Here is a 69,276-nt window from a genome sequence, read left to right on the forward strand (position 1 = left end):
ATTGAAAGCCATGACCTTATCCAACAAGAAAACTGTAAGAGAAGTCAGGACACGCGGCAAGAGTGAGACCTCTTGCTTCCTCCTCCCATCTCTTCTTCGTTTCCCCTCCGCTTATCGCCGAGCCCAGGCAGCTCATTAGCATAAAATGTGTGTCAGTAGGGCAGCGCGAGCTCACATGCCATGCGCACATGCAGTAGAGCTTTAACCAGCATTCCAGTGTCGAACGAGCCCAATGTGCCGTCTCCACGCGGGGCTCTCGGCCAATGAAAAAGTGAGAAAGAGTAAAAAAGAGTGGGGGCGTGAGGGGAGGAGAGGGAGGGGGTGAAATGTTTTCATAGAGCGTGACAGAGAGAGAGAGAGAGAGAGAGAGGAGAGAGAGACATCCCTGATACACATCAACAAACAGGCGGTTGAAGGGACACACAAAAAAGAGAACAGGAAAAAAAATGGTCACATTTCTCAGGCACCTGAAAACGTGCTGGTTATTTTAGGACGCGTGTTGCTTATTGATGAGTAGGGAGTGTTTAAACTACTTCCACTCTAGTCATGTTTTGATGGTGACTGTACATGGCAAGAAGCTGAATGCTTTGGGACCTCTGTAATTTAGAGAACCCCTATACAGTGATATCATCCAGCCTGGTATCATAAGGTGTGCAGACGGTGCGCCGAGCAGCTTTGTGCATCTATTCACCTTGGAAATTATCTGGATCAGTAACAGATCTGCTCTAATTTCCTTTTTCTTAAAATATTACTTTTTTTTTTACTTCTTCGCTGACTGGGTTTTCTTCAGACCCCCAATGCCCTGTGCACACTCCTGTTGGTCTGAGCTTTTGGATACACTCTTTATGCCTTGGCAGTTCATGACTCTTTCACCTGTTTCAACGAAACTCCTCAGTGGCAAGCAGTGGCAGTCAGTCCAGCATTAAACGCCCTCAATTAAACAGCACGGAACAACAGAGCAACATCGATCGACTGGGAAACATGGAAAATAGCCCTGGTGGTAAGTCTCCTTTATACTGTACTGTGTGTGTTTTGCTTGAAGCCACTGGAAAATGTATTTCAGTGCCAATAGCTGTTGGAAGGAGCCGGCTATGGTGCATACTGGGAAAAGATGCCGTTGCACTTCTCTACATTTTATTTGATTTTTTATAGAGGCTTACGAGTAAATTTTCTATAGATTTTTTTTCGGCACTTTATATTTACTTATAATTCCATGAGTCAATAGCTATATAAACGTGGTTATTGCTGGTTATTGTAGGGCGATAGTTGACAGGTTTTTATCCTGTTCAACTGCATGTTAGTTTAAAACGCTGTGCACCTGACACTAGGCAATATACAAATGTGAACTCCAGGATACAATTGAGGTCAGTCCCTGCAGTATTTAAACTACTGTATATTTAACATCTTACTGTGGAACTCATGGCTGTAGAATGATATCTGATATTTAAAAAAAAAAAAAAAAAAAAACGTCGTTACTTGAAGTGTAATCCATCACTGTAATGTGCGGCTTTTTGCCAAGCGCCTCTGGGCTGCAAACAGTAGAGTGTTTTGAGGGAGTGAGCTGAGAAAGGATAGTCCTCTTTCGTCAGTCTTTGCGGCGGACTTCCGATTCTCTGCATGTAAACACTCCCTCACGTGAAGCGCGACCCTAAATGCACCTTGGCCGGGCACCTTCACTTTCCACCGCACAGCCTATCTCAATCATGTTAACGTTATTGGCTTGATTCTCATTATATCTATGGGTTAATTCCACGCACTGATCCTACCGTGAGTGCTATAGTTCCCACATAGGCTATGTCTCGAACCAGTAACAACTGATACACATACGGAAGTCGGAGTGTGAGTTGTTACTTTGTTGCAGTGAGTGATTCATTTCACTTGGCTGTAATCCAGGCTGAAGTGCATCTTTTTTTTTGCCAAACACATGTGAGTAGGCTATGCTAAGGAGCAGTCACGCCCACTGAGTCAAAACAAATGACCGTTGCCAAATGGTCCTTCCATGGAACTGGCCATGACTTGAAGAACGGAGTAAACATCCTGTTCTGCCAGGACCTGAATCATGATCTAACCCAAATGTAGTGGGAGGAAGCTGATGATGAATGAGCCGAGCGCAAATCATATGTTACTCATAAAACAAGTGAACCAGTCAAACCCAATTTGAAACCATCTGCCATTAACTCTGTACCTCAGTAACAGACTATAGGCCACCATAATGGATATGAAAGGCAGTATCAATGTCTTGTGAATTTCTGCTCCAGCACACAGGACTGGACTGAACAGATATGGACTCAACCGGCAATAAAATGTTAATATCAATCCATTACAGCTAAAAATATAGTCAGAATGGAATTGGATACCACATCACAGCAAACCATTAAGTGCCTCAGACTGCGGGACTAAAATATCTTAATGCTTGATGACGTCACCAGTAATAATCATCACACATAAATCCCGATAGAAATATAACAGCTGTGGTACCCAAGCAGTAGACACGCCATTGAGACAGCGATGTCTTTTCATCTGCTCTCCGCCCAGCGCACCCCGGGTAGAAACGGTCGTGATAATGTATGGAATCATGCGCCTGATTTTTAATACGCAGCTACCCCGCCTCGAGCTGACAGCACGTGTATACAGCCTCAGCATCCACGTGCAGCGCATGATTCCCATGCACCCCGCCCCTCCCCGTCGTTCCTCTCTATCGCGCGCGCTCTGCCCGCACGGGGATTCCTCTGTTAGCTTGGTCAGTGGGTCAGAGAGGTTTAACAGCCTATTCCCTCGTTCTGGTTGCTATAACTGTTTTGAAATGTCTATTAGTAATTACCATCGGCCACATTTCACATGAAGTGTCACTATGTGTTGTCTGAACGGACATATTAACCGACGCTGGGCTGTGTTCAACCTTTTTGGCTAACCAGTTCTTCCTGTGCACACGCATCACCATCTATTTTAGTAGTAATATAGCTGCAGCAAGAACACTTTGAATGCCCAAATGAGCCATTACTACCATTATGCACCATAATGATACTATTACTAACATAAACATAGGTCAGGTAAATGTAATATAGATGACATAGATTGTTACTCTAAATTATGGAATATAATAGGCTTTAATAATGTGGAACATTTTTCAGTAGGATTGAAGGAAGAAATTTACCTAGATTGAGGTTTTATAATTTACTCTTACATATGTTTGTTTGAAGATTAGGAATTTGTAGACTGCTAGCAGATTACCAATTGCACATAAAATGTAACTTGTAAGCAAAAGAGGGGGTAAATAGCATAATGTGACAATCTCTAAATGGTGTAGAAATAATAAAAGATTATAGTTGTACAAACATTAAAAATATTTGTTAATAACACAGAATACATTAGTGTCATAAAGTTATATCAGCCTGAATAATCATCAGTTGAATTATCATTGAATGCCTTAATCAAAATGAGCCCTGTTTAGTGAATTGCATCATTGACATACTTGCAAAGTTAGTCTCCCCTCAACATCACTAGTTGAAGATTAAACTGTATAATCTGAATAATGTGTGTGCATTGATAGTCAAATAACTGATTTCTAAGTAGTTCAGTATCCACAAAAGGGATGATAAGCGTGACTATAGAAACCTCCTTGAGAGAGATGACCTTGTGACCTAAAAGCATGATTACTGCCTTCATGCTAAGGTCTTTAGTGATGAAAAAGATATGCCTCATCTCCAGAATGTGTTTTTCACCTTAAGTGGAATAAGTAGGCTACTTGAATGCGTCATGGGTGTCATTCATGCTAACGGGATGTTGAGCTCTGATGCCAGTCCTGAAACCAGATTCCTTGTGGGTGTCAGATTGAGAGATGATCACATAGCTAGGTAACTCAGATTAAAAGCCAAGCTTGATTCAGATGTCAGATAGTATTTCTATCCAAGGATCATGTGTAACCTGCTTCTTCCAGTCAATCGCATATGTTAGGGTGAAACCACTAGATCTACATGTGAAAATGTTTAAGCTTTTGAACCTCAACTACTTTTGAACACAAGTTCAAACTGGAATAACATACAGCAAATTTTGTCCTCAGTTGCTTTCAAAGAACCATTCTCCTTGAAAGTGCTTCATAAATAGACATGTCATGAGGCCAGCTGTTTCACGTGGAGTGAGGCTTACTGCCCATGCACAGTTGTAAATGTTCACATGAAAGAGGGCAGACTAAGAGGGGGCATCCCCCCCCTGCCAGACATGATATGAGCATGATGTCTATACAGTTTGCCTGCCATGCATGCATGCCCAGGGGATGGGAACACATGAGAGGGGAAGTCATGGAGGACTGGCAAAAGGAGGGGCGGTGGAGTGTTTTGTTTATTCTGTAGTTTTTATGGCCGTGTGTGTATCCACAGGTCACATGTTGTAACCTGTGCCTGAGTACAGCAGCTCTGATATTCTCAGAGCTCCTTCTGGCACCAAGTCAAACCAGATTCCACGAAATGGTTACGAGGAGAAACGACATGGAACGTTTTTACAGCAGAGGGGCGGGGATGTTGACTGTGAATGTAGAGTGTGGGTGTGGAGCTCATGTGACAGCAGGGTGTCACCCGTTTCCTCTGCAGGTGATACACACGTCTATGAAGTTGTATCTTTCTCACACAAACACCCAGGAAACTGCACATGCACCAAGTAACATTTATGTGTGAGGGGTGAAGTCAGAGCCTGACTGACACTGGAGCTGCCACCACACACAAGCATTCAAGGCCAGAGTACCTTGCATTCAGTGCTGACACGTGTGAGCGGGGGAATTAAGGAGGCACTTAGAGCTAAACAGAAACGCAGCACGTGTTTTCTCAAGGAGAGGAAGCGCAGGGAGGCTTTTTCTGAAATGATTCAAGGTGCTTCAGAGGAAAAGAGCACACAATGACAAATCCAGGGTATCGTCACTGTAACACTAGAGTTCAACGATCCACCCTTTTTTACTAGACGGCAGGAACCTTTTTGATGGAACAGAGCAGGAATCCGATATAACCTGTGCTACTGGTTATTCACTGAGAATTTTATTTTGTGATAGTGACCCACAAAGCTCATGATATGAGCCCAGTGACACAGAATTTGAATTGAGAATCTTAAACAAGCAAATGCTGAACATGACAAAAGGTTTTGGTTGGCAGGTTTTTATGCTAAAGTAATTAGATACATGACACCGTGATCTAATAGCAAATAAAACGGAGGGCAAACTGAACAGAAAATGAGGGTTATCACAAGTGGACCACTCATATTAGCACAAATAGATACATTCTTGAAATCCTGAATGTCTGTAATAGAAGAGATTATATTATAATTGCTGTTTCTTGTTTTAACACCACAATACTATAAATTAAAAGAATGTCAGCCTTATAAGTGGTTAAATTAGATTTGGTGAGTTTGCTTTACTCCCACTCTTGAACACCTGCGATATAAATGCATAATGACATTCTCATATTATTTGATTAAAACCCCCAAGCGAATCATTTAAATGTGTCAAAACATTATGGCCAGCAACAACGTGACTGTAACCCTCTACACGGTTTCTAGTGACTCTGTGGAATGCATCGACTTAAGGTAGCCATGCCCTGCTTGCTTTCCCCTACGTCTGTAGTCACAGCATTAAAGCCCTCTCTATTCCAAACGTGATCTGCCCTAGCGCTTGTTATTGTACTGCTGCTGTTGTCTACACGGGACTGCGCAAAGAGCCTTGTGAGCCGGGCGGGAACTGTGTCAAGAGTCCATGTGAGCTCCCGGTCAGGTGGCTGGCGGATAGATGGGTCTGCAGGCCTGGAGCCAAAGTGGGGAGGGAGGAGGTAGGAGGAGGGAGGGAGGAGGAGGTTGGATGGGAGGAGGATAGAGAAGAAGGGAGGGGGTGGGAGGAGGGAGGGACGGGAGAAAAGACTCAGTACTGAAAGCAAGCAAGCAGGCAGGGAGCTGGCTGGCTCAGCCTGCACGTGAGGGGCAGTCTTTCATCTTGCAGGGAAGAACACTGCAAAACAAGGGGGGTGGATGGGTGTTGTGCTGAGGGGTAACAGGGCATTTCCGATTGGATGTGACGTCCCTAAACAAAGGCCTGTTTGTGGCACTCATTGTCAGTGTATAGTGACTAACTGTCATATTATGATGAGAATCTTATGGTGTTTGCTGTTTCACATAGATTTGCTGACATGTTTGTATAATATTTTGAAATACATTTGATAAGAGTGTAATACATTGTCATATATTTTATCACGGAAATGTAGACTACCTTATCAGACCATACAATTTAGCCATAATGTTATTCAACCAAGTAACACACTGTGACTATTTGGCTTATGTGGGTGCTGGTTCACCCAAGAGAAAAGGGTTTTTGTTGTGCCTGGTCATTGTTTATTTAGCATTATTCATTCACCAAACCATGTGCAATGGTTTTCAAGAAGTATCACTAATCAGTAAAAACAACACGCAGGCAGCTTGTTTTCACTGCCCTTTAAGAGTTGGCATGACAAAGCGTATTTTTTCACTTGATTGTCTAACAGATTCGAAACCAAAAGTGTCTGCACAGATATCCAGGTCAGAGATGTTGTTGCTCTAGCGGTGACATTTTTTCTAAATTATTTATCAGATCAAATTTCTGATCGGGGTTTTGTGTGGTGTTTGTGACAGTCTGCCAAGTACGCACACTGTATCAAAGTAGAGCATTGCTCAACACTTACACTCCCACCTACATTGTGCATGAGAGACCCAGAAGAAGATCAGTGAACTGAGCTTTTTTGCCCCTCTCTGTTCCTCCAGGTGGTGTTATCTTGTATGCTGGCTCGTCTGGCAGTGCCAGCCCGAGTCCTGGCAGCCCTTCAAGTGGATATCAGACCCAGTCGCCCTCCTCCCACTCGCAGCCTTCTTCCCCAGAGGGTGTCTCCTTTCAGGAGATTGGGGCCCCGAGGCAGAGAGGGGAACAAGGGGGAGGAACCCCTTCCCCGAAAATGGTCTTCCAGTTTCCTGAAGTAAACAATGCTCCAGTTGCCCAAATAACGACAGTATCATCGGCAACTTACAACCATCCCACAGTGGCCAAAAGACCTTGTGGTTTCACTGGCACGTTCACCAGTAAGTACCCCCTCATTTCCCTCCTCCACGTTCCCCTCTATGTTTACCTGCCAGCAGCCGTTGTATTTTTCTCTCTGATGATGGATGTATGCTTCTTTCATAGAAACCGGAGGTATGGTGCTTCTGTGTAAGGTGTGTGGAGACATCGCATCTGGGTTCCATTATGGTGTGCACGCCTGTGAGGGCTGCAAGGTGAGACTGAACAGAGATAGTATTATGTTATTTCTTTCTTTCTTTCTTTTTTCTTTTTTTTTTTTTGTTCAATAGGAGCACACACAGACACACTGCCACTATAGACATGCTTTAAAGTCTTTATTGTTCTTATGGCTTTTCCAGGGCTTCTTCAGACGCAGCATTCAGCAGAATATCCACTACAAGATGTGTGTGAAGAATGAGAACTGTCTCATCATGCGCATGAACCGAAACCGGTGCCAGCACTGCCGCTTTAAGAAGTGTCTCTCCGTGGGCATGTCCAGAGATGGTGAGAGACTGTGCTCATGTTCTTAAAGAAGATATTTAGACCCATGGCGAATGAATGTTTAGTTTTCTCACTGCAGAGGAGAGGATTTAATTGATATATGTAGCGCAGGGAGGATCAGATGTTAAAGCTTCACACAATAGGTTATTAAAAAGGCAAGAAAAGAATTCCTGTTGTAGCTTTCGACAAAAGCCTGATTCTACTGTTTTTAAGCAGCTCTTACTCCTCATTAGAAAAAAAATAAATCATTTTCTCTTCATATTCTTATTTCTCTCTCCACTCTCTTCCTTTTGTCTTTTGTTACCCTCTGCCTCTCTCTCTCCTTGTCCTGCTGTCTGATTTATGGCAAGAGGAGCCGGAGAGTCCCAGTAGTCATCAGTCATACAGAAACTGTGACAAATGGAGTTTATTTTGGGAAATTGGGGCACAGAGTTGTTGATCACCCCCTGTGTTCACCAAGACGAATGGGTTCTACCTATTTATTTAGTTATTTCTTAACACTGACATTTTACGAACAATCATTTGAGACATAATGTTATTCCATCCTGTTAATCATAAAAGCCACAGTTGAAAGTAAAATAATATTACTACATCTAATCTGCTCTACTGCATTATTTCACTGCAGGAGTCTGATCTCTAGGGATATGGCTAAAGTAGGTGATAATAAATCATGGCTTTCTGGAGCAAACATTTTTAGTTGACCCAAAAAAGCCAAAACGAGGGAGTGACAAAATCACCTGCGCATTCATCAGATTGCAACAGGGAAACTTTATTGTTCATAACCATATGTTACATGTTTTTATTCTCTATAAAATGCCCACAAATTGAATTAAGAAGAAAAAATGTAATGTTGATTACTGGTTCTACCAAAGCCCAAAGATATAATGTTGTACACCTCTAAAGCCAGCGTCTTTGACTTGACAACATGATTTCTGCAAATTCATTTTTGATCATCCAAATTTTCTCCCACCTTCAACCCTTTGTCTCGTCACCTCTCCTTACCTGCCTCTCTCGTCTTCTTGACCTTTCTACTACTCACTCACTCTGTCACTTAACTAATGACATCATGTTCAGTGCTGCTGACCCAGTGACCTACTTCCACAGGAAAATAGAGAATGAGTGCTCAACTAAAAGGCAGAAAGGGAAGAGAGAGAGAGGGATGAGGGGGAGGTGGTATAGCATGCAGAGTACTATAAATAGGGCTGTCAGTGGAGGAGCAGTATTGAAAAAGGGGGAAGGGAGGATTGTAAAGACTAGAGAGGAGGATGAGGCAGGCGCATGAGATGAAGGCTTTAGTGTCGGTATTGTGATGAAACAGCTGTGATGGAGACAGAATAGTCAGAGGCAGATAAGAGAGATCTTGGGATTAGTAATCCATTTAGAGATTACAGCTGGAGTGTCAGATGTTGAATTCATATTAGAGCAAGAACTGAGCGTTTTGTTTCTCTACATTGTTTGAATGTGAAAATCATTTAACTGTGCGTGTTTCTGCTGTTGAATGTGTTAATGGCAGTGCTGCCAGTAAGGAGCTGGCAGTGATATCGATGCTTGATGTCACTAAATGCTAACAAAGGATGCTCTCTCCTTGTTGCTATTCTCCTCAGCTGTGCGTTTTGGGCGTATTCCTAAACGGGAGAAGCAGAGACTCTTGGATGAGATGCAGAGCTACATGAACAGTCTCAATGAATCAGCTTCCATGGAAATGGAGGTATCGCCTCCCCCCGATGCCCCCTCCAGTCCACAGAACCAGACGAACGAAGGCTCCATATCGCAGGCTTACCGTGGCAATTTAATGAACGGCGACGAGAAACCTCTCAAGATGGCTGCCCGCAATAGCAACGCATGCACTTCCTCTTTCCAGAACGGTTCAGTACAGGAGCCCGCCCTGTCGCACCCGACAACCCAGACGCAGCACACAGTTCACGGGGAGCAGGCAAACCTGACGCAAAGCTACCATGTCCCCACAAACTGCCCCGTCGCCCACACCAACAATGAAAACTCCACTACTGCTAACGTTGACAATGTCAAGTACACCTTCTCCTCCAATCAGAATCAGTGCCCCATCAGTCACAGTCTATCACCTCAGTCACCCTACCCAGCCAATCAGAACAGTTTCCAACCCATCGAGTCCCAGAACCAAAGCCCCTGCCCCTGGAAGCTGAATGGAGGTGCCAAAGTGCTGGTGAGCCTTTTTTTTCCTTTTGATATATATAAATTCATGATATCTATGAAAATTATGTCAATAATAAGTCCCTAACACTTGTCTTGTTCTCTTCTCTCTGTCTCCCGCAGGCATGTCCACTCAATTCATGTCCCGTGGCTCCGGCCAGTCGTTCCAGTCAGGAGGTGTGGGAATCTTTCTCCCAGTGCTTCACCCCTGCTGTCAAAGAAGTAGTGGAGTTTGCAAAGAGCATCCCAGGCTTCCAGAGTCTTAGCCAGCATGATCAGGTCATGCTGCTCAAATCTGGCACTTTCCAGGTACATCCACTTAACCTGAATGTTGTTGGTGGAATGTTTTTCTGTTCTTCCTTCCTTTTCCTTCTGAGTTCTGATTTGTTTCTGATGCTAACCCGGACTGGTTCTGTCCACAGGTTCTCATGGTGAGGTTCTGCTCATTGTTTGACCCCAAGGAGAGAACAGTGACCTTCCTCAATGGACAGACGTACTCACTGGCATCACTGAGGGCTCTTGGCATGGGCTCCCTACTGGACAACATGTTTGATTTCAGTGAGAAGCTAGGATCTTTGGGTCTGGAGCCAGACGAGATGGCTCTTTTTATGGCTGTCGTGCTCGTGTCAGCTGGTAAGACTTATCCACTTATATCCACACAAGTACATATTATACGCAGTCACATTTCCTCATGTCTAACCCCACTTTCTCCTCCCTTTCTTCAGACCGCTCTGGTATAGTGGAGGTGGGAGCAGTGGAGCTGCTGCAGGACAATCTAATAAAAGCCCTGCGCTCTCTCATCACCAGTCGTCGCCCGGATGACAGCACCCTTTTCCCAAAGTTGCTGCTTCGTCTGCCGGACCTGCGCACCCTTAACAACCAGCACTCTGACAAGCTTTTAGCTTTCCGTATCGATCCTTGAGTTCACATAGCCTGCAGCTTACTGAGGTATCTGCTGTGGGGAACCTCCCGGCTCCCCATGCAAGCCTGGCCTGCCGCATACAATACACTGGCCTCTGCATGATGGACAGTTGTTGTGTGGGAGCTGTGCCAAGTCTGGTGCTGTGTGAGAGAGAGAGAGAGAGAGAGAGAGAGAGAGAGGACTCGGAAAAATATCAGTGAAGGACGGAGGCACAGCAGGAGGTGGAAGCTCCTGAACTCAAACTGATCTCTCCTCCAGTTGCTTCCAGGATTGCTATATAGAAATAAATAAAACATAGCCTGTGTTCTTCCTGGGTTCTTCGAGTCAACATCAATCCACCAAATCATCACCTTCTTCCCCTCCTGGAGTTTGCCTGAGACAGTTTCTGTTCTGAAGACCAAAAAGAAAGAGAGGGCCTTTTGTTCCTCACTAGACTTTGTCCTCCCATCCCAGCTTACAAAGCTAGCAAGAAGGAAGCACATCTTGCCCAGAAAAAAAAGGAACATGTATAGAAAACTCACCAACAATGATTTCTTACTGTACATTCATGCCACAAGTGTAAAATGCACTTTCCATACATTGAGAAACCTCTTACATCAATAAATATAACATAGCAATAGCAATGTCTAACACATAGTTAGGAGGACGGTTTGTGTTTGCCCTGTTGGAATGACCTAAGCTATTTTCACAACATGTCACCGTGTGGGAAATCTTTATGAAAATCACCCATCTGTGATTGAGAAATGTATAACATTTTTAAGAAATGAGAGTAAGTTGCATTTTATTTGTATGCTGCAATCAGGGAGAAATTATTGGTCATTTTAGACCGTGTCTGATGGGTAATATGTCAAGGTGTTCTGTTGTACATTTTGTATATAACCTTTATTCTTGGTTCATACCCTTGTTAGTTTGCAGATTCTCAGATATGTAAATGAAGTTAGTATTGAAATTATTGTATGACGTCACATGTAATAGATTGCTCTACAGACTGCAGAGGAAAGAGAAAGCAGCATTTGAACCATGCGCTCTGAGTATAAACTTTTTATTTGAAGATATATATAATTGAAAATAAATGTGTTGTCAACTGACTGCATCACCCTGTGAATATTTTGTAAATGTTTTATGGTTACACCATAGAGTACCATTATTAAAAAACGTTCTATAGCATGTTCCTTGTGCTCATCTTTTTTCATCCTCTTCCTTAATGCAAGCCTACTATCAGCATTGCCGAGGCATACGATGGAGCTGTAGCCTAGCAACAGAAGCAATCAGCCAATCATGCTCTCCATCTGAGAGCCATTAGGGGCTTTATTACTTACAAGACACATCACTTGATTTTGGAGTGTGTGATAACAAGTAAATGTAATTTCAAAGAGTAAGACACTCCAATATATAGCCTACATGGTGATGTTCTTTGCCACGAACACACGCTGACAGAGACGACAGGCAGCAGCTGGGAGGGAAGGTTATGAACCGAAAAGGATTCTGTTCCGTGGTATATGCAAATGTGACACTGAAAAGACAGTCGAGACGGTTCGTTTGGGACTTGCACATGCAGATTCTCTGGAGGTGAATAGTCAGGGTTCTAGACAGGACAAGGAGACCTTACCACTGCTATCACTACAGTCTAGTAGACAGCCTGGAAAAATCATATTAGTATAAATGTTTGGGAACATTTTCCATAAACAGTAACTCTGGCCTTCAGAAGCCTTGTTTCAAGCTGGACTAAAGTAGACAGAAATACCCCTTGAATATCTGAGATTTTAGTGTAAATACTGTTAATATCAGAAAAAAATACATACTTTCTGTATACAGTTGAATAGATATTTGTCATCTCCTAAAGGTTATTATGATCGACTTCTCTCCCTTGTATATTTTTAGATCAAACATTCAAGATAACCTGTGACTCCTCATATGAATATCACTGGACACATATCCACCTGTACATTTGTTTTGATAATTTGATTTAAAAAACAATAATTCGCCTCCACATCAGGTGATACTCTGGCAGTAACACTGCCCCTGTTATGTATCTCCCTTTGAAACACAAAATGAAATATGAGCATCAGCCAAAAGCTGCACTCTGCCCTCCATTTATATGAACACAGTCAAACTTTTATTCTCAGTGCTGCATTAGAAAAAAAAACTGAAAGTCTTCTACAGTAAGAGCTTAGTCCTTTGTGGCGCTCTGACACAACCATTTCCAGTCATTTCTATGGGTCATGTTGAGGGCTTCATGTGCCATCTACTGGGCAGAATGTTAACAGCAGCAACACATTTTAGCAATTATATTATTTTATGCCACTGGGACTCAGCCTGTAAACCAGTCAAGGCAGTGACCTGCATTGGTACGGCAATGCCAGGCTCGATTGAGATGATAGCATTTAACTCAAATTTTGTGTTTCACTTTTTATCCTTACTTTTAACCTCCAGCTTTCAAGCCAATATGGACAGGAGGTTGTAACATAAGATTGCTAATAAAATGGAATTCTTAATTTATGCAACTACTAAATTGGTAAACTCCATCTGCTGATGAGGATCATGTCATATCTCCCAAACCTCCAGAACAATTATGAAATGGACCTTGGGGAGATGTTGTTTTCTCTAGAACCAGTATAATTTCTAACTTTGAATTCTGGGACTCAGGTAAAAATGACCTGATATTCCCATTCACTGTAACATGTACAAACAACCCTGCTTTCATGTCTGTGCACCCTGTTTGGGTTGAAATAAAAAAACTTTTTCCCCCTGATTTACATGAGTCATGAAATAACACAACAAGCCACAACAAGTGTGTGCCACTCAGTAAAGTAGAGGCGTGTTGGTGATACGTCATTGTTAACGCTAAACAGCCACAACTATAAACAATTTAGCCGTTTTAGTATTATCTTAGTAATGATGAGGTTTGAAGTTTAGTTCCAAATGTCTCTGTTGTTTACCACATCATTAAGTTTAACTTTCAAACACCATCAGTTCACATTCATTTTGTTTATCTATAAAAAAAAAACTGTTAGGATGAGAGGGTTGGGACTGAGCACTGAGTGTGGATTATATTTAGTCATAAAACATCTTCTCACTCCAGGATTAAAAGGGTAAAGATTGCATTTTGTTAAAAGTATGAGGCTTCAACTCGTTCATCCATCGCATCCCTGGGCAAAGAAGCAATGACTGTAAAGTATATCACTTCCGGTGTGCCTGACACAGGTCTTTTTCTGGCCACATAAAATATAAATATTTTCTTGTCTTCTGGTGCCATCCAGTGGCCATGTGGAGGAAAGGAGAATAGAGTTTCACATGATTTCATATCTAACATGTTTTATGGACTGAGGATTGGATGAAGTTTATCAAACATTTATCAAACAGAATCTCGGCTGTAAAGTGGCTATAGTTGACGTTTTCATGATTACATTGTGTCAGTGACGCTGTGAAAATGTGACAACTCAGAAAGGGTTGCACATAGTGATGAACCTATCGAGAATTATCACCTGAATCTGCCGCTCCCTGAGGAATTCAGTCTGTACGTCTTAAAACAGAATAATATTTTGTAGCAAGAAAATGATGCAATGCTCGTATTAAATCTTTGAGTTGCCCCATTCTCACAGTGAATAAGAGATTGTTTGAATGAATGGATGGATGAATGAGACACTGGTCATGTGAATTCAAACTATTTTTTGCCAGAATATAGATCTTATTTCTAGGTAAATATTCTAATATAGCAATGTCATCACCACAGAACTACAGCACTATAGTTATAGTGTGGGCAAACCATGAAATATGATGATTGCTTTTCTTATTTCTTTACTTTGTGATCTGTATTGAGACCATTAAGATCCATTATAAAACATTTCTTTTAAACCCTGTTGTTTCTAAATGCATTCTCAAAGCAGAGACCAGTAAAACGAAGATCAACACAAGGAGATCAAAGGTGGGTGTTGTCTGGTAAATCTCATTACTACTGTTTGTAAAGGTTATGTTTGTGCTCCATAATGTTCTTAACTTCCATCTCATTAGTCTGGAGTGCCTCTTACTAAACCAGTCTCTTACACAAAGAGATGATGTCATGTCGACCTGTTTTGTTGCTAAAACTGTAGCGTATAAACAACTAGATTCACCTAACGCTCTGTAGTAGTGTCTAGTGGTTTTCCATTAATGCCCATGCATGTGTGGCTGTATTTGAGACAGATGACAAAGTCCACCTGAAGTATAAACAAAAAGTTAGTTGTACATCGTTCACTGTGTTTGTTCATGTTTTTGTTGTAAGACATTGTATATAGGAACAAATTCACAAGTTCAGGGGTTGTTGGGTTTGTTTTTAATATATTCTCATGCAGGATGAATGAACATATGCTGGTTATTGATATTCCATTATATCTATGCCTCCCACTTTCCTCCAAAGTGGAGCAAAAATAGTTATGTAATGCATATGTAATTCAGATATGTAAGTCCTCTGGTGAGCACTCGGATGATTATCTGTCCTGGAACACTGTGGAGAAGGTTTGTGCCAGAAAAGAGACACATTAACAACACCCCTGTTTAGCAGCAGCAGTGGTACAGTCTGGCTTCATGTCAGTGTTTTGGAACTACCTGGATTTTGCCAGAACGACCTCATTAGGCCGAGGATAGGGGTGGCGTGGGATCAGGGTTAGAGAGAGATTAACCACATGGAGGCCTATAAAGCTTCAGTGTAATCCGCACACTAGAGACAAATTCAGAGCGACAACTACGCTACAGACAACATTCTGCTCACAACTCGCAGTGTTTTTGGACCATTAAATGAGAGAAGAAGAGTGGAGAAAGTTCAGATTTGGGATTTAAAACATCCTTCCATTGACTTCAAAATAGTCTCATCATCAGAAACATAAAGGAGACAAAAGGGAATAATCATGAAAAAGGGAAAGGTATGTTTTTTACTCTCCTAACTCCAATTACGCTGCAGCTACATGATATACAGTGCAGTGATATGTTTTCACTTTAGATCCATGACATTTTAATGTCATTTCTTGAGTTTGTCATTTGTATTGTGATAGATGATAATAATCTAAATAGGTCAAAGTCATGATTTTGATTGTCGACTTGTAGATTGTTTCTGACTGGAAGCATCACAGACAAGTTCAAAATCAATCAATCATAAATCATGTAATGACATAATATGAAAAAGTTGTCTGTTGTTTTTTTTGGTGTGAGTGAAAGTGCTGTTTGAATAACCATTGGCTTCTCTGTAGTTCAGCTGTAGTGTAGTCTTTGCTGGCTTTCCAAAGATGGAGGCCCATCACATTCATCCTAATCCTTTGAACCAATCACACATGAAGGCTGTTCTGTTGACAAATCTGTTTTGGGAAATTGTCTGCAGAAAGCTTTAACATTAGAATGTAATGTGTCATAGACTCTCCGCAGCCAAATCATTGGTTAAAAGGAAAATTATTACTGTGCTGCTTCATGTTTGTGAGAGTAAACAGGTTCATTGCTCTGTATAGAGCATGTAAAGACAGCTATGTTTGTATACAACATATTAAAACTGTGAGGACCCTGCAAACCCTGATTGTATCCCAGCAGGTTAATGATGGCAATGAGCCCCCCAGTTATCAGGAGGCAACAGCAGGTATGTCCTTGTTATTTGATATTTTATTATAGATGATAGATTATAGTTATAGATGCACACTGTCTTCTGGTTTTACCAGACTTACTTGTCAAAATACAAGGTGAAACATAATAAGCAATAATTATAATCACATATTTCTCTTTATAATTTTGCACTTTATTGAAGTTTATGCACTGTGACATGTTAGTGCCAGTCAAACTTTCCTCCCACATGGTGGCTTTAAATTTTCTGAGTAATTCTGCAGCATCATTATCAAAAAGCAAAACAAATAAACATATATTTATGACTGATTTCTACAAACATCAAAAATGAACATGTCTGCCTCCCTCCCTGGCTCCTTCCTTCAGGCTATGAGGAGATGCAGGTTCAGTTCGCCTGGGATGACAAGGCCATCAGGCAGACCTTCATCAGGAAGGTATTGGAATTTTTTTATTATTAAAACAAATGACACCGACACCGGAGAATACATGTCACAGTGACACTTCCATTGCTCTGACGTGGTGTATCTCACCCTGCAGGTCTACGCCATTCTCATGGTTCAGCTGTTGGTGACCGTGGCAATTGTTGGTCTCTTCACATTTTGGTAACTACCTCTTCTGCTCATAAGTCCCATTGTTTACAAATTACGTTTTTGATCTTACACTTCATATCAGAGTATGAATTATTGATTGGACCCATTTCATTTTTCTGTCTACAGCGCTCCTGTGAGGTTTTTCATTCAGACTCATCCTAGCTTGTACATGGCATCATAGTAAGTGCAAACACATCATCACATCATTACACATTGTCAGTCTTTCCATCTACATTATTTATTAAGCTTTGCATCATCTTTTTCCCCTTTTAGTCTCATGTTCTTCTCCACCTACATTGCACTGTCCTGCTGTGGAGAGCTGAGGTAACGCTTCAAAACCACACAAATATTCATGACAGCACATACAGGACGCTGCTTTGATATAAACTTGTTATGATTTTCTCTCCTACCCAAACAGGAGGCAGTTTCCCTGGAACGTCATTCTGTTAGTTCTCTTTGTGAGTATTACACAGTACGAAATACGGCTCATTTTACTTGAACACAGTGTGGCCTTTACACAGCACACAATCTAACTGTGGCTTTCTTTCTTCCTTCACTCACAGACTTTGAGCATGGCCTTCATGATGGGATTTGTGTCCAGGTAAATCCATATTACTACACACATGCATCTGTATGAGACACTGGTTTTCAACCATCAGTGTCTTTCAAAGGCGGAAGACAGAGAAAGGAACGATGTTGATATATGTGTCTTTGCTCTTCCTCCAGCTTTTACAACACCAAATCAGTGGTGCTGTGTCTGGGAATCACAGCTCTGGTGTGTCTTTCTGTCACCGTCTTCAGCTTCCAGAGCAAGGTCATCTCTCTCTCTCTCTCTCTAACAATGCTGAAACTATAACTTGAAACTGCTTTCAAGCAACAAAACAGACAGATGTTGTTATAATGAAACAAATCCACCATGTGCTTTTGCTCTTGCCTACTGCAGATTGATGTCACATCCTGTCAGGGCATCCTGTTTTCTTTGTGCATGGTCATGCTTCTCTGTGCCATCACCCTCTCCATTGTCGTCCCCTTCGGATATGTAAGTTCACCTCCTTCTCCTGTTCCAGTGGGATCCATTCAGGCTTTCTAGAAGAAGTTCAAAATAGCTGTAATCAATGATGAGTTAAACAGCAGTTGCAGGTTAATGCCTCAGGTGCTGCAGGCTGTATTTGGGTCTGCGTCAAGGGATTAGCCTCACAGATAATCTAGGAAAGCACTTTGCTGTCTTTCTTAAATTAGCACCCTGCTATCCTTCTTAACAGTGTTTTGTAATGCTTTTTATCTTGCAAAACAGGTTCCCTGGTTACACGCCATTTATGCTGTATTAGGAGCCATCCTATTTACTCTGGTGAGAATCAGATACATCAATATATATCATCAATATATATATATATATATATAAAAATAAAAATCATCCCCCTGAATATCATTTTTCTCTCATTTCCTTAAACTCTTTCTCCGTCTCCCTCCCCATCGCTTTCTATTACAGTTCCTGGCATTTGACACGCAGTTGCTGTTAGGGAACAAGCGCTACACCATAAGTCCAGAGGAATATATTTTTGCCACCCTCAGCCTCTACCTGGACATTATCTACCTGTTCAGCTTCCTGCTGCAGATCATGGGAGGAGGCCGCGAGTGAAGAATCCTCTGCTACATAAATCTATCTGTCAGCTGGATTTGTTACTCTCAAGATGTTATCAGTGCTATAAGGTTTCTGATGAATTACCATTTTAGTTTGTACATGCATCAAAACTATGTAAGCAAGACACAGCAAATCTGTTGGTTCTTTGCTTTTGGTTATGTAATCTTGTCTGTACAATCCCACTGCTGGTTTTGTCCCGACTTGGCCTACATCCGCCTCGTATCTCACTGTAGTTGTTCACTGTACTCTGGCCATTCCTGTTAATCTGGTTTTGTATTACTGAAGGGTCTGCTGTGACCTCACCATCCTTAAGTGTGTGTTTAAAAAAATTAGGCTCATAAGTGGATAAAAGCAGCCACAGTCCCAGAGTTGAGCATGATCACTTTCCTTGGCTGCATTTCTGTTTATCCATCACTGAGCCAAAAATGAAGATTCAGGAAATCTGCACTTTCAAGCTCAGCAGGGTTGAGTTTGTTTTAATAGCCAAGTCTTTCACAAACTAAGTAGATACAGTTTGTTTTCTACATGTGTATTTTTCTATGCCCAGCGTCATATATGACAAGTTTAATGTTTTACTGTCTATATGCGTGTGTGTAAGATGCAGTATTTTGATTTCTAACAGCTCAGTTTGAGCCTGGATGTTTTGCGGGTAAATACTGTACATGTGAAACCTGAACCAGTGGATTTCAACTCACTTCCAGCATTAACACTGAAGCTCACAAAGTCCAACCGTAAAGGGAAAGTGTGTGTGTGTGTGTGTAGCGGCATACAGTACTTTTAGTCAGTAGAGATTATTTGTAATTTCTATTTGACTTTAATGTGGCCTTTGGGATGTGACAGAAAATTATTTAGTGTTAACATGCTAATGGTCACAATGTGAGCATTAGGAGTGTTTTACCTGTGTAGTGAATTTCAAAAACCTGGACAGGACATGCAGGGATACACTATATAGCAAGAGTAAGGTTTGGTTTCTGAAAAAGAAAACATGAATACAATTTCCTGTATTTTCATATCAATATAGCAAATAACACATTATTATTATTAAAGTGGTTATTTGTCTATTTTTTATTTTATTTATTTAAATGATAACACTAATATGTGGAATTATTCATTCGTAGAATTACTAATGCCACGACACATTTACTTTTCACCGTCTCAGATCTGCGTCTATACTAAGCTGTGACTGCTTTATCTTTCATATTGTTAAATTCAAGCATCTATTCAAGACAATATTGACTGTAAATAAAAAATATAGATTCAATTATTTATTCTCCTCCATCACCAGTGGAAATTACACCCACCTGCAACCCTAAACATAATGGACAGATGGCTGGTTGTGGTTTACCTACAGAGCAGCCGGACCACGTACAACTCAAACGCCCTGAGACATATGATGTCAGCTCAGCTGGATGTCGCCCTCTACAGGCCACAGTCAGACTGACAGCTGCTTGTCTTGTTTTTCGTTTAACATGCATGGAAAACCTTTTTTTTTAATATGTTAAGAGGAGAACTTCAGCACCTGAAGAAACAAGAGCAGGAGGTGATGCTGGTGACAATTATCCAGATGATGAAATACACAGTTCACCCGATCATTGAAACAAGACTTTTATTAAAAAAAAAAAAAGGAAGAAAAACTGACATATTCAAATTCAAAGAGAAAACCAAGAAAGAAGGAAAATCTTATCTCAATCAATAAAAAAAACACAAGTTACAGACAATTTTAGCAACTCTGGCACAGGAAGACAAAAGTAGCCAAGTGGCTTTGCAAAAAAACCAAATATCAAAACCTCTTTCCTCTAACAAAACTGTACAAAATGAGTTCTTGTATAAATAAGAAAACTGTTCACAAACAGGAAGTGAGACAGGCCCGGTCGGATTTTCAAAATATCTGTGATTCACACAAACCTGGTTCATACAGTGTTGAGCAACAAGACAAGTTTTTAGTATTTCCTGTTCAGAAATGTCTCCTTAAGATGACATTTAAAATAAAAATATTTAAACTACCCATTAGCAAGATAATAGTACACTATTTACTACATATTATTATCATTAAGTTTTCATTAAAAACCAAACAGACGAGGGCCACTAGAATCAACTAAGTTAGGAGACATTTTGAAAATTCAGACTGGGCAACATCTAACCACCTGTTTGGAAATCCTGTTTTAGCAGCAAAACATTTTGAAGCTATGAAATAAGCCATCAAATCTACATTAGGATGGACATAAAGAGGATTTTCAAATTGGTGTAGACTAAAAATAATAAGTATAAGGAGATTTCTTTTCTGGCAAATATTGTGTACTGTCTATAGAGTACACCACTGATCTTTGTATTCCTCCAATTTAAATGTAACTTAAGGTTCTGTCATTGTCATGATGCAAATTCATTTTCGGGCATCATGATTTCTTGTTATTATTATTTCTGCTGACAAGTTTGTAAAAAATAAACTAAAAATAAATAAACACTGTGTTGTAACAAGTGGTCATTTCATAGTTCCAAAATCCTGTTTTTGTATTAAAAGTGATGGCTAATACATGGAATATCATTTCTCTGAACATATAAACAATATCCATGACATTTTCCTTCATGGTGCACTGAATCTGAAAACTTGCTAGTCACTGTGTTATCTGGACAGGTTATAAATCATAAAAAAATCAAGGAAACACGCAAGAAGAAACAAACAGAATGGTGTAAAGAGCAAGTGGAAGGAAAAAAAAAAAAAAAAGACTATTTACAAAATTAGCTCTCGTGTCTGAAAACTCTCACCCTCATAAAAGCTGCGCTCTGTGTTCCTCCTGGGCGTCTGCTGAAGCCAATAAAGTTCATAATGAGTCTGTTTACATGCACTCCAACACTCCATTACATAAACTGACGGAAACTCAGTTCTGTTGATGCATGTAAACAAAACCAGATCATTTTTTTGAGTTGTTCGTTTTGAAAAATCTGCCAAAATACTTGATACTTTAGTGCCCAGATAATGCTCTCACAAAACCTCTCGCCTGTCATAATGTGGAATATTTCCTGCATGTAAACACCGTTATTGTGATCTCTCTCTTTCTGACTCTATCAGAACCAGTGAAAATGTTTTTTTTTTTTTTTTTCATCTAGCCACACACAACAGATGATCGTCTATGGATGAGCGTAGTTTACCTGCGACCGAGAGCTAAAAGAAGGGTGGCTACAACATCTTTGGTTGCAGAATTGAACAACAGAAACACACAGCAAAAAGAAAAAAAAAAGATGATGTGTGAAAAAACAATACAAAGACAATACAGAGTCAGAAACAGAATCATTAAACTGCGAGCCTTGAGAAAAAGACGGTATCACGCTGTGTTTTTCACTGGATTCAAACACGAACAGTTGAAGAGCAGGAAGAAAGGCTCCTCGTAACCCTACAGCTAACTCGACTGACAGGACGACTAACTCGGTGGCATTCAAACAAGCCTGTTGCCATTTCCGTAGTATATACAACTTAGTGTCAATCCTATGAGAGATCAGGCAGTTCATCCAGAGAAAAAACATTAAGGCTTAGCTAAAAATAGTTTTTGCTGAATTTTGGATCACTCACAAATTCATTCAGACTTTGCTGTCTCACTAAAGGCTGTAAGAATCGTCTTTAATGGCACTTCCATGGTCTAGTGAGCAGTCCTTTGTAAAACCATTATTTCTATTATCTACATATCTACAGTTTTTTGATGTCTGTATAAATTAAAGTTCAACATATTTGGATGTACTGTATGTGGTGACATGAGCTTCACTCGACATGCTGAAACCGAAACATACCCGGGCTTGTGTGTAATGAAGCCTCTCGGAGCCACAACACTGATGCGGCGTCAGTATGAATCTTTTTGGATCAGCACTAAAAATGAAGTCATTGTTTGGTTCAGCTCTCCACTCTGAAAAAAAAAAGACTTTCTACAAACAGGCCCGACACAGTATCAGGACAAGACGACACAAGGATGGGAACGGAAATTCGTGTGTAAAACAAAACTCGATGTGCACAAGAAAACAGCATCAATCCCTACGTGGAGAAAAGCTAACATCTACTCTCTAGGAAAAGCTAAGATCTACAGCTAAAATCTAAATCTACTTCAAAGATAAATTCATCCAAAAAATAAGGCAAATTATCACAAAGGTTTTCAAGTGACAGACAAGAGAAAAAAAAAAAGAAAAAACAGAAGACATTTAACTTTCTACAAACTAAAAATCACTGACAGAAAATCAAACTCAGGTGACAACAGCAGCATTGAAAAACAAAAAGACTTACAGCTCCCTTTCCTGTCGGACAAATTATTCTCAGGGATTTTGTGAGTCTTCTATTTGATTTCCCTCATTGCTTTCTGCTAAGCTACGTCTTAATTTAGTAACTGCATTGTTCTTTGTACACATTACGTCTCAGTAATCTAACTGCTCAGATCTAAAGCATGTTCACTTCATCCCTTCGACGGCACGAGGATGAATTTTAATGATACCTGAAGGTTTGCCACAACAAAACCGCTTAAAACCACTTCTCATGGACACGGATGCAACGTGGAGTTACATCATAACAGAGCAGGACGACTATTTGTATGAACAGGTGTCATTTTTGTTGTTGTCTTTCGATGGTGCACAAAGGACTTGAACTGAATTAGAAGTCATCCAACCATCAAAGGAAAAAAAACCTAACAATAATTTCCATGAGCCAAATATCAGAGCTCATCATTAATGTGTGGAGTAAAGATCCATTAAAGTCAATTTCATCTTGTCTTTACAGACTATAGTATTAAATAACTTCTTTTCTATAAATGTATGTTTCAATGATCTAAAAACTCTAAAAAATAGAACTATAATTCAAATATAAATAGAAATAATTGATTGTCTTTTGTTCACTTATGAAAGAATGGTTTAAAATTAAAAAAAAAAGGAATTTGACTAAACTATAAACAGTCAATGTTATTATCATCTGTGCGTGAATAGAAATCTCTGCAGCAGTTACAGGAAGAAGTAGCTTTAAACGGTTTGCCTCCCACAGTTGACAATGACTCAACACATCAGACCAGCAAAAGTGTTTGCAAGTTTTTAAATCTGTACAAATTTTTGACCCCGCTGCTGCAAATAGAATGTCAAACAACAGACATCAGGAAATAAAAATAAAAGTTTGCATATTTTACAAAAAAATAAAAGACACATTGTGTTTCAACTCTTCCTTGAATCACTCTGAAACGTCCAGAATGCTTTTTTAAAAATAAGAATTTGTTATATTACGTGCACAAAAATAATGCTCTGTGTCTTTTCCTCCCCTCATAAGTTTTTTTTTTCTGTGTTTTTTTTTTTTTTTAAACTTCTTGTTATGTTCCTTTTTCAGTTATCAAAATAGATCAAAGCTTCTCTGAAGAAGATTCCCACCTTTGGTTGATCAACTCTTGAGGATGTGAGCAGAAAAGTCCAATGAAGTTAAGTGTTGTCCTTTTTCTTAAAAAAAAAAAAAAATTACAGACATACACACATTCGCACACAAACAAACAACCAAAAAAACAAAAAACAAACAAAAAAACAAACAAACCAACACACACACACACACACACGTTCCTTTTGTTATCCATGTTCAAGTCCGGGTGCTTGGTGATGGTATGGAGCACAGATCTCTTCCAGCTGAATCCTGTTTGGTTGGATTCATTTCGTGCCCTCAGCCCCACCCTGCTGGGAGCTGGAAAACACACAACACAGTGTTGGTGCACTGACCCTGCTCAAAACACGGAGCTCGCAGTTTAGAAAACTTTGTGTCCGATGTATTCTGACAACAGTTACCAATATGCCTTAAACTACTATTACTACTACTAGTAACCACTTTACACAGTGTAACAAATGTCAACTGTCAAATTGCAAAATTGCTAAATGGTCTGTGTTTCTTACAAAAAACTTCATACAAATAGGAGCTTGCAATTAAATATGAGAAACAGATTTCAAGAGCTTCTTAGCAGGAATAATGTCTTGACTGAACAATTATCCCTCACTAGCAAATAAAGGGGCTTTTTCACTAGACCTGCTCTCTGCCGGTGTATTGTCTTGTGGTGTATGTATTAGCAAACAGTTGACGATGTACACATCCTGCAGACCTGCAGCAACAGCGGTGGTGGGCTGGTAGCGCATACAGTGGGTTTATCAGAGCTTTTTCATTAAAAGGACAGTAAAAGGCTCTGTAAAAGCAATTCGTTTTCTGTGGGTCCGTCACTACAAGCCACCAACTTCAAATTACACTTAGTCATTTGATCTACTGCTTTAATAAAAAAATAAATAAAACTATTAGTGCAGCTTTAAGGATTCCTGTTTTTCATTTTCCCCCCAATTTGATTATCTTACAGTAAAACTGCTTTGAAGCGAACAGTGTAGGCCTCATCTGTCTGAGCTCAGCACAGGACTGCACAACACATAAACAAATGATGCATCTCTCAAAGTATCTTTTTGACTTTAAATTGAAAAGAGCCAGTCAGACTAGAAAGTGTAGACCAGCAGAGTCTGAAACACAACATGCATTTTAAAAACATCCTCCTACATTACTGTATGCTACTACAGTAACATGACATATGTCACTGCCCTACCTTAGCTTCACTTGGTGTGTTGGTACGAGTAGTTTGTGTGCTCTGCAGGAGTCTCCATGGCAACCTGTTGCTGCTGACCGCCATTTTCCTGAAAAAGACAAGAGGTTAAGAAATTTGGTAATTCATGCCCATGTGTCAGCTAAACAGATGTTATTAAAGATGCAATGAAGAAATGAACAGCCTGTATTTTCCCACTGCCCTCCCCATTCAAATTTAAGACATCAATGCTTTCGTGTGGATGAACCAAAGAATGCAATTTTACAGGCGTAGTATGTTCACTTAAACTCAAGCCAGTGCGTACTACAGGACGTATTTACTAAGAGGGACCTTTAACATGTGCAATTTTTTACCTAATTCAAGGAGTGGCTTAAGTTTATCAATGACACTAACCCAATTCTACCTTCACACCCTTCTCTCTACTCCAGCCTCATCCATTCAATCACAGCCTGAGTTCCTGGCTTACTACTTCGCCTCTACCCATTCATAAACCTGTCCTTTTTCTCATTCACTGTGTTGCTCATCCCACAGGCTGCCTAGCACAGAGAGGTTCAGACATCCTCCTGCAGAGCACTCAGCCCGGATCTGCTGCAGTGCTGGAGCACACGCACTGTGGAGTCTGTGCCAAAAGTTTCAAATCAAATAATTCTCCATCTCCTTCATGAGAGGCAAAGGCTTCTTCACCTGAATAATGAAGGATCTTATACAGACCCATACTACGTGTTAGGACATCACACTGTGCTATATCAAAAAAGGAACATTACATGGGAAACATACAGTATAAATAATATATATTAATACATTAATTAATGAAGAATTATCATTAATTACTAAAGGAGGACAAATGTATTCTTTACACAATTTAATTCTGCATATCACCGGGTGCTAAAGCACAGGGAAAAAGCAGTGAAAAACTTTATACATGGCAGAATATAAAAATATATATACTTAAACAGCATTATTCAAATGTTTTCTAATTCTATGAGAAGATAATCTAACTCTAAAGTGACTGCTAATATGACCCTAATCTTTGTTGGCTTATCACGGCTTAACTGTGCCAGTAAGAATAATTTCATTAATTTATAATAATAATCTTCTAAAGCACGAAATCTCATGAGGTTGATGCCACAGGTTTTAAACATTTTATTCAAGGCCCTATTAACTAACTTTTTAAAAGCGAAATACTGAACATCTTGGTGGAATTTCAGTGATATGAAGGAATAGGATGCATTCTTCCACCTGTTATAAAATACCACACAAACCCTCAGGTCACTCTGTTCACCTCAGTAACTAGAGGTTGAATAGTCAACTCCTCTACATTTGTGCCTTAACTCTGCCACTCCTTAAAATACACATAACTGAGATCTAGAGCACTGAGAGCAGCAGCTTTTTCAGTTTTCTTTTTTAGTAAATACGTCCCTGTAAGAATTATAATCAATGGTCATCCACTTAATTGAAAGATGAAGGTTCAAATGTTAGCAGCTGAGGTTGAGGCTAGCTTCATACCTCTACTGGGACACTGGAGGGAGGCACTGGGGTGTACTGGGGGATGTAGGTCCCCTGCATAGTTGTGTTGGCCGGAATATACTGTAGGGAAGGCAGAGAGGAAAACACAAATTGTGTGTAGTATTCAACATGAATATCTAAACTTAAAGACAGTCAGCTATGGGGACAAGTCTCTGCTGTACACATTGTGTCTGTGCGTGTGTGCAGTGTGTGCAGTGTGTGTGTGTGTGTGTGTGTGTGTGTGAGACTGGTACTGACTGTGCCCGTGCTGCCCAGGGACAGGTGGCTTAGCTGCTGGGTAAGAGGACCCATCATGGACGTGGGCTGGATGGACATAGCGTGATCCATTGTTGGGGTAAGAACTGTACCCTGTGAACGTAGAGAAACATGCACAAATATGAATGATATATGATACTATTCCTATAATCACTAATGTGCTTAAATCAGTCACATGTGAGTCAAACACACACACACACAGGTAAAGCCAAAAATCGAAAAATGAAGAGGCGCAGTGATAGTGAGTGAGTGATACTCACAGCTGGCTGCATGAGGTATGACTGATGGTGCATCCAGGACGGGCTGTGTACCTGCAGATCGGGAAACACAAAATGAAACTCGCTCTCATATTGGATCTGTTGCTCCCACAGCTCACTCAGAACCCCCATGCAAGTTTTCAGACGGGGTTCAGAAAAAGAAGAAGAAACCTGGATAAATACTATTATTGCTGCAGACTGAGGTCCTTCGTGAGTGTCCGTTAACTTATGTAGACTCAATAAATCTGCACTATAAAAGCAGCAGAAAAAAATTGGCATTCGGGCAGCTTAAAAGCTTAAAAAAAAAAAAAAGAAAAAAAGAAAAAAAGAAAAATTGAATTATGAATACAGAGAAATGTCCCACCTGGTAGGAAGAGACAGGAGAATGCATGTAGGGTGAGAGGGAAGTCTGGGCGATCATTCGGTTTGGAGCCAGACTGTAGGGTGAGGAGTAGAAGCTGCCAAACAGAGAGAGTAAAATGTGAGGAGAGCATGAGGACAGCCGCACCATGCCAGCAATCTCCAGTATGTCTCCCCGACTACATTGACAACATTTCTGTGTTCCTCTGATGCCCAGCAGAGGGCGGCACTTTACAGCAGTTGGGAGTACTGCACTTATTTTTTTTCCTGTAGGGTTGGGACTGTTTTCAGTCAGTCCGCGCATACCACTCACCCATTTTGTAAGGCTGTGGGGTCATACGCAAGCGTCATTCCTCCCTGTGAAAACAATACACAGGATTCAGAACCAGTGAGGTCATGCAAACCCCAGTGCAGCACTCTACTAATACAGTGAACTAACACACACAGATAATGATCAAACTTTTACACATGTTCTCGCTTTTATTTCCAACAAGAGACGTTCACTTGTAAATACAGGAAGCCAACTTTAAGAGTCATGAGTTAAAATAGTCCATGTTACCGTGTCTCCGTCTCTAGCCCAGGGCCTTCCATTCTGGAGGTACTTCCCCTGGTTCTGCCTCTTCTTCTGACCTCCGTCGGCAAACTTACATAATAAGGGCTCTGTGGGCACTGTGAAAGCAACGGATCAAAGAAGAGAGTGAATTCAGTGATCACCGTGGGGAACAAAAACACTGCGCTCTGGCACTAACAACAACAATATCAGGTTCCTACAATACAAAACAAACATTCCACGCACCAGGCACTCCTGGTGGAGTCTTTATGAATTTCCCGTTGAAATGCTGAATTATGGCCTCGCACTTCTCTGTAGACTCCATTCTGAAATACAAATCAAAGTCAAATCTAATCCTTCTTGTGGAGTGTTGTTTACATTAGGTTTGGATAAGTCAGGACTGCACTCAAGGCTACATTTTCTTTAAAGCACAAACTGTACTCAAATCATTATGGGCCACCTTGGAGTTGAATATTATACCAGGCCGCTTTAGACTGACCTGGCAAATCCCACACCACGGCTGGTCCCGTTGGCATCTCTCAGGATACGTGTGGAAATGACCTGGCCAAAGGACTTGAGCATGCTCTCCAGCTCTTGCTCATCCATGGACACTGGCAGGTTGGATATGTAGAGGTTGGTGGGGTCCTGCTCCTGTTGCTGTACCAGAAGTTTAAATAGAAGAACATTTACAAACAGAACCTCTTCTTTTTTTTTTTTTTTCCCATAAATGAAGAGATGCAATATTGGTACTTTTTGTCTTATTGCAATCTCACTGGAGGATATGAGCCAAGAGTGCTTCATATTCAATGTAACATTTATTTTAGCGTGACACTTTCAAACATCTTTGCTATTGCATTTGCATTCGCTAATGGAAAATTTCTTGTCACTTTCAGAAATCTTTTTCACACAGCAGAAAATTTCTGTGTAGGCAGCAGTGTGAGCTGTCTTTCCATCCACACTTGCTATCACTCTTAACACATTAATGCTTCATCATATTCATACACCACGTCAAACATCATTTTGTAATAGGAGCTGATATGGATAAAATGTTTTCAAGCAATTAGTGCCTGAACCATAAACTCAAACCGTGAATAATTTGTCGCCCATTCCTGTCCATGTGTCACGGCCTCAGCTCAACCTGTCTGGTTCTTTAAAATCCACATGCACACTTAAACATACTGGCACATGCAAATATGAATTTGTCTGCGAGGATGAAGTCACGCACTTTGGTGGAATGGTGCAATTAAGAGATCTCCATAGCTGCAAGTAATATGAAGAGGGGAGATTATTAAGACTTGATTTCATGGCACTAGCTTGAAAGTGAAACTTTGTGTGACTGTGCAGAAGCAGACAGGAAGCCAGGCATGAAGTTAAAGAGTTCACAGAGCAACAGGAGCCTGGCAACCAGGAAAAAAGAGGCTGGGCTAAAAAAGAGGGGAAGGGAAAACAGAGAGTGAAGGAAGAGGATAGAGCAGAGGGAGGGTGGGAGAAACGAGTAGCTTAAAAAGCGGATATTTTGTACAGAAGGGGGGAAGTGACAGGATAGGAAGTGGTGGGAGTCTTGAGTAATTTGGGTAATGAAAGAGGGGGATGGAAAGAGGAAAAGAGGAAAAGAGGACAGATGAGTGTCTACTGATTAAGAGGCTCTTCTCTTTTCTCCTCATTTTCCATCCTCTCCCTTCTTTTACCTAACACTTCCTGCAGTCTCACAGCTCTGCAAACCACAAATAATAAAGATTTTCAGTCGTGCATGAAAGAAACTGATGCTCAGATGCAAGTGGAACAGTTCAAGTCCTAATCATATGAATGAGACTGATCCAAGCGTCAAACAGGTATAGGCACATGAGCCCCGCCAAGTTTGACACAGGTGTTGATCTGACAATGAAGAATTTAATAAAGTATTTATGGTATTAAAGTCTGTCACCAGCTACCTTAAACGAGGATTTATTGCCTATATGAGTACCAGTATCAGTTCTCAGCTATGAGCCACCTGGCAACGCGATAACCTATTTTCTGTGACTGTCGTCATTCTGGGTGCGGCAATACGAACATTACGTAACACAGTGGCAACACAGCAGGAGGTCATGAAACAAGACTGATAGTTCAAGTTCAAGGCTTTATTACAATGGAACAAAAACTCCCTCGCGTTTCTCTTATATAGCCACGCTTTACCTCAGCTAGTACACACAATATCCCATTTCGCAAACATTCAGCCTGTTGTACGTATGAAAATGCTGTTGTGTGTTCAGTGCATTCTTTTGTGCCAGGCCCTTGGTGAGCCCTGTGTGTTGAGGTGTGTTGAGGTGTGTTTGTGGGTACTTGCTTGCTTGTATGTGGAGCTGACGTCTGAGTCTGAGTAAGGAGGGTTCTATTTATAACTCTGCCATTGTTTCCCTGGCCCTGCACACACGGCTCCCCTGGGCCCACAGCTCGGAGGCTGGGGTGGCCTGTTCAGGGACCGAGCGTACTCTTGAGGACAGACAGTGCAAGGTGTGGCTCATTGTGTTTGTGAACAACACGCTGCAGCAGCCATGGTGAGGGTGCAAACAGGTGAGGCTGCACTCTAGAGTTTGACACTAATCTGATCTCAGACCATTACCTGTTTACTCTGACCTGAAGTAACCCAGTGACTCGGAGGCAGCTGTGTATATTTAGGTTTATATAGTGGTTATCAACACCTCTGGGTGAGCCCAAGTTTTGGTGTCCAGTTGCACTTGTCGGGTATTGAAATACACAGGATTGAGTGGCACTCTTACAGAGGAGGTGCAGTGAACTTAGACTCAGGGTTTAGTTGCACTGGACTGGTTCAGGTCAGCTGGCAGTGTGGATCTGTTACAGTTTCCCTGGGCTGGGCTCAGGGAGACCCCGGTGTTACATTGCAGTGGGTCTGTTTGGGTGCAGGACAGACGGAGGGGGCAGGGACATTGGGGTGGAGTGTATTAAGTGCTGGTGTCAGCCCCAGGCCTGTGCCCAGACGATGGACAATGCCAGCCTATTGTGCATGTCCCATTGATAGTGGGTGTAGTGGCACCCTCCCCTGGGTTCCCTCAATGGGGAGCCTGAGAGCCAGAGGGATCAGCTTAATGGGCCGACAAGAGTTGCTTTTTTGACTGCAGACACTTGGACAAAGAGCTCAGAACAAGTGCTACAACAGGAGCACGTTAGCAACGTACACAAGCATGGAGACGAGAGCGTGAGGGGAGAGGAGAGAGACAGTAGCGAGGAGGGCGATGAAGAAAGAGGAGACGAAATGAGAATGAAAAGATAGGCAGAGAGGATTGATTATTTCTGCTTATAACAAGTCCAGTCTGCATCAAGCCTGATTTTATCCTTCATACAACTGTCCATTATTGGCACAGGTTCACCCAATGAAGTATAACAGAACACACGCCTCCCTATAAACCAGAGTTTATCTTGTACCCTTGCCAACAGGACACTCACTGGCAATCAGGCCACAGCATGTAACAGTTTATCTTTTACATGATAGAGAGGACGAGGGTGTGCTTGTGCAGAAAGGGACAACGACTCTTGAGGATCAAAGTTGAACAGGAGGCTCTTAAGAGATCAATACATTTTAGAGGAAGGGCCAGACAAGACCAGATCATTAACCCCACGGTGACCAGAAAATTTGGGGCGTAAAACGCGGTGGTAGTTGTATAACAAAGCTGATGAGGAGTTTGGTAATTCTTACTTTGGCCATCTGAGCCTGGACCCCGCTGGACTTCAGAGCTGTAACAGCTTTCTGTGCCGCTGCTGGACTGTCAAAGTCCACAAAGCCATACCCTGTTAAACAGACACATTTAGGGTTAAGGTTAGGGTTAAAGCTGCTGTGACATTTTTTTGTGAAGTAAACCCTTTCGCTGTCTTGCTGAGAGTTAGACGGGATGATCCTCGCCACTCTTATATCTGTCAATAAATCTACAGCTAAAGCCAGGCCATGCAGGGGGAAACAGCTCGCCCGACTCTGCCCCTAGGTTTCTGTAAATAAAATAAAAAACATATATGACATGTTAATTAGTGATCTTTAGAGGGGCTGGTAGGCAGATTTGTTTGAACCTTTGGACAGAGTAGTTTATTTGGCCGAGCTGAGCGAACTGTCTCCTGGCTGTAGCTGCAGATTTAGAATACAGAAATAAATGAGCAAGAAGGCAAATGAAGGTGTTTCCCATAGTATCAAACTCTTCCTTAAATAACCAAACAGCCAAAACCCACAACAAAAGTGATGGCAACAGTCATGAAATATCATAATTTATACTCTCAGGGTTCATGTGATACAACTCACCTTTACATTTGTTGGTGGTTTTATCCAAGATGGCCTTGGTCGAAACAATCTTGCCGTACCTTCAACGACACACAAGAATACAGAAAACAGGATCAATGACAGATGAGGGGACCGAGGGGTAAAGAGAGGAATCTGCTCCTACTACATGCATACCAATCCTGCCACACATCCTCAGGCTGCATGACTACAGGTGTACACATGAATACATACTCCTTTGCGCAATTAATGTCTTTTCAATGTGATCTGTCATAGAAAACTTTGTCGTGTCTCCACCCTTCTGTCTTTGTCTGCCGTTTGTACAGTAACTCTGTTCCCTGGCGTTGTTTTCGGCAGACAGGAGACAGCACCTCAGGGCCAAAAACAATTTGTTCCAGGCCTGTCTTTAGCACACACACACACACACACACACACACACACACACACACACAACACACACACACACACACACACACACACACACACACACACACACACACACACACACACACACAGACTAAAACACAAACGCACACCTCTCTCCTAGATAGAGCTCTGCTCTCTGATATTTTTGGCTCAAATAAAGCTTGAAAGTATTGTCAGTAGCAGTGTCTATTGACTTTCAAGGAAACTGACTGTATGCTTGGTACAAGAAGTCATATGGTACGGGGAACATAAGCCAGTGTCCTAATCTCTTATTTCAGTCCATAGCTGTCAATAGCAATACATGACATAGGCCAATCAGTAAAAGAGGAGCATCAATTAATGTGTTAATGCAGCATCATAAAACATTCACGGTATGAAAATCACCTTAAAAGCAGTTAATGAAAAGTGTTATGTAAGATGTGGAGAGTAATGGAACACAGTGTTATAAGACGGTGCATCAGCACTACAGTATAATAGACCTGTCCTTGTCTGGTGAATTTAGCCAGTGAGGGGAGGCTGGTGTTCTTCTGTTTGGACGACATGGCGTCTGGGCGGAATGTACACTGTAACCTGATGCTTCACCCCTCCGGTTCGCCTTCCTTCCCACCACGTCCCTCTCCCTCTCTCTGTTTTTCCACCCTCCCATCGCAGCGCACCGCTGGGTCCTACACTCCTGCCTCGTCTCAGTGGACATTTGCCCAGATGACTCAGACCTGACTAGACGGTCACAGCAGAGACTTGTGTCACAACTGACGCCAGAGTCTAAAGTATTTATGATAAAATGTCATGGCCTTGGCTCCTCTTAAGTTTCTAGTACGTACATACACATCTAGAACATGCGTCTTTCTACGAAACAAAAAAAAAAAAAATTGCAAATCCACACATGAACAAGGTTTATGTCCTCACTTCAGCTACCGCAATAGGCCGTAATTAGATAGGTGTGTTAATCACATTCATCTCATTTTACACAGCTAGAATGTCTGTTCGGGACTCACTGTCCTTGATTATTGTGAATTTTGGCATGAAGAATAGATACACTGTAAATGAAACCTAATCACTGAAGACATTAATAATTCATCATCCATTGTGACCTATGCAGAGGATATGTTTATAGTTTCCCACTGTCATCCAACAGCTGCAAAGCGGTCATTAGGCATGAATGTATACACCAGCTTCATATAATTTAACCCATTCAAGCCCAACTGAAAGGTTATACTTCCTTGAGCCTTATCTTGGCCACAAGTAGAGAAACATTTTCAGACTCAATCACACGTACAAAATTTACTGTGTACTTTTGCTCAAGAGACTATACAAAAGTTATGGCGCAATATGTGATGTTCAAATGGATAAATAAACACAAGTTCATCTTCACTAATATTAGGAATAAATTAAGTGCAACAGACTGGTTTTCGTTCGATAGCAGCAGCAATCTCTTTTCACTAATATCAAACCTCAGAACGCAATATTTTAACACACTCACACACACGGCCCACTGATGCTAAATTTAAGCCATTTCCTTCCTGTTTTGAGACCATTGTCCATTCATGGCCTGTGACTAAATTTAGTCTGATAAGAAAATGTCTGATCATCATCATCAAAAAAAAAAAAACTACATGAAGCACAGACTAATGTTTGGTATCTACAAGCTCAGTACAAGTTCACAATCCAAGACATATACACATACAGTATATGCTGTGTGTGCAAATCTTAAATCCAATCAGTACAAATGGTTTGATAATTACTTGGAAAACAGATTGTGCAAGCTGTTTGATTTTAGAGAAATGGAAGTGCTGTAAATACTACAATAATTTAAATATGTACAGTACTGAATTATTCTGGTGAACAGCTGAACAAACATTATAATTACATTTTCATGTGTTTAAGCTTTTTCACACCTGGAAAAAGATGGCTGAAATAATTAGTATGTATTCTGATTTTTCAAAGTAAATGTTTTTGTCAGTAATTTGTTTAATTTTGTTGTAGAGATGAAAGAAAAAAATTCAAATTGGTTGTCTTTATTTTTGGTTTTTTTTGGGGATATTGTTTGAAAATGCATACGCAGAATTCAGGATCTGGCTTGAATGAACTGGTGGCGTCTTGTCCACGCAGGCTGGGAAAAGTTGTATGCATGACATAATAATAAAACCCTTGTTTATATCACCATAAACTAAATGAAGGGCCATAAATGAAATGAAGGGCCTTTCCTATGATTATTATTCTGATGATAGCAGTAACTCACTCTCATGAACATTTTCCTGGTTTCAAGCTCATACGTCCAGCCTGAAAAACACTTCAGTACTATTGACCAGTGGGAGTTTTCATCAGAAGCATGACAAAGAAAAACAAAAGCTGCGTTTCATGTTTTCATGTTTTTCCTAACAGGGACTCCAGGAGAGTTCAAAGGTCTGAAGGCAGTGACTGTGTGACCCTCGGCTTACCTCAGCTGCTCTGCAGCAGAACAGCAGCCCACCACTCTGTGGAGGCCAAAGGGATTTAAAAGACAGATCTGACCCATATACGGCTGTCTGACATTCTTTCCCAGCAGGCCATGCTACTCTTTTCCCACTCATTTAAGTTTCCCCTTCAAGGGTAGCCCTCCCGCCCACCCCTAAAGCCTCCGACCTCTCTCCACTCCTCTACCACTCCACAATGACTTCTCTGTTAGTCTCCCGCTTTTAAACTCAGGTCCCTGTGTTTCACAAACCAACCGCAGATTTCAGACTTTCTTTGATTGGTCGAGTGTGTGCACCTACTCTCCAACATGATTATCGGTTGTGAGCCGTGTACTGTATATTTGCTTTGTGGATTTGGTGTTTGCGAGGTTTCCTCATGTCTGGTCAGAACGGTTCGAATGGAGCATCGAACACAAAAGTTAAAGAAGGAGCAGCTGTAGTGTTGGTCACAGTGTGAACAAGTCAGTTTATATTAGTTATGGCCAATGGTTGTTCAGGGAGATGTGTTGTTACTGTGAATGATCCGTGGAAATTACAGATGCATGGCTAATGTACACAATTCACTTCTGTGAGATACAGCGTAGCCCTGACCTGCAGCAGCCAAAACCAGTTTGGGTTCTTTATTACCGGGTTTCATCTGTGAGTGTGAGTGTGTGTGTGCATTTGAAAGTTCAACATACTGTTGAGGCTAGGCTATTTATCTAGGGGTATGTAAGTCTTAGTTCCCTGTCTTTGAGCCAGTTCAGTCTCACAAAAAGTGGAAGGTTAGATCAGGACATGAGGAGGCAACATACTGTACCCTTCTCTGGCCCCTTCTCTCCTTCTTTACCCCTGTATCATCTTTTTCCTGACTCTCTGTAGCCATCCTCTCGTTCCTCTATTTCCCTCTAAGGCTATACCATTTTGCTGACAATTTTATTGTGTTCCTATAATTGACAAGATTTAATCAAAGTGACAATAGTTGTGGTAATTCAGCATTCCTATTCACAAACCACTTTTCCTTCCTTCCTGCCTAAACAGCTCCTTTTTCTGAACATCAAATTATGGCCTTAAACAATTTAATTTCATGTGTCCAACAGATGAAGAGCAACGCTCCAGAGAGCACAGATGTTATCTGCTCACGAGAAGTTACTTTCAACATGACTCTTTCTCCAATTTAGCATCAAAGATAAATAGCTAAAGCAAACTTGTTCCAGTTAACGTGGACTGGAATGTACAGCCAGCTACAGTCAGACTGTAGTCTGATTCAACATGAAGGGATAAATACTAACAGGCCTTTTTGAGCCAATCAACTCTGAATGTGCAATAAAGTTGGAAAAGGCTGAAACAAACAAATTACTTTGACTGTTCACATTAAAAGACCATACACTGTACCAGAAACCACTGCCAAACCTGATACAACTTTACATTTATCATCGAGAGATCAAATACTTCAGCCCTAGGACAAGCCTTGCCTAATCCTTTTTTTCATCTAAGTGACATTTTATCTTTGGCCTGGGTACCTGCATAGCTTACACATTAGTAAAATGTTGTTGCTTGATCATTTGGTGTCTGTAATTGAGGCTTACATGTATCTCCATGAGGTAGAAATAGGTCAACATTTTGGGACATTTACTCATTCACTACCCCTCCTATCCAGCCGGAGCCAACATTAGCCTAGCTTAGCATAAAGACTGCACCCAGGGGGAAACAGCTAGCCTGGCTCTCTCACACTTCTAAATTTGTTAATTAACATGTTGTAGCCATATGTATCCACACACAAACAGAAATGCAAAAACAACTATTTGTGGTTTAAGAAAGAGTTACGTAATGTGATTCTTTCATGATGAAACAACAGTTCATCCGTCTGTCTAGCATCTCTACTTGTTGACAGACACCTCAGCAAGACTCTGGGAAGTCACTGTTCCCAGCTGTTGTTCACCAAGAAACAGTTACGGCACATAACTCCCCATAAAACCACAAATTATTTGGAGTTGTATTTTTGAACTTTGGACAAAGTCAGGCTAGCTGTTTTCCTCCGTGTCTTTGTGCTAAGCTAAGCTAACCTGCTGCTGTAGTTTCCTAACAATATACAGACATAAGAGTGGTATCAATCTTCTCACATAAATCTCTGCAAGAATGGAAAAAAGCGTATTCCACAAATTGACAGGATATTCCTTTAAAATTGGGACTTCCAATTTCTCCTTGCTGTGCTGCTTCCAAAAAGAAATATTCATTTCAGTTTCGAAATCACTCACGGTTGGCAGAGTTTGACCAGGTCTTGGTCCGTGGTTCCCGGATGGAGGCCGCGGATATACAGGTTCGTTTTACTCAGCTGTTCCCCTCCCCCGCTGCTGCTGTTGCTGCTGCTGTTGGTGTTGGGACTGGGGGGCGCCATCTGGTGGCCGGAGGACACATAGGCCTGCTGCCATAAGAAAAAAACATCAGTAAATAAAGGACAAGTACAATGCTGTTAGTTTTAATTCAAAGTGTGAAAAACTCAAAGGAATTCTTTTAGTGTGAGATGTTTGGAGATGGAAAGCAATCCTGCATGAGACACATGATTATGTGGGAGCTGAGAAAAGTGATATCATACAGCCCTCATGTCAACGCTCACCAATACTGCTTTCTGAGGAGAATATGGGGCCTCTTGGCTGCCTGCTCCATATAGGGGAAAGGGGCCTCTTATGTTTTCTCCATGTTGGGTAACATCTTTTTTACTTTTGGAACCACAAAGAAATCTTGTGGTGTGTATCAAAACCCAAGATTTAAAGATCTCAGACCAACATTTAGTAAGTCTGACGATGCAGAATTAAATAACAGACTAGATATTGACAATTCGTACATTTCTTTCTCTGATTCTGCTTCCACTGATAAAAGCAGGTCATACTATTGATATAAGATCGCTCTCCTCGGTTCAAGCTTGCGTTTTTCACTTTCCTTTCTCTTTTCGAGTTCAATACTGTAATCTGACATTTCCCTCACAAACAGTGTCCACAGTTAACAGTTAACAAGATCCCGAGGAACAGAGTTCAGTTCAGTCCACATTACATGCAAAGTCTGTTTATCAAAACAAAGGGGAGTTCAAAGAGATGAATAACAACAGCACACCAGGAGATGATTACTATATGACGATACACAGTAACATGTTCATGTTGTGACCACGTGTGATGACCTGATGTCTACTTCAACCACCGCTAAACCTCCTCCTCATTTCTTATTTTGGGTTCTTTTGTTCAGTCTATGAGTGAATACTAGTCGCAAACGACGGCATTCACCTAGTCAATGACTCACCACTAGGAACATGAAAGGCTGTTGCGAAACAACCAGTGCATCATCTTATCTCATCTCACTATGGGATTCTGGCTCTCCTTGGAGAAATCAAACAAAAGATTGTGTAACCATGTAGATGAATATATTTCATTGGAATAAATGTGGTTTCATTATCACTTTGGCTGTCAAGAACTCAAGAAATAATAAAAAAAAAGACCACTCTCTCCAGGAATAGATCTACTGGCAGTTTTCCAAATAAGACTGAGGCAATAAATAGCAGCACTTCAATACACACCATGCTCGCCAGACCCGGCAAATGTTGTGTCTGTTTGCCGTGAGAAGATGAATTTAATCACATCCATTTAACAACCAAATGTTGCGTATGAAGGAATGAGGACAAATATGCTTTCTGGCGGAGCTCAGCAGGGTCCTGTGAGGCGGGAGTGTCTCGCTTGAGAGACAGACTGGACGGAGGCGACAGGAGGACAATGGGTTAATTTCAGGAGGGAGGACAGGGTCACTGATCAGACTGCTGGTGTTTAGGAAAAGCCCAGCAGGAAGACACAGTCACACCAGGACCACCAGCAACATCAACCAATCCCGCTAATTAGACGCCATCCATAAGGCATGCAACCCCTCTAAGACAGCCCCTCTGACCTCTATTTTGCCAGCAGCATGGCAGCCGCTTCAACAACAACAACAGACTCATTCCTCTAGGGATAACGCTCTCTTCCTCTACCTGGAAAGTTTGCATGTGTTTGCTCATGTTTGGTAAAAGATGTGGACACGACCTGCTCAAAGTAAAACAAAGACAAGAGGCGTTTGTGTTCCTTCCTTTCAACTCTCTCATTCCAGGAATATTTACACAATCATGTCCACGGATAAGAAGGCACAAACAGCAGGATGTACATACAGGACTGGACATAAAACTCAACGCATTTTCAGTTACGCTCATGGTTTAAGAATCTAAAGTTATTTTTGTCATGTCAAGAAACCATATTTAAATTAGTCATTTTTAAACTGAACACTAACACTAACAACCAATGTAAATATCCATGTTAAGTTTATATATATATATATATATATATATATATATAATATAATATATATATATATATATATATATACACACACACACACACACACAGTATGTTATATGTATAGTATATTTGGCATTTTTGTCTTTATTTCCTGAAATCAAACAGGGACATAGTGGCTGTATGGTATGCATTTTAGCTATTAGGCGACTAGGGCGAACCAAAATTCTTGCTTAAAAATGAGAAAGATACAGATGGAAATTTTGCACTTAATTCAAAGCCATAGCTCAAAAAACTACATCCTAAAATCAACACAGCATCAACAAAAATAGTACATTTGTTTCAGAGCTAGTGAACTATTATGTCGATTGTCCACCCCCCTGTACATTTGAAAAATACATAAAGCATCGTTCTTTTATTTCTGTCAGTCTACTAATTTTTCACGGGCAGTGGAAAACACACATTCTTCAGGGCAAATACAGCACGAGCCCTCCTGCAGAAGTTTATCTATCTTGTCACAGTGTAATTCATAATGAATACGTTTTTGGGGGCGGCTAATTTGTGAATGAAAGAACAGGACGGCAGAGGCCTATAATCTCATTCACACACTCTTTACCAGAGTGCCAAGTCCTAGCCAAGCTCCAGACTGTATGAGAAGCACATCACTGCAACAACACCCCTTAAATCATGGGCCTACAACCACACGCATGCATTCATGCATACACACAGACACACTTGCATACACATTTATACTGCCACAGCACGCTGGCTTGTAAAAATATTGACCCTTTTTGTGGAAATAAGTCTGAGCTTTGTGTTTAATCTTTGGAAATTAAAAAACTAAGTCTGTAACAGGTAAGTTACCTGTCATTGAAAGTAATCAGTCAGTGATTACAGAAACATGAAAGCTCACCTTCAGTGAAGTACAAACTGGTACAGAGAAAATGCTCAGATGTACTTATGCACATAAAAGTATAATTGCCCTCATTACACTGTCTGGGTACAAAAGTATTTTAAACTTTATATTCTCAGTGACATGAGGTTTAATTTATGCTCAGCTCACTATCCTTAAATCTAAAAGTATTACAAGCTAAATAACAAACTTGTAAGCTTCCTGTTAAAGTAGTGGGTCCCAGTATGACATCTGTTTTAAGCTGCAGATGAAAACTGAACGAATCAAGTTAAAGAAACAAAGCCCAGCTGGTTAGTGACTGTTTTAGTGAGAACTATGTATTGGATTTCTATGTTTTCGGTTGAGGTCCTGCCCTTCCATTTTTTTTTTTTGATTGATCAGTCGTTGTTCTGGGATTAATGGGAACTAAAAAGCAAATGCAGATGAATCATGTATTCAATCTGGGGCTGCAACAATTATTTTCACTCATTCGTCATTTGTGTCAATTCATGTAACATTTAGTCTTGCTTTGTCCCACCATGATTAATCAATTATAAGGAGACCAACAGTAAATACTCACATTTGAAAACAATGGAAACTGTTTTACTTAATAAATGAAAGTTATGAGAATGGCAATTAATTTTCTGTTCATTGACTCATCAGTTTAACTATTAATCATTTCAGTACTAGTCCATCGCTCTGAGTCCATCACTTACTCAAAGATTCAGTCCCATAACCAAGTATCCATTAGAGACGCAGCAATCCTGATCAATTTGGATTCATTTAGTGCTAGACAAATTGCAACAGACAGACTGATCACATACAGTTTTCAGTTCCTCTGTCTTCTAAAAAATACACCTCTGGAATCTGCTATTTAAGATATACTAAAAGAAAGTGTATTCACCGAAATTGAAAATCAATTGGGGTTTTCTCATCTGAATAGATACTGAAGTAATACAGCTAGTTATTTCCCACCACTGACGTGAACCTAGAAATATTTGAAACCTGAAGCCTCAGGAAACAACATATGGCTTTTTGGTGAGAATAAGGGACAACACGCAAGATGAGAGTTTAAATTTCAAAGAACTAACTAGTTTTCACACTGAGAAGTCTTCCATGCTTAAAATTAAAATACAATTAAAGAAAAGTTGAAAACTAGCTTTGTAACAAAGGTCACTTTCAGGGGTTACTGCGGATCAAAGACAAACCTCAGAGACGCAACACTCAAAAATATCACTGGATATTTTTAGGGCTAAACTAAAGATAAAAATCAAGAACATTTCTATAAATAAGACCGTTTTTTCCATCTTGATGTAAACTTACATCTGGACTCTGAAGCTGACAGGAAGTCTCTGTCTCAAATGCTGCATGTCGTTGGTACTGACTGACTTTAAACTATAAATACATCAAAAAATGTGCAGTACATATTTATTTTATGTATTGGCATTAAAATATCATTCATAGGACCACTTTAAATGCTTGCCACTGTATCTCTTTGCAGAGGTACAACTGTTTAGATGACCAACCCTCTTTTTAGACTCACTCCACCTCTGTTTTTATCTCCGTCTGTCCCTGTGGGGCTTCTCCAGTTGACCCCAGTTTGACCCGCAGAATTCCATGGATTTCCTGGCTCTTGGGGGGTCTGCCCGCCTTCCCATGTCCTGCCTGCCTGCTCCCTAGTGGAGCGCCTGTCTTCTCCTCAGGCAGGAAAGAGCCATGACTGTCTGACCAGCTGACCGACTTACATGCTAATGCACAGATTTATAGCCTCGCTGAATGTGGACACAGCTTCCAGCTTGTATAGAATTACACTGCTGAGCTGCTGCTTTGCGCCAGCTTTGCTTTAGGACCAGCAAGGAGAATGAGTCATGGGAAAGAGATTTTTTACTTCAAACGTTCACGTCTGAAGCATCAACAAAAATTTGAGAAGAGACATCTGATTGTATAACCAAATCAGTTTCTGTTTGCTATATTGATGGAAATCAGAAAAAAAGTCTAACTATGAATTTGTCAAATGACACCCTCACTAAATTCTCTGTCTCATCAACAGTACTGTATGGAGAAAACCAACATGATGATAACCTTAAAAACATAAGCTAGGGACCTGTAAAAATGTTAGCCGAGGGTTAGGTGAGGACTGTGTGTCTAGTAAAGCGGTGAGCTGCATTATGGCGACAAGCAGGAAATCCTCTGTCTCTGCTCCTGATCTTATCACACAGCCATTTGAATGAGGAGCTCTGCATTCCAACCAGGTGACAGGGACACCAGACTCACGCCCAGACTCGTTCCTCTCCCGTCTCTAACCCACCCCTTCGTTTTGTCTCTTCACAGGCACCTATTACTCTTCAAACTGTCTGTCTATTAATGTTGCCGATCACACCTTGATGCACATGCACAGTGCAAACGCACATGCATGCACTGGCTTTCAAGCCAGGTCAGGTGACAAGAGCTGGGGAGCTTGGAAACAGATACCTACAAACACCGGCCCTCGGCTCAGCTCAGATCTAACAAAATGTGAGGCACACCGAGCGTCTGGCATCACTGCGGTACTTGGCATCAGATTTCTGACAGCTGTGCTTTCTCCAAGGACTCTGTCTCCCTCTCTACCTGTTCACCTTGGCCAGTTCATGTGGTTGGCACCGAAGCTGGAGACCAATCCAAAACATCTGACACATTAAACAAAGAGATAGATAAACATATACCTGGCAGAAGGCCAAAAGGACAAAGGTGACTGTACATGAGAGTTCAGCGAGGATAGAGTCACTGCAGTGGAACAGCTGGTTTAATACACTAACGTAAAAGTAGTGCAGTAGACAGCAATTATTTGTTTATGGAATGTATTTCCTGTTGTGGAGTTGTTACAAACACGCAGTTAAGCATAAGCATATTTGATATGTGTTCAGCGCCTTTTATAGACAGCGAGTGTGTGTGGCATATGGAAAAGAAAATGGAACTCAAGTCAGATTACCAAGTCATTATTTTAGCCTTATAGCGTTGTTCCACCGTATGGTACCGACCCAACTCGACTCTACTCTACTCACTTTTGGTACCAGGTACTTTTTTCCACTGCAGAGAAAACCCTCTAGATGCGGTTTTGTTACTATAGCGACAACATACAAAGCTATCGTGATGTCATCTTCAACATGACACACACATGAATTTCGAAGGGATACCAAGCAGAGAAACGTCTGCACCTCCTCAATTGTGATAATAACTAACAGAAATCTAACAGGCGACAGTGAGTAGTGTACGGTCGCTTGGCTGTTTAAAAATCATGGGTCTGCAGGGTTTTGACATCACCGCTTGGTACCACCTCAGCTCGCTTGGAACCGGGTACCACAACTCTTGCTGAACCAGATTTGGCAAGTAGAGTCTAGTTGAGTTAAGCTGGTACCATGTAGTGGAAAAGGGCTGTTTGAGAATGCAGGATTCAGATTGGCAGTACAGCCCAACCCATACTGGATTTTTGAGTCAGATATTGACATTTAGGAGTATTGAGGAACAAAATTAAGTCAGTTGCAATTTTATTTACAGATCCCTTTTACTACGCCGCAGCTGCAGGTCAGCTGAGAGAATCAGAAAGCGCCGCGATACAGTGTGCTCCGTAGATGCACTTGTGCGTAGGGATATAGTTCAGTGGTACTAAAAATGTAGTGCAAAAGGAGAGTGCTGTTTTCACAGGAGGATAAACCGCTAAAAAGAATATACCTGAAGCATACATTTAAACGGATATTGGATTGTTTCGTCGGGCGTTTTTAAAAGTGTCTAAAACACATTTTTTCTGGTGGCCACGTGCATAGCAACACATAGCTCTGCCACTCCGCCGGTGGTCCCGGTCGGCTTTCCTAACTGGGAGCACGCTGAACAGAATCTGCTGCAGGTAATGTAGCAACTATTCATGAGCACCTCACATATGCCCACGTCAAATAACTTGAACTATCCCTTTAAACTTTTCATGTTTAGAGGAACACTGAAATTTATGCATTTAGACAATCATGTCTCCTTTGACATTTCAGGTTTTAGTCAAATCTTTATTGTTGGAATACTGGTGGTTTAAATTGGCAAAAGTCAGGTCAGTCAGGTCAAATGTGAAATGTTTTAATTGGATTCTTTGCTCTAAATTACTTTCTTGTTTTAGTGACATGCTTTTGAATTTCTGTTTAAAGGATAATACAGGTGGGTTTTTCATGTTTTTGCCCATTTACTATAAACCAAGTATAATTCATATCACTGCTGGCAATTTTACAAAGTATGACGTACATTTGTAGCTTGATTTTCTAGCTCCTTGACGTCGGTTTGTTTCAGTTCATGGTATGATAACAAAATGTACTTGCACAGACTTGAAACGTGTTGGACATACTGTAAGTAGAGTGATCAATCACACTGAACATTTTGTTCTCTTTCACTCTTCTTTTTTTGTACAAACTTACAATACAGCTGCAGGGTGAACCAAATACAGATCACACACTGTTAGGAAAACTCCCCTTGTTTGTGGCATTCATAGGCACTTGACTTTTGACATTTGACACAATTGATGACTTCTGAGATTAGACAGTGGCTGACTAAAATTCTCACACAAGCATCATCCTGCAAGAGAAAATAATACAGAAGAACGAGAAGAAGTCAAGACAAAATGTGGAAAATGGAGTTTTAGCTGTTTAGCAGCCAATTCAACAGTGTCAGTGTCGTTAGAGTCAGATATCTATTTAAATGAAAATCTGTCGGCAATACTGTCTATAAACACTGTCTACTTTTCTCCTAATTTTTCTAATAATGATTAGAACACCCTCGTGTTTAAACATCTACAACACCAACCATTTGTTTTTGAAATGTGTACTATATTATAGATCTACAGCAGTAACCCAATGGTGCTCAACCATCGCATCACATTTGAGCAACTTTCTGGTCACTAACTTCATATATTTGTCTGCAACAGTGTTCACAACCGCATCCACTATTAAGTTAAGCAACATACGCCAACACTTAACATCACTTATTCATTTCTAATCACATATTATTATTATGACTTTTACCGACCGCTGGCCATCCATCATTTTAATCTATTCCAATATTGAATATCTATGTCATTACTACATCACCATCACTGAAAGTCATAGCATTGCTTTCACACTTTCCACTCTTGAACCCTGTTTCCAAATTCTTTGCGGTAATAAAAACCTGTCATTGTATTATTCAGCCAATCCCAACAGATTTTCCACAATTTTGCATCCAGGACAACACAGTTTGGGCTAAAATCACATTGCTCAACATTGAAATCACAGTCATTCATTATGATGACTACGGATCCATCTTTGGGAACATCTTTTAGCCGTGGGATTCTATGTTACAAAGTAAAATCAATGTTTCTTTAGTTGCCTGCGTGACAGGCTTTTTAACAAACTTGTTCTGTCCAGGAGAATTATTTTTATTTCTAAAAATTCTACTTCTGTCGTGTACAGCAGTCAAGCTCTGAGTGTTGTCAAGGAGAAATGTCATAACAGTAAAAAAAATATGCTTAAAAAGGAGCATGGGTTCACATAGGCCAAGAACTAGGAATCACTGGTGATGTCTGGGAGGTTGTGGAGTTCAGAGTGAAAGAGTAAAATCACTGATTTAAACAATCAGGTTTTTTTCTGCCATGTATTAAACCACTCTTCAGTGAAACCCTCTGCATCTGTGTGACAATTTAATGCTGCAGTTAATTTGTTTCTTTAATTTCTCTTAATCTCTACTTGTGTTTTGATCCGACAGAATATGTTTAGAGGCATCCAGAGCTTTAAATCACATCTGTTGAAGAGGACTCCAGCCAAGGAGAGAACAAAAATCTGATTGACAAGTACAAAAACAAGCCTTTCGTCGAGGCCCTGAGCGAGACGCATGATACCTTGAGAAGCGACAAGCCGCCTCCTGTTATTTTTCCATCCAGGAAGCTTTACACGGAAACCGACCAAATTTGATTTAAGAACATTAATTCTATTTATTTGAGGGAGGAAATGAGGTGCTGAGTCAGGGGAGGAGCAGCTGCTTTAAGCACAACAGAAACCAAACGCCTTTTAGTTGTTGGGCTCTGTAATCACCTTGCATGCACAAAGAGCGCTTTTCTCACCCCTTCACGTGTTTATTTTGCGTTTGGACTTTTATTTTGTGTACTTTAGCGGCTCAGGTATGGCAGAATATGAGTGGGAGATAGAAAGAATGAGAAGGAGATGGAGGTGGGAGGAGGAAATGTTAGAAATCACAACACAGGAACTTGACCTCTGTGTGAACTGTAGCACCACTGCCACCACTAAAACAACTGGAAGAGAATGATCCTTAAAATACAAATAACTACAATGTGACTTACATTTTATAAAAAAAAAATACAATTAGGACTGCAACTAACAAATGTTTCCATTATTAATTAATCGGCTAATCTTAACTGTTTAGTCTATGAAATGTCAAAAAAAAAAATCCTTGTCCCAGCTGCCCAGAGCCAAAGGTGATGTGTTCGAATATCTTGTTTCATTTGACCAAAAGTACAAAACTCAAAGATATTCCATTCACAGGGATACATGACAAAGACAAGCAGAACATGTTAATACTGGAAACAGATATTTGGCACTTTTTAAAAATTTTTGCTTGAAAAATGAAATTCGTCAGACTAGTGTGGACTAGAGAGACCAATACATGAGAACTGATGAAGCCGCTTGGATAAGAGGCGAAACGTCTTCCACAGACAAATACAAGTCCAGTTGCCATTTAATTTGAGAGAGAGATTGAAAAATGAAGTGATTAATCTACTATCAAAACAGCTGACGATTATTTGTCTCTATCTACTGATCAATTAATCGACTAATCTTTAAGTGCAATCTTGTCATATAAAATCTGTTGTAAACACGGGGTAGCAACAACAAGAATCATTTGTTTACACTGAATGTATAGCCTATATTGAAAATGGCCGCTTTATACATAATTTAAACATATTGTCAGAAAATGACCAAATTAAACTGCAAGTGCTGACACCTTCATTGCCCGTACAGTGTGTACTTAAAAAGTGACATTTAACATTTTTATTGGACCCTGGAGAGATAAAAAAATAGATTGCTTTGATCGTTTAGGGAAAGAAATCTTTCTCTAATAGGTTCCTCACAGAAACACAATTTGGTCAAAACTAGTAGCTCAAGTAAAGAACTGCATTGAAATGTATATCCAGTAAAAAAAATCCAATGTTAGTTCATTGAAATAAATTCCGCATTATGTGTATGAGTGTGTGTGTGTGTGTGTGTGTGTGTGTGTGTGTGTGTGTGTGTGTGTGTGTGTGTAAGACAAACAATTCAAAGACAATGCTGTTTTCCTCAGAGAGGCACAAGTGTTGACATCAGATCTGGGAGGATGAGCAGCCAGGCGGTGCCCAAGATCACAGAAAGACAGTACGTCAATATACATTTTCAAAATGCCATTCAGGAGAACACAGCAACACAGGAAGGCAGACAGGACAGACAGAAATGAGGAGCTACTGTGAATATATAATCCATGTACAATGAAAGAGCTTTTACCACCCCTAATGAGTCATTATGGTCCATACAGAGAAGATATATGATATATACGACCTCAGCCTTACCAAATCAAAATACTCTACGCAGGAAAAGGGATTTTTGGTAGTAAAAAAGTTTTCTAAAAAGAAAATACTGAAAATCCGGGTCATAAATTCATAATTTGGCATTTTAGCATTTTCATATCTTGAGTTTTTTCGGGGTTTTTTTCTACTGTTGTACTACTGTAGATAAAAAAAAAAATGTTTCATACGTCTGCATTAGAGTATCCTTCCCTCACATATTGGTTAAAAAAGTGACAATGTCAACAGTGAATGTAACCACGAGAGCGCGATTCATAATTCTGGGAATGTAGTCATCATGGTCTGGTGGGATTTTTCAAGGGGTGGGGCATACTCCACTTTCAAATGGGAAACGAGAGAAAAAAAAACTTTGCAAACTTACGCGGCAGCGCAGACAATGAAGAGCTAATGTAACACTAGATATGAGCACACGGAGGAAGAGGCAGAATTCATTTTGAAACATGTTTCCCTCAGCCTGCCTTTCCTCCCTACCCCCACTTCCACAAACACATCCCGGCTCAGACGCGCTATCCCAACGCGGTACAGTTACCCATAAAAGTTGCTCTCCACCATTGACTTTTTCATATGAGTGAGCAGAGCCATATCGACATCCTTACTGTAGTAAGCTACACACACACACACACACACACATACACACACACTCGCACATACACACACACACATACACATACAGATACACACACAGACACACACAGACACACACACACACACAAATGCTACCAAATAAAACACCAGGCGTCCAACATGACAGGTCCGAGCAGAAGCCAATTCCCCAACTAGACCTAGCACGGGGCACGGCTGCTCTGTGAGCTGTATTTTTACTCCACCAAGTCTTGAGTTAAATTCAGTACGTTTCGCTTTTCAAGGACACTGCAGCTCACTGTCACAAGCCGTTTTCTGTCGCGACAGACACAGACGTACTGCCCTGCAAGGCCAACAAGCCGAAAATTAAGGAAAAGCCCGAAAGCGTTTACCTTTTTGCTGTTTCTGCTGTTATAGCCGTTGTATGGGTTGATTCCTGCCCTTGGCGGTACGGAGAGCAGCATTTTTCTCGGCGCTATGTGCGGAGCGGCGAGCACAGCCCAGGCTGCCAGCTGACGTCAGCAGCTGGGGAAGTGAGAGCCTGGAGTCCCGCTGCTTGACTGCGAGTGGTGCTGCTGCTGCAGCAGGACGGGGGCCCCCGCTGCTGGCCCCTGGCCTCCTTCAGGGGTCCTTCACACGGCTCCCGGGGGGGGGGTGGCGGGTCCGAAGAGAAGAGGGGATTAGTTCAAATTCACTCGCCGCCCACTGTTGTTTCACTCACCAGGGGAGAAAGTGTAAGAATGAGTATAAAAGAAGCTTCGCAAAACTGTACTTGTTGGGACAAAACGCCTGTAGAATCAGATTATAGTGTACCAGGTTTTTGTCCCAGGTCCTTATTTCATCCTTTGACCTCATTTCTTTTCATCATTAACTGACACCGTCTCTTGGCATGATTAGTCTGTCCTGTAACATCTTAATTCTTCTGAAATCCAATAATCCGTTTCATTGGCATTCAAATATCACAATAAACCTCTTAGACATTATAAATGATCCAACATAATATGGTATATATCAGCTTTATTCTGACAGTGTGGATGTGTTTTTTTATGAAAAACCAGCAGAGGTTGAGATGTCATATTTGCCTCCTTATCAATACAACTTCGTCAGTCCAAGCCTTCTTGAAATGCTGAAGCTGATGAGAGCAGGCTTATTATCTGTGATAAGGACATAGTATAGTAACTCCACCATCTTTTAATCCAGCTAGTGTCCTTGCACCCTCTTTGGTTTCGATCAAGTTAAGTCAATTTATTTTTTGAGCAGATTTAAAAACGAATGAACATTGACCAAAGTGTTTTCTTGAGAGATTTAATCATCTGACTATTTGATTACAATAGAATAAAAAACACAGGAATTATCAAAAGAAAATACAGATACAGAGATATAGATAAGAGGATGTATGTAAAGTAATAACATAGAACACATAGAAACACAAAACATAGAATATCTTGATGAAATCATAGCAAACAGCATGGCACAAACAACAAATAAAATACAAACAGATAAAAACCAGAATGTGGTGAGGCATGTCTGCATGATGACACCTCAAGAGGCTAAAGACAAGAGATGGGTGTGAAGATGCTCCATCACCTCCGGGTGTCGGGAATGGAGAGCAGCGATTGGTCAGCAGATCTGAGGGGTCTGGAGGTGGAATAGGGGACGGGCAGTTCAGAGATGTAACCTGGTGCCAGTCCATGCAGTATTGCAGAATCTTAAAATCAATTCTACTTAACTGGTGACCAGTGAAGATAGGCCAGTACAGGCGAGATGAGGTCTCTCTTCTTGGTACCAGTGAGAAGTCTCGTTGCTGCATTTTGAACCAGCTGCAGGCGAGATAGGGCTGTCTGACTGATTCCTACGTAGGCAAGAGGAGATAAAAGCATGAACTAGTCTCCAAATCTGCTGCTGTCCTCCTCTTCGCCGGTGTAACCTTGTTTGTATTGATTTCTCAGCACTCTTTAAACTTTGTAGGAGAAATTTGCAAAAAAACATCTATAAAGTTATAAATATTTTTAGCTAGGAAATCTGGGTCATATCAGTTATGTGATAAACAGCCTATTTGAATGTTGATTTTCAAACTAAAACTAATTTTTTAAGAGTTATATGTGACAACTGAAGACTGCTGATGTTTATGTCACCCAATCCTCCAGATTTAAGGATGATTGCATGATTTTACCAGATCATTTTCTTAATGCACGTCTTCTTAAATGGAAAGAAAAATTGTGTCAGTGTGTGGAATTTTTCAGCGTACTGTTAAACATTTCATTCCTGTAAAAAAAACACACATTATATTTTTTCTGTGATGAAATGTCAATGAGAAATAACCTGTATAATAGAAAAGACGAGATTAGTCCGTCACATCTACTAAACCTTTAAAATGTATTCACAGTTGCACAGGGGCGAAAAATAACTTAATGGGATCATAATGTCATTATTAAGGTTTTCCTTCACCGCTGCCACTTCCATTGCAGTCATTACCTCATCAGTACCTTTACTATGAAACTGAAAAAAAAAAAAAAAAAAAAAGAAGCTTTTTTTCAGGGGCTGAGAAAAAAAACCTCAAGCTGAGTATGTTGTTTTCAGACTGAGGTCCATATATGGAGCAATTTTGGTTATGTGTAGAGACAGCATTGTGGAGATAGAGCAAAGTCCACTTCTTGTTTGTGACAACCCTGCCAACTTGGTTACGGCCAAATTGCCTTCGGTTGTTTACATCAGTGATGTCAGTGACAACAGGACCTAAGAGATATATTATTTGGATCAGTTGAAAAGGCAAGAAGCTGTATTTTTTTTATCTGAAACACTTCAGTTAAATACAAGTTACATATGATCTATTTATGTTCAGTAAATGCATCTGTAATATACTGATTGAGTTTTTGAGTTTGACCAAACTAATACATTTCTCGAAAATTTTGTTGTGTCTTATGTAATGGATGGGAACAGATGATGATTAGAAGTCTGTTGCATGGTTTGGTTTGGTGCTGCTTTGCATCTGACTGTAGCTGCTGGTGATTATGCTGCCTTCTCCTAAGCAATCCATTTCCTCCATTAATATTTTGTCATTAATTATGCAGCACAATACTGATGCAAAGCATTTTCTCACAAAAAACATCCGACAAACTGAAAACTCTTGAGGCTGCTGTCGGAGGGAACCACCAGGTAAAGCACAGTCCTACCACTGTCTTGGAAATACACATCTGCATGATCCATGGTGATGTGGACTGGTCATGGTGTGACGCAGGAGGTCGAGTATAATCTGGTTCCTGCGCTCACAATGTCCCGCAGCTTCCTCTGAAGGTCAGAGACGAAGGCTGTTAAACAGCAGACACACACACAGGGTACTAAACCTAAACATTTGCCATCTGAGTGCGAATGAGCAGTGTCCTGAAGTTACCTTTCACATCTTATCCATGGCTGCCTACTCACTGACTCTGGCTTCTTATCTACTTCTGCTATATTTAAAAGCCTTTTCACCATCTCCCCGTTGCCAGCGATTGGCTGGGAGATGTATCCCAACACAGATGGCAGCTGAAACCTGAAGCTTAAAATGCAGTGGCATTCAATATAATCAGCCCTGGTTACACTACAAAGCAATGGGTATTAATGACGCTACAAAGCACTTCTGCTACTCTTAATCTCTTGAGGTATCCAGCAAGTATGCAACCTATAAGTCATATTCTCCATCTGTGTGTTATGAACAGCTCATTACGCATTAACAGGAATCAGTGTTATTGTTTGACACCTGGGACTGTGTGCAAAAACCCCTGTAAGTCAAAATATGATTAATATTTTTTCCATCATGCACACAAGAACAAAACGTGACACAAGCACAGAGGTGTCGCCAACCACAACTTTTGTAAGCACAAGCAGTCTGTTGGATGGCTGAACACAGTCTAAGATTGCACTTTAATTTTTCAACAACTGGTGGGCAGAACTGACTTCCCCTCTGAATGTATGTGCCTGTTATTCAAATGAGGGAGCGGAGCTGTAAAACTCTGCCAATCCCCAGTTTGTCTCTGCAGTTTGCCTGAAATAGGTTTTGCTTTAAAAAGATGGAAATAAGTGCATAAGATAAATAATTAAGCCTGTAAAAAAAAAAAAAACATTTGTCCATATTTTTACAATTATTTCAGTCTATTATTTTATGGTTACTTTATCTCAAGTTAAAAACATCACAAAATACTTGTTCCACTGCCATTTTGCATACACGGGGCAGTACAATATAAAATATGGCAGTGTGTGAACAGTATTTCTATGAATAAGCGCCGTAAGCACTTTGCGTTGGTGTCTGTTTCACTCAGTCCAGCAGCTCGTCTGTGGGCTGTCCCTCCGTCTGCATTTAGGAACACACCAGTGACATTGTTGCACTCAGCAGAACCTCAGTCTGGCACAACCAGCCACTTTGACGACATGAACATTGTTTGGACATCAACAGGCTCGTTGCTAAGTAACCTAGCCCCCTCCATCCCAAGTGTTCTGGCCTGTGAATCTATACTTATTACCTCTAGGGTAGCTAAGCAGTGTGTGTGTGTGTGTGTGTGTGTGTGTGTGGGTGTGTGTGTGGGTGTGTGTGTCTGAACTGCCTAATGGTGTGTATTGAGGATAGAAGAGATGGTGCATTGCCCAATTTCTTTCACTTTAATTTATTACGCCCTCAATGTGGGAGTGAACCCAACATTCAAGTGTCTAGAAACACAGGTCAAAGGTCCTTCTATAAAACTGCTTCATCTGGTCCAGTTTTTTTTGGTTGTTATCTAAAAAAAAATGTTAATCTTAATCTCAGTTGATATAAAAGTAAATCTTTCTTTGCAATTTCAAAATAAAACACAACAAAACTACTTCAACAACTATTCAAATACAACCTACTTAAGGACAACAGCACATGCTGAGGAAATACCACCCTTCCACCCTTTGCCTGCATTAACAACACACACACACACACACACACACACAAAACAGCATCAATGCAGTGGGGGTGAACCTCTGTCATCAAAGTGAGCTGTTGTTTGGGAGGAAGGGGAGCCTGTGTTAGTGGAGGAAAGTGGATATGAATGGCGTGGAAAGGTTCGATGAGTTCATGTGTGAGTGAGGGGTTCGTCCATTGAGACTGCCAGTGTGGGGTTCAAGGTCAGAATAGCTAATAGAGAGGGGGAAGATGCCAAACGGTGGTCAAACACACAGAAGCGGACAAGAGGGTTAAAAGGGAAAGCTGAGAAACTGCAAAAAAAAAAAACCCAAAAAAAACACTTTTGTTACTAAGCGAATCTGTATTTTATTTTTTAAATCTGTATATTTTGACTGCCTTGCCTACATTTGACTTCTGCTTTACATCAGAAACTAGTCAACTGTGACCTGTGTCTAGAAGGAATCTCTGCAAACATGGGTTAGACTAAACAAACTGTAAAACTTACATGTATGTTTATCACTGAGCGTTATCATTACACATAAACCACTCATCCAGAAACAGCAGTTCTGTTCTGGTCTGTCAAAAATAATGACGTTAATGTTTTCAAAATAATTCAAAATAATGAACAAACACAATAAAACATACAACACCACATACGAAAGCTATAAAAAGCAGCTCAAGATTATAGGTGCAGTTTTAATGAAAGCACATTTTGAAGTTAATGAACTACATATGTACCCATGTAACTTTGCTTCTTAATCTCAAAAGGGAAGACAGTTAAGAGCGTGATATTTTGGTGCTGTTCACATCGCTGTTGTAGTAAATAAGAAACAGTAAAATGATGTGTGTTCAACAGTGCAGACAAACAGATGGATGGACTGTGTGTGCTTGCTTCACGTGAGAGGAGTTATTTTACAAGTCTGCTGAACAGACCACACACACACACACACACACACACACACACACACACACACACACACACACACACACACACACACACACACACACACACACACACACACGCCCTCACACACTCAGACAATCAGTCAAGCATTCCCTGTGGTTGGAATGTGTTTTTGAGGGAGAGTGTGAAAGAGGAAGTTTTGGTGAGGAAAGCTTGAGGGGAATGGTTGACAAAAAAACAAATAAATGTCTGTAGCCTACAAGCATGTAGACAAAGCCCTCTCGCATTTCCATGAGAAAAGGTAAATATATGATTATGTGTTTATGTGTCGGAAAATTCCATCATAATCCTCCGTTCAACACACAAAAGAATGCGCTTTGTGTTTAAGGGTGAGATTTAAATGATTGTAAATGTGCACTCAGCGACAATCATAAGCAAAGTAGGTAAGTTTGTGTCAGCAAGAAAATGTCTGTCGGGTTAGTTCTACCTCCTTTTCGCTGACACTCCACTACAAACTAAATGAAAGCATTACAGACCAGGTTTGGGGGCCCCTGACTGTCACAACCCTCGTCCCCTTTTTAATCCAACCTTACCTTCACAGTGGGGCCAAACCTGAGTCTTCCTTCAGAGGGTTTTTATTCTGTGTAGTGTTTCGTGCCATCATGTGTACATAAAATGCCTTTTATCAGATAAAATACTTTTTTTTTTTGCAACACAGTTTTAATTTGACTTTGGTTAAAAATGTATTCCACATCGCTGAGAAACAATGAGTAAGCAAGCTTCACAAAATATCATAAAGTACTCTATATAAGGCCTGGTTTTGCATCAGATTTATTTATTTACTTTTTTTTTTTGCTGTTTTCTTTTTATTGGATAACTCAACGTCTGTGCCCTGGGACACAGACAGTTGAAAGTCTGCCACTTACTTTATATTTGCACATTTACAGCAGTGTTGATCAATGTGTACTACCCCTGAGACATGAAATTAAATTACATTAAATTAGACTTCACATCATAATAAACTTTAGCATGACTGTAAGCACCAAAGTGCACTACAGTTTCTCTGTTTTGATTTCCGATCTCTAGTAGGTTCATACTCTCACAACTTAGATGTTATTTGTTGAATTCAGTATAGATCCATACAATAAGACTGGTCTATGAGATCTTTATGCATATGCTTTATGTATAATTCTACAAGGGTTTTCCCCTCAAAAACAAAGAGAAGAATTCATAAATTTTGGAGTGTAGAGTCGGGGAAGATTCCATAGTAATTATAGTTTTCTTGAATTTCTACTGGTCAGTCCAATAATCATCCCAGGGTGTGATTAACAGGGTGTCATGGAGAAATTGTCTATTAGTTGATAAAAGGCAAAAATAAATTCTGGCTCTGACACGTCTTCTGGCATAACATCACAGCAATTCCTGTCAAGTTCTACAGAACCTTGATAGGAAGTTTTTTCTACCTAAATTTTATGCTATTCTTAATTTGTCTTTTTTGTAAATTAGTTTTCAAGAATTTCTTGAGTGTGTTATTTCACTATGTTCCAGCTGGAAGTAATCTGAGCAACAGATTTGAGAGTAAAGAGGCAGAAAGAGTGCCTGATGATGGAGTGGGAGGAAAGGAGAGAAGGGGGTGAGGGAAGGGGGGAAGGGGAGAGAGAGCTAAGCGGATGGGGGAAGGGCTGTTTGTGCATGCCTCGAATTCCTTAGGTGTTATCAGCATTGCCCGCTCCATAATTGTTCCTTTCGAAGAAGAAAAAAAAAAAAGTACAACATTGTAAAGCTTCCTTTCTGAGGTTGGAGGGGCGCTCCGTCTATTGTAAACAATAGAAATGTTGATGGATTTCATTCAATAATTATAATTTAAATGTCTCTAAAACTAATTAAAATCCTTTTCCATATTTCTGTTTTCAACTTCTTGTTGTCTGTGACTGGACATAGTATTGTGATTAAGCCATTTAAACATATTGATTATTAATCTAAGTATTATGATAGTTTTTTAAAAAAATAATTTTACACCTCTGCTGGTTTCTCCTTCATTGCAACAATAAAGGGCTACCATAGTGTGTCAATCCACCCAAGACCATCCCAAGCATTTTGATAATACAATTTTCTCAAACAGCACTAAAGAGGCTTCCATGCATGGGCAAAATTAGCAGTTTCCTGTTTGATTTCTTCAGAATGAGCAGATGAATAGAGAGGAATGATAAAGTGATTACTTGAATTTTTTTTTTTTTTGCACAAATTGTCTGCAGTGAGTTCCTCATACTATGTTCCTGCTGAATAGAGACACACTGCATTGGTGGGACACAGTATTACACACACACAGGATGTGATTCTGGGAACTTTGATTGATGAGGTAATCCATCTGGCTCTAAAGCAAGGGAGGGGAGGAAGAGAGCACCAGCGAAGGGAGGGAGAAAGGGAGTGTAGAAGATGAGTGATGATGTAGGTCCATATCAGGATGCAGTTTAGAGATTTATGCACGTGTCTGTCCAGTTATGTGTATGTGCATATCTTAAAGTTTGGTCTCTTGTCCCCTCTGAAAATACCAGACTTAAATTAGTTGGTTGGTGAGAAACATCACATGTCTTAACAGTATCACAGTGTGAGAACCAGTACCGCCCTGTTCCTCGTCTCTGGACTTCAACCTGGCTTCCATCACAGCTGCAGTGAACTGGGCGGAGGTGCATCATGGGCCTTAGCTGTGGATGAAAGAATGACGCATGAAGTGCTTGCTCCAGTCATGACACAAACCAGATGAATGTTGTTTTCACTTACTCCGACAATAAAAATTTCCCTGGAAAGAAACTCACCAGCGGAGCAGGAAGAGAGGTCTTTTAGCGGGAGACTAATAACCAGCAGTTCTCCCTGATTGTTAAGACTGATGGTTTTCCATCCTGCGGCGTGAAAATCAATCTCACAAGGAGAGAAACGACCAGATCAGCATCAGTCTTTTGAGAGAGATTTGTGAGGAGAAGAGGAAGTGAGAGATGCTTAGCTGCAGCATACTGTTGACACTTTCACACTTTTGCTCACTGATACCGCAATTTAATATTTAACATGTTGTCATGCCAGATTTTGGGGACTGCTATGGTTTTATTTGAAATAGAAATGTCAAAATGTTGACTTTTCTTCCCTTCACCTTTCACATTGTTCCTGTGCTATTCAATGTTTTCATTTAGTATGATACTATAATTTGAAGGCTCTCTGGTGAAATGGAGAAAATCAAACAAGGCAAGGTAATCAGGTTGTAATGACTTGAACTGAAGTGCATCTGAATCCCTCTGAACTACAGCGTCACACATGAGTCATTGGACAGATAGCTTATGATGTTACAACATGATGCTGCAGCGGCGCAGATCAATACACCAGAGCTACAGATGGCAGAGAAAATTGCTCCGAGATGAATGAGGTGAAGTTTTAATGGGGTGCAGATTGTCAGAAGAGTGAAAGATGTGTGTATACAGTATCATTGAGTCACCTTCTGATGACTGAAGGGTCAAATATCAGCATAAGCTATTAAAGCTGATCTCACTGATCCCTCTCTCTTTCTCTGTCTCTCTCTCTCTCTCTCTCTCACACTCACATACACACACCTCACTTGAGGAGAAAAGATGACGTATAAAAAGAGTGATCAAAGCCCCTGAGGAGGAGCCAAGGCTGAAGTGTAACACATGAGAGCCACAAATGATGGATGTCAACGATCTGACGATTTTAGCTCCTCAGCTTTCACCTGATAAGAGTTTTATAATAAGAAACTAATGGAAATATGTTGTCCACAACCTAAGATTTTAAATATAACGGGTATTGTTAACATTTTTGATAAATCTACTGTTTTACTCATGCTCTGTTTCACTATAAAAAAGGGAGACAATGTTACAGGAAATGCAATAATAAAACAAAATAAAACAAATCAGGGAGTCTTTTCCGCTTACTGTTTTGAATGTGCTCTAAGGTCTAATCTTAGAACATGAGATTAAAATGAAAGTGTAAGGGTAGTATGTTGGGTGTAGGGGCCCTGAACTCCTCTCCATTAGGATGTCTGTTATCTGTGTTATGCTTCCATCTGCTGGTAGGTTGTGATAAACACCACCACACAAATCAGTTCCCTCATTGCAAAACAGTATTACTGCGTAGCCCTGTGCTCAGCGGTGTCAGTACGTGTTCTATGTCTTCACACTATCAAATGCTGTTTTAAGCCAGTGGTTCCCAACGTTATATAATAAGTAGCCATGTCAACTTGTGACCCTTTGTGACAGGCTGCATGTCAATGAGTTGTGAGCAGATCAATCGAAGAGCGGTTTTCCAGTTTCAGGTTTGTTTAAATTCAATAATCTTTGGACAACCGAAGCCCGAGAAATGCTTAAAGCATTTCAAAAGAAAAAGCAAAGATTAGAGAAAGTAAAAAAAAAAAATGGAAATCACTCTGAACCATGATAATCATCTTGCAAGCTGTTAGATTCATCTGGTAACTCCTTGTGGGAGTCCTGACTCCCAGGCTGAGAACCACTGCTTTATCTACTCAACATTTATTTGATCTTTATTGCATGTCATTTCTCTTACAATCTGTGACATCTGTCTCCTCCTCCATCTGACCCAGCTACCCCAGTGAAGGCTCAAAGTGCTACAAATGTGTGCTGCCTGGCTGAAAAACATGCTAAATGTGACAGAAATCAGACACTAAAACACATCATCCCTGTGGCTGATGAAAGTAGCGTATATTCAAAGTCTATGTGAGTGGTGTTGGTGCTGTGAAAACAGAGATAAGAGAAACTAAACAGTAAAATTCCACTGACGTTGGGGAAACAGTGCCATCCTGAGGGAAACTGGACACAGAATTATGTAAAACATCACTGTGCAAAAGTGTGCGTCACACATGTGCTCATCTGTGGTTTGTGTGTATGTGTGTTGTTTTGCGTTCTGTGTATGTGTTTGATGATGTCTAAGAAGTTAAAGAGGACTACTTAGTTTCTTTAGTTTTGGTTCCACTGTGTCTTTCCCTGCTTTTTCCCTGCATGTCTGTTTTTAGTTAAGTCAGGATTGCGCAAAAAGCTTCTGGTATGATGACATTTTTGGACTGAAACTCAACATTTGATAGGTTGAGAATTAGTGTTGTGTTTCTGTTGCTATGTAAGCCATGCTGCAAGCACTAAATTAAGCACTTCAGCTCTTGCCAAAACACCCCAGTGCATGTAAAAACAGTAAAGTGTAGAGAGAGAATGAGGAAAAAGAATCCTGATTGAATTAACATAGAACAAAGCTTCTTTAAAGTGGCATCTTGTCTGCTGCAGCCTCATCTCAGAAAATGAAGCAGTTTCATCAAAAGAGCATTATCTCTTCTGGCTTCCAGCAAAGTGTGAGCTCAATACGTATAATAGTCCTGAGGAGCTGAAATCAAGATAAGATTATTGAGATTATAGTGACGAGTGGCAATGACATCCTCTTTCTCTTAACAGCTCAAGTATTTTGGAGGATGTTTACTATGAACACAACTTATTATGTGCCAAATTTTTTTTTTTTTCTCGTTTGTATTTTATTAATGTCAGAATCATGTCTGAAAGAGACATACTTTTCTGTGAGACAAAAAAGAATGCTAAAGACCAAACAGTCAGTTAGATAGTAGAGTCTGTTTTTTCCTCTTTTGACACAAAGGACCTATTGTTCTTTGAACTGAATACTGGCAGTGTAGACCCACTAGGTGTCAGTGCTGTGCAGCATTTCACACACAGGTCCAGGTGGCTGTGGGGGTCAAAGAAATACTGTAATGCTGTCGCCTTTCGTTGTTCTTTTTTTGTATTAACAGTCTAAACTGATGTATAAGTAATAATACAGCAAAATTGAAGGAAAAATTGAATGTCAAAAGTGTACAAGAAGTATGCCTCTGTATGAACAGGATCCACATCTTTTTTTGAACAGGTAGTTTAAACTGTTGGAAAAGTAATGTAAAGACCAGGAGAACGAGGAGATGTGAAGACTCCAAAATCAATATCGCTAACCAGAGGTTGTGGACTGGCACATTGAATTGTGACTTCGATTCAAGTCAAACTTGGATCACAAATAACGTGATTTCAGATCTTATGTGGAAAAAAAAGAAAAAAGAAAAGGAAAAAGTCTTCCAACTCGACTTTGACACCATTAACTTGTGACTTCACTTTGACTTCAGCCTTGAATGACTTGTTACTCTCCCAAAGCCCAGAGCAGAGGAATCTTGGCCAGACCAGCAAAATATTCAGAGCAGATGTTCAGGCCAGTGTTTAAAGGCTGAGGCTCAGTGGAGCTTGATGTACTTTTGAGCGAGTGACATTAACTGAACGACACGTATGTTTCAAGAGTCCTTGTACTGTTGGGAGAGAGGAATAGAGAGAAAAGGAAGTGCTGTATGTGTGTGAGCTTGCATCAAATCTTTCATTTTATGATAAACGCCTGCTTGTGTTTGCAAGGACGTTTTGTTTTGAAAACAGCCCAAATCTCATTTCCAGTGTAATTGCTATTGCAATCGTTTTTTTAAGTGTCTCTCCAGGAAAGCATTGGAATATGTGTCACTTTTGAAATGCAATGAAGCATTTACTATTCATGGGACAAACAAACATAAAACAAAACAAATCAAGGGGCATATAAAAAAACACTGTTTCCATCTTCATCTTGTAGCAGTCATGGCGCAGTGTCTTTTTATAACAGGTCAAAATGATGCAGTCAACTCAAGGATAAGCGTCTGCTGTTTTTGCGAAGTACTCCAAAAACTAGAAGTATTTGCCCTTAGCCTTGGCCTTTTCTTAAAAACTGTTTTTGCCAAGGTTTTCATTAACAGTTAGAACTAAGCTTATGTGTCTCAGTTTACATATTTCCTCGAGCAATATAACATCTGTCAGACAATTATCCTAAATATATGTGTAAATAAAAATCTGCAGAACAAACTAAGCAAATTAAGAGAAAAGGTGGTCTCTCCTCCTGATCCAGCTGTTTGACCATGCGATCCATTATATTTGCTTTGACTCCCAATCCCACTTATAGCTACTTAGATCGGACTTTACTTTGAAAATTAAAATTATATGCACACAAAATTGGAAGATTGTTATCTAATTCAAATTATATTTTGGGGTGCAATTTAGGGTTCAGTGTCTTGCTCACCGATACTTTCACATGTGGAGAGGGGGAGCGAGGGATCAAACCACCAACCCTTCAATTAATGGATGACCCACTGCACCACCTGAGCCACAGCAAGATGTAATTAAATCAAATTAAATTAAATTCCCACTTTATAGCTGTAAGTTTGTGTGCTCTACATAGTTTAGTGTAGCAGTTTGTATAAGATTGATGCAAAGAAATTATGAATTCAAAATATCATTGTGATCCTGCAGTGAGACTGTTGCCTGGAATCTTAACAGTGCATTGCAGCAGTGACAGGGACAACGTGTTGCAAAGTTTTCCAGGAGATTTTTATTTGGTTCTCAAAGGCTAGTTAAAAACCAAAAATTATGCCAGGATTTGTGACTGACTTGGGCGCAGAGAAGGGAAGGTGGGGTGTGACGTTGAACCTGGCATGTGGTACAAACTAAGAGAGCGCCAGCCTTTGAGCTGTTGGGTTGGAAATATTTGTACCTTATTGCTATCATCTCCTCAAAGGTGAGGGAATTGGATATGGGCTGAGGTTGGATTGTTAGTGTATATGTACAATTGGGTGTCATCAGCATAGCAATAGAGATTAACCAATGAAAAAAAAAGTTGGACATTTTTGCCTGATAAATAGCAAGTAAAGTTTGTTTGTCCATGAGCCAGAAACTGCCATGTTGTTATTTAAGAAGCTGAGGATCATGGGATCAGCACTCACATCAAGTAGAATCAGAAAAATAGGCTTCTCATTACAAGACAATTTGTGATCCTAACCAGTGGTTTTTCAGCCATGTGGGGGGAATATAAATTGCATAGGTAGCACAGGGACATTTTTTTTGCCTACCATGCCCACCAATTTCTGTTATTGGCACCTCTAGCTTGGTCATACATCCCAAACAAAACACCATTTAATCTGCAGTGTTGGTTGGTGGAAAGCCAGTGAAGGATCATGTGATTGTTTCTGTACTGATGCTCCCTACAGGTTGACTTACAAGATTTTTGAGGACTGTATTTCTCTTCTAAACTTTCTTAATGGGTTGACAAAGAAATTCCAAAGTCTCCTCCAAATGTCACAAAATGCAACTTTCCTTTGAGTGGTCATCAATATCCCCAAAATGAATTTGCATACTGCTCACTGGAATGTTGCAATGTCGAATCCTCTGTGGATATTGCATCTCATTTGGGGAGGAGGTGTACATTCAGCCAACAGTCAGCTGCATCTTCGGAAGGAGACAGTCCCTGACATCTGAGTGGGATGAATCCGGATAGTATCTTATCAAGAACTCATAAATCATTGAAGTTCAACAGATCCAAAATAATTTACAATATTACTGCCAAATGGAAAAGTAAATGGGAATCCAAGGGGTTAGACTAAACAGAATGCATACTGAATTAAATATGTGCCTTTTACTTTTCATTTTAGAATAGTGTTGTTTAATTACTTTTGAATCCAGGAAATGATTCCCTGTGTTTAAGATGTATAACCAAATTGATTTTGTAAATGTCACCCTTGAGGAGCAATAAATATTCATCTTATTTTGATTTAAAGATTTCACAGTGTTGATTATTCTTATGAGATTTCATTTTCCTTCATGGTTTGTTTTTTTGTTATTTATAAATCAACTTTTAGATGTTGGCCTATTTATTCCTAACAGTTAATATATATCAATTCGTAATTCTTTATGTAAACCTTCCTCTTATATCAGGACTATTCTGATGAATAGCTTTATAATTTGATGCATAGATTTTTTTTCTCCATTTTTAATAAGCTTTCATTTTTTTCCCTTTCTGGTGTCTAATTAAATACTGATTATAACTGGTTAGCTGCTTTATAGCCATTTGCAATAATCTAGAAGTCCTCCATACAGAGGTTAATTATTAATTTGTGGGTTGGATTGCTAATTGCAAGGGGTGCAGACATAATAACTTGATATGGATATGTGATTCCTTGATAATGACCTAATCAAATAACCAATTCGATTATATAGTATTTGGTACTCATTTTAGATTTTATTATTATTATTAATTAGGATATTGTTATTATTAATATTATTATTAAAAAATCATCATGATTATCATAATGAAGTACTTGCAGGTAAAATGAAAAGACAAAACATGGATGGGAAAGGGAAATAAATGAATAAAATGCTACATAGCAGCTGCACTTAATGATTCAATCCAGGACTGAGACAGTTGCAGTAAGTTTACGTGACAGTGTGGTTTGGTGGAGGTGGAGGTGGAGGTGGAGGTGGATGTGGGGTGTCGGGTGCTGGAGAGAGAGGGGAGGGCCAGTCGAGCCACTGCTGCTGCGACGTCACTCAGACCGCTGACTGACTGGGCTCGGGGCTTCAGGCTCAATCTGTGGCCAGAAGCAGCAGCAGCAGCAGAGGCGGTGTGGAGGAGAGGAACGTTTGATCCACTTCTTTATTTCCTCCTGCGGCTTCTTCACTGGGGCAGGGAGAACAAAAGACGGACAACTGCATGATTAGAGGCGCCAGCTCCTCTTCATCTCGACTGGAAGCCGGGCTAGCTTGATGCTCAGTTCAGCCTGCTAGCAGCCTTTGTGACAGGGCTGTCCATGCATCCGAGCAGCCCCTGAAGCAACCCTGGGCTGGGAGAAGCCTCAGCTTTTTTTTTTTTTTTTTTTTTTTTTTTTTTTTGCCTTGACAGTCTACAAAAAAATCATCCTCCAAGTGGGCAGACAGCAGCAGCCTCGTCAGCTTCACTGCGCACCCACAAAGCGGATTTCCAGTGAGGAGCATCACCGCCTGGGCACGGTTACACGTCGTCGTCTGTCTGCAACCTCCAGCTTGACAGGACCAAGGCGCGATTGATGACTAATATTCTTTCAAGATAGAATACAGTGTTGCGCACCACGGCCAACATGTTGGCAACAGGATTGCTTTTCCTGGGATTGTTGCACAGTTTGGAAGTAATCACTCCAGCAGGGGCTATTGATGGTAAGCAGATCTGATTTAAGGATAACCTGAGTCTTGTAGAAAATACTCAGGGGAAAAAAAACAATATAAATGTGTTCATGCTGATTATCGCGGGATTTGTTGTGTTCTGTGCCTGCATTAGCAGTAAGAGTAGACTGTTCCCTGAAGGGATGACTGCTCGACTTGAGTGAAGCAACGTGGAGGGGATGAAACCGAGGCGAGACAATTAAAGCGGTCTTTTGTTTCTGTCTCCCAGAGCCACATGTGAATATTGCAATGTCACAGCAGTGATCGCACGTTTCCTCCTGCCCTCCGCTTGGATACAGACGCTCTCACACATTTGCACTGACACAGTGATGAAACTGTAGCATAGGCCCCAGTAGCTCCTTAAACCACTTGTTTACATGTAGTGAATACGTTAATTAAAAAAAAGGTAGAGGCAGCAGTCAGATACATTAGTTTTTAACGTCTTCAGTGACAGAGGGGTGTCATGGCTTAAAAAAAAAAAAAAAAGTCAGCTTTGGAGCCTTAATCTGTGGAGCTGTAATGTAACTATTGTGTCTGGGCTTCAGTCAGTTCACGTTCAACAGTTTTCAGTGAGTGGTGTACTGATGTGTTGACAGCACTGGTGCTATTCCTCAAACAAACAACACAGTAATGTTTCTATGACCGTTTTTAAGCGTGTATGTGGTTTTTATCTCTTGATGAAAAGAGTTTTCTGTGGTGCAGTTGTATATGTAATCACTACACTAAGTTTTCATCGTGTATGAACTCAGGTCTTCAGTGCTGCCATCCATAGGTGCTGTATGTGTAGCACTGTGACATTGTTGTGAATCAGTATGATTGTTGAGTTTATCACCTGGGCTGTACAGGCTAGGACTCCCCAACTGCCAACAGTCAGATTGTGATCTGCAGGCAGATAGTGAGCAGTTCAAAACAGCTCCCCCTACGACCTTGTGAACACACACCTTCACAGCCTGGAACAACTTCTGGAAACTATTAAGCCTCACAGTCCCACTCACCCACTCCTGTGTTTGGTAAGAAAGGAAAAGGGCGTTATCGAAGACAAATTTGTTAAATTCTTTGCAGGTGAACGGAGAATGTGGGTTTATTTTTGCAAAGATATATAATGCTTCACATTCATGCAGGGAAATGTCTGGGACCTGGGAATGAATACTAAACTCCTATAGGAATATTTTAAGATGACTTTTCCTGTTAGAAAAAAACTCATATAAGGAGCACTAGTTGCTGTAAAGCTAACCACGTTTCTAAATTTGACATTTCATTAAATTCAGCAGGAGTTTAACACGCATGACTGATTCAAACCACGAGCCACACTTGGTGAGATTCATCGTCAAGCCATAAATGCTTCCCTCTCGCCTTTGAAGTCAACTCATTGCACTTGGCAATCCAGTGCTGTGAGCTTCTTAGGGAGCAAAATCCACATAAATTACCACCTTGAAGATAGACTTGGATAGCCTGCAATCACCTGCAGTCTCTTCCCTCCTCACCAGTCCACAGCAACAGCTGAGAAATCCTGATTCAGAACAAACTGCTTCTGCATCGATGCGCTGTTATTGTTTTTAGTGAAATTTTCCTCCCTCTCAGTGTTAATGCCTTGATTTGATGAGTCAGCCTTGTGCTGGATACCAGAGATCACCAACCCTTATCTTTACTTGAAAACCCAGTGGGATGCAGAGACTGCTCTTCTTGCCAGAGCCTCTTAAGGAAATATACTGAGTTTTTTTTTTTTTTTTTTTTTTTTTACAGTTGACAATGCTGAATGTGAAATTTGCCATATAACTTTTACTGGGTAGCTGTAATTGTATCACTCCAGTCTTACCAGACATCAGCCAGTGTGGCATTTGTTGTATACTGTAGGAGGCTATACTGCATGGTGCCTGCTTCTCAGCCTAACTTAATTGCTTTTTTAACCTCTTTAATTGCCTCTTTGATTTTTAGGGCCCTTTGAACCACATATGCTACTAGTAAATTTTTTTTCAAACTTGCCTTCAACTTCTTTTTCCATTTTCTAGACCTCTAAAGATTTTCTCTCACTGTTTCAGTACTGTAGCCAGCAAAGTCTCTGGGCCACCAACAAACCCTCAGTTTAATTGGGTCTAAACTACTCTTTGTTTCCCAGAGGATACCTCCACGAACAGTCTCAGATTGTTCAGAAAGCGCTGCTAATTGGGGGGCCAGTGGAAAAGGCCCTAACGAAAGAGTTCACATCGTTTCACTCCATGAAAGTAATGTCACTGCAACAGGAGATCACTGGTCCTCAGAAATGGACAGTCCTTCTCCCTGAGACTTTTAGTGATAGACAACTTCTATAGAAAATAAAAATGAAGAAGTGCGCTTGAGGCATCTTGGTTCATTTCAGCTCGATTCAGTTATATTATTTTCATGCTGACATCTATTGAAATTTTTAAGTCTTTTCTATCTGAAATGCCTTCTTCCTGCTTCCTCATTTCACATTTCCTTATTTTTCCCCTCCATTAAATGTTCAACTTGTTCATTTAAACCACATCCATGATAATAAAAGTAGCAAAGGCTCCTTGTGCCTTAATTAAACTCACCTTCCAGTGATTCTCTTCTCCTTGCAGTTTTCCCCCTGTGAACCTCTGAGCTGTAACATTTGGTGATGGAGGCCTTTAGAACCGGCCCCAGCAATTTGGTTGTTTTTGTTTGGTTGGTTTTGTTTTGGCCATGTGGATGTCATAGTGATGGTGGTCACTATGACATCCGCATGGCCAAAAGCTTACCACTTGACTGTTTTCTGACAACTGAAGGCAATATGGAAAACAGAATACATTTGTTAGGTCCTGGTCGCTGTTTTGGCTTAATGTCGAACAAGAAACATTTAAAAGTGCATGTAGAAAAACAGTTCATGAAGATAACAGATGAAGAGTATACTATAAACACATGGTTGATATCAGTTAGTTGGTTACTGCTTAAGTGAAATGTTACTTTAGATAATGCAGCTGCCAGTTCAATAGCCAAATACCTGATGTGAAATCCAGTGTCTTGGAATTGCGAAATAAGATGCTCACATTCTGAAAATACTTGCAACACAGTGTTTTGAGCCTCAAAGGAATAGTTTGACATTTTTGAAAATATGCTTACTCACTTTCTTGACGAGAGTTAGATGACATGATTGATACTGCTCTCGTGTCATTCTGTTCAATATGTAGCCTGTCGGCAGCCAGTAAGCTTAGCTTAGCATAAAGACTAGAACCAGCTTCCCTGACGGCTCCTCTGAGGCTAAATCCACAATACTACGTTTTTGAGTTTTCAAGCACCAAAAATGTAATCTTTTGGAAATGCTGCTGGCCCCGTTTTAGTTTGAAAACTCCTGGGTTGTAGTCTGGACGGGTGAAAATGGAGACCTTTTGGAAACGATGATGTAGATACCCACGGTCACTCCCTGATTGGGTCTTATCAGCCTCGACTATAAGAGGTGAAATTACAAGTGTTACTCCCCTTGTTGTCTTTGCTAGCAGCTGTTGAGGAGTTAAATTCTGCATTTTAACACTGCAGCTGTCTTTGTTGTTCCTCGTTAGTAGTATTTTTTTTGCAACTAATCAACAGCAGAGTAGTCAGTCTGCTTCCTGTTTACACCGGCTCGCACATGCCCAGTGTATGTGATTGCTCATGTATGTATGCGTTTTCAGGCGTGATAGTATGGACGAAGAAGGAGGAGCTAAAACGGTCGTCTGGACGGAGGTCGTTTTCATTTGAAAACGCCATTCTAAAATTAAAACGTAGTAGCATGGCGTAACCTCTGGTAAGACAGCAGTATTCATTTGTACAAATTAAACAAACAAAATATTATTAGTGATTTTAGGACATGCTGGTTGTGGAACAGAGCCAGGTTAGCTGTTTCCCCCAGTTTCCGGTCTTTATGCTAAGCTAAGCTAAATAACTCCTGGCTCCAGCTCCAATTTTATCATCCAACTTTCAGTAAGAAGGCAAATAAATGTATTGGACTATTCTTATTTTTAACTGGAAGTAGTAAGGTGCTTCCAACTCTTGTCATCTTCTAAGAGAAATTAAAAATAAAAAATTTGTTTGTTTTTTTTTTGGAATTGCCTGAAAACACTACTTAAGTCTTTTAAAAGCTGACATCTATTTTAGCCTAAGTACTTACTGGGTACATGTGAGCAAGCTTGTCAGAACAGCCCTATGACCCACTTTAGAATTGTGACACACTGATTGAGATACACTATCTAGATGGAGCCATTTAAGGATAAGGAGATAGGACACGGTCTCAGGAGGCCCTCAGAAAGAAGATGGGCTGAACCTGGCAGAGGATTTCATGAACATGCACACATATATTCACAATACATTAGCCAGCAACTTTTGACTCCCTCTATGCCACAAGCCTTTGATTTGTATATTAGACCAAAATCTGTCTTGCTCAGTAGTTTATGAAAGTCGAAGTGACTTCCTGCATGATGACCGAAGGTTTAACATCACTCATGGAAGGTGATGCCGTTTTCCCTTTGTTTTCTACATTAGGGAGCCTTGAAGCAAGTGTATTGAAAACAGAATAATGTAAAGTCTCATTAATGAGAGTTAGAATAGGAAAGACAGAGCAGACAGTTGAGTTTAAAGATATTAATGACCCACTTGGGAGCAGCACAAACAATCTATAGTGGATACTATACTGACATATTATCACCTTTTAAGTTGATATAGCAAAGCAAACTTGTTGGCCTGTTGCCTATTTGCACGTCCAGCAGATATGAAGTAACATTACTGTTCCTTTGGAGTGATGCAAATGGCCACCTGATGAATTTAAGTCCAATAATTCACTTTCTTTTTAGCCCTGTAACTATGCTCACCAGCTAGCTGCTAACTTTATTTGATTGCCATTGGGTGCTCACCAAGTAGTGTTCAGGTACAGGTACCATTGGA

The 69,276-nt window shown here is 40.5% G+C and overlaps 3 protein-coding genes across 6 annotated transcripts; 2 read left to right on the forward strand and 1 right to left on the reverse strand.

Annotated features, from left to right (window-relative positions):
• Positions 1-353: 353 nt before the first annotated feature.
• Positions 354-11,816, forward strand: LOC111221934 (nuclear receptor subfamily 1 group D member 2-like). Its single transcript, XM_022745529.1, has 8 exons — positions 354-1,000; positions 6,769-7,080; positions 7,184-7,272; positions 7,417-7,561; positions 9,163-9,740; positions 9,851-10,036; positions 10,150-10,360; positions 10,453-11,816. Exons 1-8 carry the CDS (start codon positions 982-984, stop codon positions 10,647-10,649), a joined length of 1,737 nt encoding a protein of 578 aa, XP_022601250.1. The 5' UTR covers positions 354-981; the 3' UTR covers positions 10,650-11,816.
• Positions 11,817-15,325: 3,509 nt separating this feature from the next.
• LOC111221506 (protein lifeguard 2-like) lies at positions 15,326-23,927 on the forward strand. 2 transcript variants are annotated; one of them, XM_022744890.1, is made up of 12 exons: positions 15,326-15,547; positions 16,200-16,248; positions 16,596-16,663; positions 16,767-16,831; positions 16,946-16,999; positions 17,093-17,143; positions 17,238-17,277; positions 17,383-17,420; positions 17,546-17,633; positions 17,763-17,858; positions 18,114-18,167; positions 18,309-23,927. In XM_022744890.1, the coding sequence occupies exons 1-12, from the start codon at positions 15,533-15,535 to the stop codon at positions 18,456-18,458; spliced, it is 768 nt and encodes a 255-aa protein (XP_022600611.1). In that variant the 5' UTR covers positions 15,326-15,532; the 3' UTR covers positions 18,459-23,927. The 2 variants fall into 2 exon arrangements, with proteins under 2 accessions (XP_022600611.1, XP_022600612.1); XM_022744891.1 differs by having other exon boundaries at positions 16,203-16,248.
• Positions 23,928-23,954: 27 nt separating this feature from the next.
• LOC111221505 (RNA-binding motif, single-stranded-interacting protein 2-like) lies at positions 23,955-49,003 on the reverse strand. 3 transcript variants are annotated; one of them, XM_022744888.1, is made up of 14 exons: positions 48,890-49,003; positions 37,357-37,520; positions 32,265-32,323; positions 31,674-31,765; positions 28,482-28,639; positions 28,229-28,308; positions 27,992-28,101; positions 27,746-27,789; positions 27,437-27,530; positions 27,076-27,126; positions 26,798-26,908; positions 26,540-26,620; positions 25,037-25,124; positions 23,955-24,144 (listed from the first exon to the last, which is right to left on the reverse strand). In XM_022744888.1, the coding sequence occupies exons 1-13, from the start codon at positions 48,959-48,961 to the stop codon at positions 25,044-25,046; spliced, it is 1,197 nt and encodes a 398-aa protein (XP_022600609.1). In that variant the 5' UTR covers positions 48,962-49,003; the 3' UTR covers positions 23,955-24,144; positions 25,037-25,043. The 3 variants fall into 3 exon arrangements, with proteins under 3 accessions (XP_022600609.1, XP_022600608.1, XP_022600610.1); XM_022744887.1 differs by having other exon boundaries at positions 37,357-37,523; XM_022744889.1 differs by lacking the exon at positions 26,540-26,620 and having other exon boundaries at positions 37,357-37,523.
• Positions 49,004-69,276: the final 20,273 nt, after the last annotated feature.

The sequence above is a fragment of the Seriola dumerili genome, unplaced genomic scaffold (genome assembly GCF_002260705.1).
Source record: "Seriola dumerili isolate Sdu_G_001 unplaced genomic scaffold, Sdu_1.0 BDQW01000088.1, whole genome shotgun sequence".
Classification (NCBI taxonomy): domain Eukaryota; kingdom Metazoa; phylum Chordata; class Actinopteri; order Carangiformes; family Carangidae; genus Seriola; species Seriola dumerili.

What these genes read in the sequence shown, in the direction of transcription:
- LOC111221934 (XM_022745529.1), top strand. An exon ending in CGTGGGCATGTCCAGAGATG is followed by an intron (nt 7,562 to 9,162) that starts GTGAGAGACTGT and finishes TATTCTCCTCAG; the next exon opens with CTGTGCGTTTTGGGCGTATT. An exon ending in TGTCGTGCTCGTGTCAGCTG is followed by an intron (nt 10,361 to 10,452) that starts GTAAGACTTATC and finishes CCCTTTCTTCAG; the next exon opens with ACCGCTCTGGTATAGTGGAG.
- LOC111221505 (XM_022744887.1), bottom strand. Translation starts at nt 48,961, where the DNA reads ATGCTGCTCTCCGTACCGCCAAGGGCAGGAATCAACCCATACAACGGC. An exon ending in AACCACCAACAAATGTAAAG is followed by an intron (nt 31,766 to 32,264) that starts GTGAGTTGTATC and finishes TCTGTTTAACAG; the next exon opens with GGTATGGCTTTGTGGACTTT. An exon ending in CCCACAGCCTTACAAAATGG is followed by an intron (nt 27,531 to 27,745) that starts GTGAGTGGTATG and finishes TCTGTTTGGCAG; the next exon opens with CTTCTACTCCTCACCCTACA.
- LOC111221506 (XM_022744890.1), top strand. An exon ending in GTTGGTCTCTTCACATTTTG is followed by an intron (nt 16,832 to 16,945) that starts GTAACTACCTCT and finishes TTCTGTCTACAG; the next exon opens with CGCTCCTGTGAGGTTTTTCA. An exon ending in GAGCCATCCTATTTACTCTG is followed by an intron (nt 18,168 to 18,308) that starts GTGAGAATCAGA and finishes TTTCTATTACAG; the next exon opens with TTCCTGGCATTTGACACGCA.